The 71,939-nt window shown below is 48.2% G+C and overlaps 1 protein-coding gene and 2 pseudogenes across 1 annotated transcript; all 3 read right to left on the bottom strand.

Moving 5' to 3' along the window:
* Nucleotides 1-3,757: 3,757 nt before the first annotated feature.
* Nucleotides 3,758-5,062, bottom strand: LOC149353658 (cullin-3 pseudogene; annotated as a pseudogene).
* Nucleotides 5,063-5,074: 12 nt separating this feature from the next.
* On the bottom strand, nucleotides 5,075-5,989 carry LOC149353659 (cullin-3 pseudogene; annotated as a pseudogene).
* Nucleotides 5,990-11,072: 5,083 nt separating this feature from the next.
* On the bottom strand, nucleotides 11,073-17,041 carry LOC149353660 (tubulin alpha-1C chain-like). Its single transcript, XM_089582701.1, has 4 exons — nucleotides 16,892-17,041; nucleotides 13,563-14,087; nucleotides 12,874-13,136; nucleotides 11,073-11,693 (listed from the first exon to the last, which is right to left on the bottom strand). Exons 1-4 carry the CDS (start codon nucleotides 16,892-16,894, stop codon nucleotides 11,135-11,137), a joined length of 1,350 nt encoding a protein of 449 aa, XP_089438827.1. The 5' UTR covers nucleotides 16,895-17,041; the 3' UTR covers nucleotides 11,073-11,134.
* Nucleotides 17,042-71,939: the final 54,898 nt, after the last annotated feature.

Consider the following 71,939-nt stretch of genomic DNA (forward strand, 5'->3'; position numbering starts at 1 on the left):
TGCGTGCGTGCGTGCGTGCGTGCGTGTGTGTGTGTGTGTGTGTGTGTGTGTGTGTGTGTGTGTGTGTGTGAGTGTGTGTGTGTGTGTGTGTGTGTGTGTGTGTGTGTGTGTGTGTGTGTGTGTGTGTGTGTGTGTGTGTGTGTGTGTGTGTGTGTGTGTGTGTGTGTGTGTGTCAATGCACCCAAGGACAGTAATGCTTATGCACTGCAATACGTAAGCAGTCTGATGTGTGTCTGGCGAATTTTCGAAGCGAAAGCTTCACTACGCTCGGTAAAGCCAAGGTCACCGTGCTTGCGGATTTCATCTTAATTTGACCTTCGGATAAAGCAAAGGAATGGAAAGGTGCATAACTGGCCCCCTGGGACAGTGGACACCTTAGCCGCTCTTTCAGCTACGAAACCGATGAAGACTGCAGCAGCTTCGAGTGCAAAGAAAAGGCACATAACTAGCCCTTGGGACAGTGGACACCTTATTCGAGCGTTAAGCTACGAAAGCGATGAAGAGCGGGAGCTTCGAAAGCAAAGGAAGGGCGCATAACTGGTCCCCTTGAACAGTGGACACCTCAACCGTGCTTTAAGCTACGTGGCGGTAGTGACAGATGTGCGCTGCATACGTTGGCATTGACAACGTTGTGGCAGAAACACGACACTGAAGCCATAGGGTGGACGTTCATTGCGTTCATTCGCGTTGGCGTTCACAACATTTTAGACTCCGATGATTTTAAGGAAAGGAAGTGCGCATAACTGGCTCCCTGGGTTAGTGGACACCTGAATCGCGCTTTGAGATGCGTGGGGTGCGGAGAGAGAGATGTGGGCTGCATGCGTTAGCGTTGACAACGTTGTGGCAGACACGCGGCACTGCAGCGATAGGCCGCAGTGTTCATTGGGTGAGCAAACTCTCGCGATCAATCATTCCAGGGCGGCAGAGTGGGCGCGCTGCCTATATAGTGTCCGGAACGCACTCAACGTTACAGACGCCCGATACGCCATAGCTTTCGCTCTCTAACCAAGATCAGCAGTAGTTAAACCACAGAAAAAGGCGTTATCAGAATTGCTGAGAAAATAGTTTGAAAAAGGATTGTAAAGAAAATGAGGACATAGAACAGAGATGAAGACATTTCAAGGGGTCTACAAAAAGTTTTAAATTTTCTGCACTAGTGTTAACTCATGCAGGTAGGCCGACAAAAGTTTAAGTTCGAAGCACGGTGCTGCTGCGAAGGAAAGGACGAAGGACCTAAAGCCAATTTCATTGCCAGTGACATTTTTGCAAGAACCGCAGCGGTAGCCTAATGGTTTGAGCATCAGCCTCGTATGCGGGAGGTGCGGGGTTCGATCCCCAGTGCCGCCGGGTACCCATCGGTGATGCGACGGGTACAAGCTTTCCCCTGGACTGGTGCTCGGCTCCTCTGGGGTAAATTGCTTGGAAAAATGGTGAATGCCTCCACCTTGAGTAAATAAAAAGACATCTTGTGTTCATGGCGCGGTTCACACAAAGCTGCCCTTGCGCCATTGAAACTCATCATCCACATTATTTGTGTAAAGGTTTGGTTTATTGGGGTTTAACGTCCTAAAGCAACTCAGGCTATAAGGGACGCCGTAGTGAAGGGCTCCGGAAATTTCGACCACCTGGGGTTCTTTAGCGTACACTGACATCGCACAGTACACGGGCCTCTAGAATTTCGCCTTCGTTGAAATTCAGCCGCCGCGGCCGGGATCAAACCCGCGTCTTTCGGGTCAGCAGCCGAGCGCCGTAACCAATGAGCCACCGCGGAGGGGCGTTGTGTAAAGGTCCCTATTTTGAACTAGCATTATGTCCACTCTATGAGTATAAGCCGGGCGTATTAAAAAATTGCGTCGCACACTTTGAGCTGAGTCTCCATTTCCTGAGTGCGGGCTGTCAATTGGTTTGTCTGAGGCGATACCGATCTTGAAAGTGGCATTCAAACGGAGTCGATAGGGGAGAGATATTTCAGATAGCGATGAATCCAAACGGAAGACCAAATTTCAGAAGCAGGTCTGCGGAATGTAAGATTTCAAAATTGTGGAACGGTAAGATCTAGAGCCGATCCGTTTGTTCATAAGCCTACATCTCTGTCATTGTCAACATTCATATTTTTTCAACGAAATTTTCGTGTAATTTCAATACTGAAGAAGTCATCGGGACGCTTCATCTACATTTTCGTTTCTCAAAATGCTGCAAATTTGGAATAATACACAGTGGTCTGCGCCGCTGGACAAATTATGTAAATATCCGACGTCTCAGGAGATCGGCCAATGCTCAGGTTTCCTGAACATGCTAGAAAGTTCCGTAAGTTGCTTTAAAGTATGTAATGTGGTTCATCGTGGTACCATAACACCTTGAAATTGAGCAGGACGCAGGAGGCGAGGAGGAAAGAATAAGACACAACGAGCGCTGATTATCTCAAAATTGTGCCGGTAGTCGGCACTCGTGTCTTCTTCCTTCGTCATTGTCTCGTGCGTCGCGCTAAACGTCGAGAAGTTCGAGTATTTACTTTTCCCGCCAAAACAACGCGTACGGTATAATATCATTGTTTTTTTTTTAATTACGACGACTTTCTTTAGTTGCCCCCTAACTTCGACGGCGGCGATGGCTCCACACCACAAGCCGCCATGTTTTGAACGAATGGGCTTCCAAGCAAACTACACTGTCATAGTATGTCTACCTTGCTGTGCCTTCGAAGCAGTGGGATTAGAACTAATCAAGAGGCAATCAAGTTTTGGAAGTCAGTTTCACTAAAAGTGCAGCTTTGAATGTCATAGACAGTGCGCAAGAGCTGACTTTAGGAAATTGATTGTTTTGGCCGTCTCCTGCGCGGAATCACTTCATTTTTGTTTAACTGACTAACAGGCATCCGTGGTTCGCATAAAAACGGATGTGAAAGAATCTCATTATTCTTGCACTGATTGCAGTTAAGAAAGATCGGCAAAAATGTCGCGGTTAGTGTTTCCGTGATGGCCTACAACTGCAACTGTTCACGGGTCTGAAAAGAATAAGAACGTAATTTATTTGCTGCTACTAATTACTCAATAAAGAAATAGCACTCCCAAGCATGCTAGACAACAACGAATAAAACTTTTTTTTTCTCTTTTTCTTCGCTTTCCCTCTCTATTTCTTGTAGAATCAACTCCTCTTTCCTAACTTCTGGTTTACGTCTTTGTTTCACATAAGGTGCTATAACGTGGTCTTTGCAAACAAGAAAAAAATTTAACGTTTGTGCGCTCTGTTTTTACTTTCCTGCAAATCACTGACAAAGAAAATTCGTTTCAATGTTTCTTTCTACACTGAAGTGGAAAATGTCTCTTCGGTATTATCCGTCCCGAAAAAAAATACACAAAAAAAAAGAAAAAGCTTGCTTTCGACGAATCCTCATGAAATAAGAATTCATTGAACGCAAATATTCGTGTTCTCTTTCATGCTGGAGCCACCCGTACGCACATGCATGCAGTAACGCTGGGAACCGCTCCTGTATTCTGCCATTTTTCCTCGTTCATAAACGGAATAAGTGCAAAGCATTCGCATTCGAATAGAATGCGCTAAGTGCGGCATGCATGCGTGTCGAGCATCAAAACCACGACGTGCCCTAATCGAAATGTTTTGATATATAAGCCCATTTGCTGCTTCAGCCAGCGGCTGCAAGGAAATATAAAAGGCTGCGGCGGAAGCCTGTGGAATTTATTTCTTGAAGATTTTGCTTGAAGACGGAGACCAGCCCGTACTGCGAGCGCAGCCCGCCCTTTCATGGCACGTAGGTGTACACTTCCTCTTCATCGGGAGCCCTCTTTAAGTACTCTAGTTTCTCCAGGGCCTCGATCCTTTCTTTGATGTCCTGGGGGCTAGGGATGAACCTTACGCTCAGCAAGCGGATAAGCTCAGCGACAAGCTCGTTGTAAGAGAGCTTTTGGTGTTTCTTCATCACTCGCACAATGGCCGAATCCACTTGAAACCTTCGTTCTTCGTACACGTTTCCTGTCACCACCTCGTTCATCTTCGCCTCGTTCTTCTTCTGGGCGGCGTGCAACCCAATCTTCACCTGGCGAAATTCAGGTGCGAAAGAGCGATTCACGGCAAAGACACTGCCTGGTCTGATGTCATTTGCCCCGTGTTCCTGGATGAGTACCCGCTCGGTGGATTTGCCTGCTGACAACGACAGCAGCGCGTGCACCAAGTCCTCTTTGGGAATGCCAGTCTTGCAGGCAATATCCTCGTAAGGGATCCTCTCACAGTCGTTGTAGAGCATCAGAACGCACATTTGGTACGTCGACACCAGGATGGTGCACGTCTGTGGGTCACTGGAAAGATGGGGGGACGCAGGATACATGGAAGGCTCGTCGTACCCGTAGAACACACTCAGTTCCGCCGAGCCTAACTGCGGCTGTAGAGTTAACTTCCGGCCGCTGTGCTTTGCCATGTAGAAGAGCCTGAATGTCTCAAAAGCACCGCGGGGAGCAGCAGGAATGTTGGTTTGCTGCGTCACCGCAGGGACAGGCCACGAGCCCGTGGTCAGCACGCGTACGTTCAGGTCTAATCCATGCAAGTCGATGTCGCATGAAGCCACGATGGTCTTAAACTGTTCTGTCATGGTATTGGAGATAAACACGTCGTTGAGCATGGCCTCGAGTTTTGACGTGAACATGCCGCCGCACTGAGCCTTGAGTTTGGAGATCATGCTTTTCTCGGCATCCTCTGAAACGCATTCCCTGAGTAGCAGCCGCTTGCACAGGTGCTCCCTGTAGTAGCTCTCGAAAAGGTCCTTCTCCTGCAGGTGCCGGAAGATCGCCACCGTTTTTTCCAGCTGCTGCTCTGTCTCGTGCGGAGTCATTACTTCTGTCCCTTTGCTCAGTATGTGATCTATAAACGAGGCCAGATGTTGGGGTGACTTACGGTTGAGGCTGAGGATGTTCTCGAAGTTTGCATCGATCATCTGTCTCACCAGACGCTCGCCCTTGAAAGAGCTGTGCACTAGATAGTCAAACTGGTCCTTAAGATCCAGCAGTTTCTTCACCATACACAGGGAGTCTCCCTCGTCGCCGTTCTCCGTCATAATTGACCTGCCCTACTCACGCACGTACTTGCTTGCACAGTTTACAAATGCTTCCAGGCCTTTCTCAGTGTGACTGAGCAGCCGAAACATGCGTGCTAGGTCCTCCATCTGTTTGTTTTCCAGCATGTGGACAACGCCCGTTCGTCCCATGTCCACGATTTCCTTGACATGGTTTGCCACCAGCTCCTGGTAGACCACCTGAATGATGAGGCGTTGGGTGACAGCGCTCAAGCAGTCCTTTGCCAGATCAAGCTCTTGGTTGATGCGCTTCTCCGCCATGTCGATGTAGGCGACCGCGGTCATTTCGGCAATGTGCTTCTCACTTTCCTGGGCGTAGAATTTCGCTGTCTCCTCCAGAAACGGCCTCTCAAAGTCTCGCTCGTAGACTGAATAATCAACGCCCAACTTTTCCAGCATCTCACAAGTGTCCTTGATTAGAGCCCTGTCGACCTCCTCGCCCATGCGCTCGCGGTTTATCACACCAAGCAGCGCGTCACGCAGCTTCTCCCGTATGTCGCCGTGGCACGCTACTTCGTCACGGAAAATGACCATCCCCAAGGTGTACACTTTATACTCTTCGTTCAGCGGCACGTAGTACATACGATCCAAGGAGAGAGCAATCTCCCCGATAGCTCTCATCTTTGCCTGATGCTCGTCCCAAGCACGATTCAGTGTTTCCAGGAAGGTGTCCTCAGCGCAGGCTACGATGCTCGGCCGTACGTTGTTCGCAAGCTGCGCGGTCACCACTTCGCGCAGGCCACCGTAGAGCAGCGACCCGTATTCGTTGATCACCATGGCGTAGGCTCTGCGGTACAGCTCGTCGAATCGCCGACCGTTGTAGCCGTTCACCTGGATGTCCCGTGTCGCATTCTTCAGAGGCCGCCTGACGTCCTCGGGGAGGTCCTGTTCAGCTGGTTGGCGAAACATCGGGACCCCCACCGCATTGGATTTTTTTTTTCTCGGGCACAGAGGTTATGGCGTCCGCCGCCTTACTGGGCTGCTCGAGCCATCGGTACTTCTTTCTCTTCCGGTATGACTGTTCGGCATGCGCGTGCACGTGCACAACGAAGTGGAGGTACTCTTCCAATGCGGACGTAGTTATGAAGAACATATTTTTTCCAGTAGTGTAAGCTTATTAAAATCAGCTTCATTACTGCCATACAATTTCAATTAACATTGCATATTTAGTCGAGATCTCGTAGCTGTGGGACGACTTTGGTTTATTGGTGAAAAAATGACAGAGTATGTTTACAATATTAGATTCAAAGCGAAAGTGCGGGATTTTTTTTTTTTCCTGCCGGTTTTACTGATTTTTCATGCATGATCGACTAAGCTAAGGCACACACATGATGACTGATTCAATTTTCTGTCCTTTTTTTAGCGGACACTTGAAAGACGATTTTGTTCGGATTAGTGCTGCATAGAAGACGACGATGAGAGGGCAGCGCCGCGGGACGGATCGCTCACGCCAGGCAGTGCGCCGTTGAAGACGGCGATGAGGAGCGTTCGCACTAGGATGCACCCTGGCCAATCCCCCGCCGTGGGTATGTGCCATTCAGCCCGAGGACATCATCATCATCATCATCCCCCTTGTGGCTATGTGCCATTGTGATGAGGGCAACAACAGCATTGTGCCATTATCTTCTTGAGGACAATAACAAGAGCAAGAGACGATCACATACTCGCAGGGGGCGGTTTTGCTAGGCTCTGAACGTCCGGATTACAGCGAAAGCTCGTGATGATTTTGCGGCCATGTCACCTGTCGAAGAGATAAATTTGCACAATACACCTTACAGCAGAGAAAACTAAGCGACAGTACGGTTATCAGAAAACAAGCAAAGAACAGAAAAACGGCTACGGTCAGACTTTCTCGCTAGTTTGTGATGGTAATTGCGTAGGGAACAGCCAATTATAGAAACCTTTGCGGAACCCTTTAGGCACACTAATATTCACTGAATGGCGCGGTGTCTGGATGTGCAAGAGTACAGCTTACGATTGCTTTTCGCAAGCTTGACCTCTCACATTTTCACTCCATGGTGTAATTTTGGAGGTTTCTTTTTGTTTTTTCAGACCTAAAGTTAGTGTCCATGAGCACCTTTTTAGCGGTCACAAAGCTTTATGCAGGATTGGAAGCTAGCGTTACGTGCGCCGATGTGAACGAGGAGGCAGCCATTCGGCGCCGGCACTGACGAGTTACGGAATGCTTTCGTGCTTGTATGCACTTATGACTGTTTCTGCGGCTTTTTCTTTTATTTATTTATTTATTTTTTTACTAATTTATGAATACTGCCATGCCACAAGGCATTTTAGCAGGGTGGGATATGAATGCAAAACAAGGAAAATTATAAGTACAAGTGTCAAAATCTCCGGCAAAACGTTCAGAGATAAAAGTCACATTATTGAACAACTGCTCATCGGCCATAAAAAGAAAATAATACGTAGTGCAACTATTACAACCAGTCAGTAACAAAAATATTTAAACATGATGAGTAAGCACAACGAAATGCAACAACAAAGCAGAAATTAGGGAAAACTTAGACTTCTAGTAAATGATGCCGCAAATTGCTGTAAAATTTCGTAGTTGGTAAGCCGATTCCAGTCCGTTACTGTTCTTGGGAAAAAAGAATATTTGACGCAATTGTTACGAGGGCTAAAAGGGGTAATTGTCAGATTGTGTCGCTGCCTAGTGCTGTAACCCGGAGAAAAAGATATTATTTCGCAAAGGTGAATCTTGAAATGACTATATACAAGTTGGTACAAAACTTTTTGTGACGACAGACGCGATTTCTTTCGGTTAATGGTGTCAAGCCAGCCTTCTGCAACAGGTTAGTCACTGATGTAGTACGTCCATAACTATTGTAAACAAAACGGACTGCTCTTTTTTGTAATTTTTAAACTTCATCAATATTTGTTTTGGTGAACGGATTCCAAATTACGACCGCATAATTAAGTATCGGGAGGACAATTGATTTGTAGGCTAGAAGCCGAACTTCGGGGGTGGAGAACTTCAGTACACGCCTCAGAAAGAAAAGCCTATGGTTTGCACTCCTTGAAACCTGATTAATGTGCCTGGTCTAGCCAAGAGTGTTCAACCTCGGAAAGAATGTTATTGGAGGAAAAATAATGGAATATGACCGATTTTTTTTTTTGCGTGTTATCCTCATAAAGACGGTTGTTTTGAAAGTTGATTGGCATTTGCCAGGTGTCCCACCAAGCGGTAAGTTTTGTCAGGTTACTCGTCCAGAGCATATATTCAACGCGCATTTCGTCCAAAAAAAAAAAGCATGCAGAGGACTTGGGGCAGCAATAGAAAGATAATTAGGGAGTTTTAGAATTGGGGACCCAAGACTCTGGGCCCCCAAGCCGCGTTGCGTTGTTGCTCTTGAGTTTAGAGGAGCAGCTGAGTTTGAGAATTGGGTCAAACGCAGACAGCCTTGGGTCGAGCGCTGGTTACGCCACAGTGGGGAAAATAAAAAGGTGCTTGAAAGCAACAAAAAAAAAGCTTTTATTGCAAGTGAAAAGAATGTATTTTTGAGCAAGAAGAGCGAGCAATAAAATCTCATAAACGTAATCGCTCTGTTAGTACAACGAATTAAGTAAACGATTTTAAGTCAAGCAAAGCTAATCGCAGCTAAGTGCTCTTAAATTGTGTTTTTTTTTTGGCGATTTACTTTAAAACTGTGAGTTCACCTGTGTAAAATGGCAAAAAATCAGTCGAAGGACAGCAAGATTGCTCTGCGATCATCTGCTGTACGGTGATTTCGCAATTTCTCGTCACTCGCAAAGGTGATCCAAGACGGCTTGGGGACCCACGCTAGTTTTCGATTTTTGAGTCTTGGGTTTACGCGAACGCAAGAGCCCAAGACTGGCTTGGGTTCTGCGCATGCGCACTTGCGACCGGCAATTCTCTTGGGGTCCCAAGCCGCTTGGGCCCCCAATTCTAAAACTCTCTAATATTGTAGCGAAAGCAACAATACGCGAGTCGCAGAGCCATTTCGCGGAGCCGAGGAAAGGGCATACTGCGCATGCGCGAGGACGGCGAACAGCTGACGCGCCGCCGCCGTCGCTGCGCGGGTGGCTCAGAGCTCTGTGATACTCCGACGTAACGCGCGCGCGCGCGCAGCACTTCCAAGTCACGTTGGCCAAAGCGAGACCCTCTATAGTCCAACGCCGCTTGACCACCGACGTCTTCAGCGGCTTCGGCGCTCTCTGACTGTGCTGGCGTCGAAATGGAACATGTGCCTATTCTGCCCCGGGTGCGTCGAAACCGCGAACCTAGAATGCACCCCGAGCGCCGTCTACGGAGCGCGTAGCCGCCACTCGGAAACAGCAGGCCGGACGAATAGATTTCTGCGCATGCCCGCAGCTTGTCGCTCAGCGCTGTCTCGCGCCGACGCGGCTGGAGCATAGGGGGGAGAATTTCAGCCCGGCGCAGCGTCGCCAACGTGACGTCATAGAGTAATATAGAAGTAAAGAGCGGACACTCCCGTAGGCCCCAGCGGCCGACTTTTGTGCACAGCGCACCTAGCGGACCCGGGGAAACGCACTGGCCTCAGAGATGATAGGCTCAACAGGAATCTTGGAGGCTCTACTTTCATTGCGTCTTGTGCGTTCTCCGCTCTCGCGGAGGAGGCGGTGTCACATTGCCCAGCTGAGCAGCCGGCCACCAGCGTGACGATTACGGAGCACGCAACGATTATCCAGGTTTCGACGCGCAACGCTCGTCAAAAGCGTTTAGCTTTGATCGCTTGCCTGGACGCCGCGGCGAACACGTCACCCACAAGCCGCAAAGGCGTTATGCCACGCATCGCGTGTGCTTGGAAAGCGGCAGCGAACCTACTACGTGCATTCTGTCAGGGTGACAATGAGCGCATCAGTCACTCCGCAGAAGGAAGCCAAGACCATACTCTTTTTCTTCTTTTTTATTTGCGCGTTCAGTGCCATCTGGCGGAAACGGGGAAGCGCCGAACTCGGCCGCGAAAGGGCCCGAGTGTCCGCTCTTTACTTTTATGTTACTCTATGGTGACGTGTCCGACCACTACCGCCGCGCTTGCGCGCGACGAGAACGTCGGAAACAGAGCTATCACGCCGCCGCGATGTACAGTTGCGCATGCGCAGTAGCGGCGCATAGCTGGCGTGCCGGGGCCGCCGCCGCTGCCGCGCGCTCTCCATCGCCTGTCTCTATCTCTCCCTCCTCGTTGCTTTCGCAATCCTCCAGGTTTAACCAGAGCTAAACCAATGCCAATTATTTCGCTCAAGCAACGTAATGCCTGTCTGGAAAGATGTTTCTCCAAGTTTTATGCCGTATAGATGTTAAGAGTTTACAGGATGCGCATTATCGGTGTTGCGCTACCCCGCTACCCAGCCGCCAGGTAATATTACCAGCTGGCGGAGCATGCCCGTTCCCACACACCTTCAGACATTTCAGACGACTGGCTAGCGTGACTGTGTCGAAATAATTTTTTTCTTTGCACACTCGCATCCAGTAAACTTTCTATAATCATACTCGAGAGTGCTGAAGCTCAAAGGTTTAAAAAAAAAAAAATGTGACAGAAGGCGAAGGACAATGCAGCGAGCGATGGAAAGAAAAGGCAAGCGGAGTGGACCAGACACCAAGCGCGAGTTCCGATTTTTGTCTGTGTCTCTGTATCTGTGTGCGTGTGGGCGTGCAAAATAAAACGAGGGTATGGGTATGGCCCGGATACGTGTCGCCTAAAACCGATTATTTGTGGTCTGTTAGAGTGTAGGAGTGGATACCAAGAAAAAGAAAACAGGTCATATTTAGAAACGTGCCCGAATAGTGTGCCTACAGCTGGAGTGAAACAGGTTTAATTGCAGGTCATTGGAAGAGGTGTTTGTCTCGCAGCGGTCACAACCCAACTGCTGATTAATGCTTCAGAGGAAACTCGTCTGGGGTCTTGCGGCGGGGTACATATAGAAAAAAAAACAAACTCTTCGCAGCACTTTGAAAGGTGCCAATAGTTACAGGTATAGATCACGACCACTTGAATCAGTTTCAGGCTTTTAATTTTAATCCTTCCGACTGGAAGTCGTGAGAGCATGGGTCAAGGCCTAGTACTCCTCGCTCTCATCGGCACCCTCGTTGGAGTCCATGCCGACCTCTTCGTAGTCTTTTTCGAGGGCGGCCATGTCCTCACGGGCTTCGGAGAATTCTCCTTCCTCCATGCCCTCGCCCACGTACCAGTGAACGAAGGCACGCTTGGCGTACATGAGGTCGAACTTGTGGTCCAGCCGCGCCCAAGCTTCGGCAATAGCCGTCGTGTTGGAGAGCATGCAGACGGCTCGCGGAACTTTAGCCAGGTCTCCACCGGGAACCACGGTTGGCGGCTGGTAGTTGATGCCCACCTTGAAGCCTGTCGGACACCAGTCTACGAACTGGATGGTGCGCTTGGTTTTAATGGCAGCGATGGCAGCGTTGACGTCCTTTGGCACCACGTCACCACGGTACAGCATGCAGCAGGCCATGTACTTTCCATGGCGTGGATCGCACTTGACCATCTGGTTGGCCGGTTCGAAGCAAGCGTTGGTGATCTCGGCGACGGTGATTTGCTCGTGGTAGGCCTTCTCGGCAGAAATGACGGGGGCGTAAGTCACCAGCGGGAAGTGGATCCTGCAATCAAGGTGGAGCCGTAATATTTTCATTGAAAAAGTCGGTACAAAGGCGGTTGGGATGAAGCGGTGACTAGTGCTGAATGCAAGGAACGGAAAATCAAACCTATGCCGCTTGCATCGCGCCTAGAATGCGACAGAATAGTCCAGAAGACATTAAAAGTACAAGCACACCGGCGTATGAAAGGCAGAGCAGCTGGTGGAATTGTCCCGGACGGTTATGAAACTGGTATGCATCTCTGCATGCATCTATGAAGCATGCAGTAGAGGTGTCATCTCCAGAACAGTCGCGGTGAAACGACAAACAGTGTCGGATTCAGGATAAAAGCACGACACAGTGGGATGCATTAGCTTAATTGACAAAAGCAGGTTTGAAGAATGGTTCTTGAGCCCAGTACAGTTCGAGCATGTTAGAAAATGCCAGTCTCCCAGGCGAAGTACTAGTTCTGTGCTTTATGCAGTGCTTGCTTCTGCGAGAACTGCGCTACGGTTATGTACGAAATATATGAAACCTGCACATTTTGAGTGCGCAAGAATAAGAAGAAAACTATCTTCTGCCTCGACTACACCCTTTTATGAAGAATCAGCCTACTAAGCCCTCTGTTGGTTCATGTAAAATATTCAGGAAACAGCTGCAGGGACGGTAAGAAAGAACACCGAACAGAAACAGGCGGTAACTGCCGAACGAATGTTTTTTCGTTTCTTTTGAAGACAAGCTTTCGTGCGCCTGAAAGCAAGCACACTTAAGCAGTCAGACACATTTAAGACGTAAAAATGCTTGCTAGGTAAAGCGCAGTAAGACTCAGCCGGGCAGCACTACAGAAGCTACGAAAGATACAAAGCGCCGATCTGAACCGGCAGTATTCGTGCCTCTGCCGACAGAATGGTGCGCCAGAAGGTCGGGTAAGGACACGAAACCTGAACTTTGAAAGAATTGCAGCTACGCGTAGAACGAAGCTTGCGGAAATGAAAAAGGGATATGTAAAATATTAGATTGATAAAGGCCCTGAAGACCTCTCGAAATATTAAAAGCTACAATACCTCAAAGAAAGTTGAAGTAACAAAGGCTAGCAAATGCATGCTTCTATATGCTCTGAAAATCGCGGGAGCAAATGAAATGTGAAAGCATGTCACCACACAACAGATGCGTCTGATTGAATTTAGAGCAGAGAAACACAAACCTGGGATAAGGCACCAAGTTGGTCTGGAACTCAGTGAGGTCTACGTTGAGTGCGCCATCGAAGCGGAGCGAAGCGGTGATGGAAGAGACGATTTGGCTGATCAGGCGGTTGAGGTTGGTGTACGTGGGCCGGTCAATATCCAGGTTACGGCGGCAGATGTCGTAAATGGCTTCGTTGTCAACCATGAAAGCGCAGTCGGAGTGTTCCAGGGTCGTGTGCGTGGTCAGGATGGAGTTGTATGGCTCAACAACAGCAGTGGAGACCTGTTCGTGGATGGAAAAAATGTTGTAGCCAAAGAAATCGATTCAGGTAGCGGCAATGATCCTGCTTAAGGTATGCGGTCTGTACCTATGTGTATAGCGACAGCTTAAAATGCACTAAGCAGTGCTATAGAACATATGGAAATCTCCCTTTGCCTGTGAACTTCTACAAGCTTATTCTGAGTATTCCAACGACATCCTACTGTGGCAGCTCGTAAGTCACATACTCGCCTGGATAAAGTTGCGCTCTGGAGAGTACGGCTCTCGGAGCGTAAATGCCTGTTTACAAAGCTCGAAAGCAGATCCTATGGCCTGGGAACTTTATGCACCTTGTGCACGTGGTACTATGAACATGTCGAGCTCTAGCAGTACCTGTGGTACGGCCGCAAGCTGCGTGTTTTAAGATGACAAATGCGCATAAACGCATACCTGCGGTGCCGGGTAGATGGAGAACTCGAGCTTGGACTTCTTTCCATAGTCAACCGAGAGGCGCTCCATGAGGAGCGAGGTGAACCCAGAGCCAGTGCCGCCGCCAAAGCTGTGGAAGACAAGGAAGCCCTGCAGGCCCGTGCACTGGTCGGCCAGCTTTCGGATGCGGTCCAGCACCAAGTCGACAATCTCCTTGCCGATGGTGTAGTGGCCACGAGCGTAGTTGTTGGCCGCGTCCTCCTTGCCGGAGATGAGCTGCTCGGGGTGGTACAGCTGGCGGTAGGCGCCAGAACGGACCTCGTCAACCACGGTCGGCTCGAGGTCGACGAACACGGCACGCGGGACATGGCGACCAGCGCCGGTCTCGGCGAAGAACGTGTTGAAAGAGTCGTCGATGCCTCCGGAGACCTTGTCGCTGGGCATTTGGCCGTCCTGCTGGATGCCATGCTCCAGGCAGTAGAGCTCCCAGCAAGCGTTGCCGATTTGGACGCCGGCCTGGCCGATGTGGACGCTGATGCACTCCCTCTGCGAAGAAAGGAGAAGACAGGGAGGTAAATCAGTGTGCTACGTAGAACGACAAATTTCCCTTGGACTTCCATGTTCGAGATCACTGGACAAGCCAACATGGAACGGAAAGGCAGCAAAGCCAACAAGAGAGGTCAGCTGGCTACCCTACACTGGGTGAAAGCGAAAAGAAATGAGAAATGTTGGAAGCCTATAAGGCGAGTTATGTCACACAGCAAAAAAGCGTGCCGGCACCTCTGAATAGAGTGCCTGCTGCAGCGGGTGAAAGTTTTCGAGACGTTCCTTTGCCTTAGCGGGCAGCGTACTCAGGGGTTGGTCATCGCATCCTCGATGACGCTCTAGGAAGCGCTCTTCATCTAATAATAAACAAATGGATGAATGTACTCGCCGATATGAGAAAACAGAGCGTGACTATCGATTTAATTCGGCGGAACCCAGAGTTTTTCGTTTTGGAGTGGATCAATGACCTCTTGCAGTTACTCGCAGAGCTTCCTAGTTGTGCAAGAAAAAAAAAAACGTAACGAAGTCGTGATCACAAATGGCGTAACGGCACGTGGAAGCGGCACGGCGAGACACTGCGTCTGGCTTGAGTTAGAGTCCGTCCTACGCGCGTCACGACTGCTGGCTGCGAGGGTTGATATAGGCAGAGGACAAAAAAAAAAAAAGCCGCGAACAGCGCATCACGGCGGTTTCTTCGACGGTGAAGGCAAAGATTTGCATAAAAACGTGCGGAGTAAAAGCAATGGGCCTACGCAAAGAGTGAGGAGGAGGAAGTTGTAGACGCTGGTGCGTGCTCATTCTCGGCCGGACGAGCAGGCATTTGAATGAGCCGTTCCGCTGCGGGTGGCAGTGGGCGGCCTTGGGACGTCCGGTAGAGACGCGCGCCATAAAAGGAGAATAGAGGATGCCGCCTGGAGAAAGCTGCCGCTTGCAAAGCACCTGTGCAGTGTTGGTCAATCTGCCGATTTTTCACGTGAAGCGGAGCTTACTTAGGTCGAGCTTTACTTTTGTTACGTAGAAAAAAAACTCCGCAACGGAACCAGATTACATAACCGCTGTTCCAGTGAACCGGGGTGGGGGCGGGGGTGAGAAATATACCGGCTGTTTTCGGCGAAGACTCCAAGTAGAAACTAAACACGGGCTTCCTGAAGTTAAAAAAAAAAGTTTCTTTGGGAGTGTAATGTGTAACGCAGTAACCCCTTCAGGACAACGAGAAAACGGATTAATTAGCGAGGTCGTTGACACATCTGCTGTTGAACATGTTACATTTCGGCACTTTATCGTAATAGAGAATCCGTAGCCAGACTCGATCGTTTTCCGCTGTTTAGGCGTTCAAAACTGATGTCATTCGTGGTGCGGCGTTAGCAGTTCTGGCTCTAACGACGCGTAAAACAAACACATGAGCCAAACAGCGCGCCCTGTCACGCCCACTATCACATGGCGTTATCGGTTTATGCACTCCCCAGCCGCATAGCTTCCGTTTCGTGAGAGTCAGAGTTTCCCCGAGAGCTAGGAGAGTTGGCGCCCCAGCGCGAACGAGAATCGTAGTTTTCAAGGTTTCGGAAGTTTAATGGCACACACTGCTACAGATTCTCAATTAGAACGAGGAATCTAAACGTAATTATAGAAACTGTAATAGTTAAGATCTGCTCGCATATGATTTCAGACGTCAACCACCGTTCACATTGCAGTCCTACAGGATTTTTTCTTCTTTAACCTGAAAAAGCTCTTTAAATATTGCATAATCTTAATCCCAATCTTGCTCTTGACTGCTAGCAAAGGTGGACAATGTCGTTATTGCTACTGATATCTGCACCTGTGGTAACAACAACAAAAAAAAAGTAACAAGCATTGTGCGGAACGTGCTCCGTTTCAAGAAATAAAAAAAAAGTCAGCTTCCTTCTTAATGCTGCATGTCCGCCTATACTACTTCGCCGCTAGAAACAATGAAAGGAGTGGCTGCATGCCAATTCTCAAGCGTTCCAGCTCGGCTGCCATCCGCTATGGCTTTTGCGACAACGGAAGGGTTCGAGCACTGACGTGGAAACAGCCGGCCGGTCGTGAACAATGCGCGCCCACATGCATGCAGCGTGGGCGGCTTATCTTGCATAAAGCGCTGACGCGTTCCGAGGGTCGAAAAGATACCGGCCAAGGCCCCTCGATAGCAGCCCCAAATATGGAAGCAGACTGCCAGCGAACGCAGCGGCATTCGCCCGACACACATGGCGTGCAGAGAACGAAAGATGCAGCTGCCTGCTGGTAACAAAAAGCACGAAAAGACGCACACCCGGAATAGGCTGCTCTGCAGCCTATTTGAGGCTCGCGCTTTCTGCAACGGATAGCCGCGCCCAGCAATAACGATACGGGGAACCGCTCCCGTGTTAACACCCCTGAAGCCCCGCTGCTCGCTCTCTTCTAGGATGCCTCTGTATTTCCAATCCATTGCCTAAACCAGGCCACCACCGCCACACCCTCGGCAGGCAACAAGACAAATCTCGCGCGATTGAACCGGAATGTTAAATGTGTGCAGACTAGGACGGCACTGTGTAGCTTCTCGCATCGGGATGACACAACGAGAGGCTACGAGCGCGTTACAAAAATGATTGGATGAAAATTCGCTGAGTAAATAGACAGGTGATGCAAGCAAAGCCAACGCCGGATTGAAATGGCAGGCTAAATTAGAAGAAAACGAAGGGGTGAATGGAAAAATTCACAAGTATTTCCTTTAACAGCAATAACGGCAGTCCAGGAGTACCGCGCCCGAGGCCCAGCGCCGCCACCCGGTGCCGGAGAAGAGCACTCACCATGACTGCTGTAGGAAGGAACGGTTCTCCTTACTCTCCGCACCGAACTGTAACGCGCTCGTAGCGGACGTAAGTGTGGTGCGCCGGCCCCGCCGACGCGCCCTTTATAGACGCGCCGGCGCGCCGCGTCACGTGGAGCGGGCGGCACAAACCGGCTCCCTTTTGCCCAAGAAGGAGCGATAACGCCGCGCGGCGCCAGCCTGCGCGTACCCTAGCCCGCGTCAATGAGCGGACGCCGGCGTCCCCGCCGCGGGCCGGAGCGCGCGCAGCCGAGCGAGAAATAGCTTTTGCCTCAGACGGCACGAAAAATAGCGTACCATAAATATATCCCTGTCAACTGTAGGGAAATGAATTAAAGGAACCTTGAGGAGTCTTCTTCGGCGCTTGCTTTTTTGTTTTTTCATGCTGGCAGAAATCGTTAAAAGCCAGACTGAAAGGGGTGTCGTTCGATTCAGTTACGGAATCGAGCTGCGCAGCGCGGATTTCCTGATATCTGTGCCACGCTCCACCGGATGAATCCGTGGTCGGCTTAGCTAAGCAGTTTTTGTTCGTTTGAAGACTGCGCAATGATGAATCTTCGACGTCCGTTGCCTTCGAAGACAAGGCATGTAGAATAATGTCGCGGGCATTTTTAGCTGGCGTAATGCACGCGTTCTCTCAAGAGAGGCTTCAATGAAAGGAGTGGGGTGGAATTGCTTGGGCCACAAAGTGAGCGGAAGCCCTATGAGGTGCGATGCGGATTAATAGCATTGGTTTATCAACTCTATACTGTCTTTTGCCGATTTTAAGCAGCGCCGTTTTCTTCGAATCTACAAAATGTCCCCCCCCCCCCTCCCCCAAATAAAAAAAAAGGATATGTACCCAAGAGCAGGCACCATCGTAGCAAATGTAAACACTATAGCCTCGCGGCGAATCACAAAACTTATGAAGCCGAACACAAGGTAGCAATGATTATACCAGCATCTACATTTGTCTATCGTCTTTCTCTTTTTGCGTATCTCCGTTGTGATATCAGCTTCGACTTCGGGCATCCATTAAAAATCACTTGGAGAAAGGGTTGCTTCCGCATGGTACGAATATGTTTTCGTGACTGCTTTATTTGGATGAACAAAGGTGTGTGTGTGTGTGTGTGGGGGGGGGGGGGGGGGTATTCAACTAGATGCAGCTGTATAATTTGATGTCGGGCTAGTTGATGGACCAGCATAATGCGCTACCTGGGTGCCCAGTCCTATTTTTGGGGGGAAGAATATCGTAAGGCCATTTACAAAGTGCTGCATTCCAAGTTGACTGTACAGCGCTGAGGATGTAATTTCATCGGACACACGGAGCACCACCACCACAGAGTGTAGCTCGTTTTGCACTCCCAGCTTCACCCTCCAAGAGTAGCCCACAAAATCCTTCCCTGCACCAGATGCTTCGGCTATGCCGCTAGGCACCGTTCAGTGGAGGCCCATATCACTTCATTGCGAGCGAAACGCTAGCGCTTGAGCGGCATTTTCAGGGGTGACGTGGCGACCGCTCATTTTTATATTTATATACCGCTCTATCTATATTTCCCTCCATACCACCGAATTTATGGCACCATTTCATCTCATTTCGCGAAATTTGACTGCACTCTCGCGATATACTACACCTCACCATCTGCAGCACCTTCTACTAGCTTTCAATATACGCAGCACTCCATTCCCTCCACTTCACCTGTGTCTAACTTTGGCACGTGCATAAATAAGAGCGGAAATTATACTCGAGTGTCTGCATTGCACATTCGTTACGGTATATAGCTCTAGCCTTTATTGTACCCCAGTCATAATCTAGACGAAAGGTTCGATATTGCGGTACCGAGGGGAACGATATGCCGCGAAGTGAACACTCTGCAACCCGTTCAGTGTAATCTAGGTGACGAATCCACTTGACCTCCACTGATAGGATGAGCAACTGATTTTTATCGCCGTATTTAGGTTAGTATAGCGTCTGGTCGCAATTTACTGCTGATAGGACTCGCCTAAAAGAAAAAAAAATGGAATCAAACATTTGATGCATTGCACACACTGCGAATATTGTCCGTGAATAATTCAGATGGAAAGGGTAGCAACTATTGCAATACGATGACGGCAGCAATAGCAATGACCCATTCAGGGTCACTTGAAGCAGGGTCGTAAGCCTGCACACAAGTGCTGGGAAAAAACACTTTTTCGAGGCTCGCGAACCGCTTCTGATTAACTTGAAGACGCTGGTTGCTTCGATACTTCCTTTGCCGCATTTAGGTGGAAACAAAGATTAAAGGGCAGAAAAAACTCACGCTTGGTCAGCCTTCCCAATGAATTCAAAATCTCTAACGAAACTTTAGTGATTATCCTTACATAAGATTCTAATATCCTGTGCGTCACTATTAGCGTCAATGAGTTCGCTCGTACCACGCGTTTTCAAAACATTTAAAGCGATTAACATGACGCTTAGGTCGCGTTTAGGAGTTTTTTTTTTGCACTGTTTTCTTGACTTTAGCAAATCCTAACGAAAGCAGATAGACTGGTCTCGCTTTTTTTGTTTGTTTCTGGTTGTTTCCTGGCACTTCTTTGAATTCATCAACGAATTAAACATACCTCAAGCACGCTGGACTAATAAACCCTTCAAATATTTTCTCTTAGCCTCGACGAGAAGACTGCCTCATGCGTTACACGGTTCACTGGATCGTGGCACTCAGCGCCGCAGTAAGAATTCGCGCGAAAGGTCTGCTGTCTTGTCCTTATACCACGGCATTACAACACGGACGAATATGTCGAAACAACGCTGCGATTTTGAGTGTATCGTACATCAGCACATTGACGCCCTTACATGCTTTCGCGAAAGCACAAGGGCTCACTCCGACATTTCTATGTCTCTCAAGACAACTGCCGTTTCAAGGTAGTCCAGGAAGAACAGATCAGCCATGCACATCACCCTCCACCTGATGCTGAACCGCACATTTTCTGAATATGCGAGAAATTATCTGCACACTAGGGTCAAAGCTCTTGTAAACAATGAGTTTGAAAGCAGACAAGACGAAAAGGTCAGAAAACAAGGAGAGACGTTGACACAAACACCGAGCGTACTCTTTGTGAACCAGCTTTCACACGAAACAGAATAATCTCAAGTATTGCTCAGGTATCGGATAGTTGTTTCATAGTAACGTATTCGGAAGGCGGTGCACAAGGGATCAAGGACATAGAAGAAACAAAAAACCCCAGGACTGCGGCGCCAGAATGAACTGGAGAGCTGTGTTCCTGAATGTGATAGTCGTTTTGCTTTTTTCTAAAGCTCCTGACGAGGTTCGGGGGGGGGGGGTCTTTTTTTTTCGCATACGAAAGTGCACCTAGTGACAGGCATTTTAGAGGCAAGTCACGTGCGCGTCCAGGGAGAGCAAGAACGGAAGTGATACCACTGAAGTGATACGCTCGGCATCAACTTAAAAGTCGCACGTGCTACGAGCCTTCACCGGGTTTGCTAGTATCGTTGTTTCGATGCTTGCTTGCACGTATAAACAACTAGAATAAACAGACCGTGTTGCTCTCGAAGGAACCTAATTTCCATGTGAAAGCGGAGATTACAAGAACATTATGCCGAGACAGTTTCACCTGTGACATTGTGTTGAGATGAATACTTTGCCTTTGTTTCAAGCGGCAATTAGTTTTCTTCTAATATTGCAGAAGTTTCAACTGCTGTCTGTCTGGTTTTGTAGAGTTTAACGTCCCAAAGCGAATTTGTTCACTGTGAACTTTCACGTTATAAAAACCCACAAATATCGCAAGATCTTCCTCGGGGATATTGCCCATCGGGATAAGAAACACAGTATAGAAATCTTGTATTCGCCTGTAAACGAGAAATAGAGAGCTCGTTAACCACGTGGAGGAGTCTTGAAACACCCTCAGACATGGCTGTTAATTATTTTAGGTGCCGGACACGCCTCTCTTTGCGCTCGGGCTCAAAAACATCGGGGGGGAGTTGGACGCACCTAATCACAATACATACAAAACCAACATTTGTTGTGATGAGGCAGTGTAACGGCAAATCACCCCGGGTTAACATCGTCCGCCTTGGGTTTGTAGCCGCACACGGAAATGTCAGCACATGGATGTCCTTTCATTTCGAATCCAAGGAAACGCGGCTGAGAAAGGTGGGTACTCACGCGCGCTCAGGAACGAAATGTCATTTGTCTCGAAATGGGTTCTTTTTTGATTGAAAAATATCAGTTATTCCCACATAAAATACCAAGGATGACAGGCAAAATATCAGCCTATCAATGTTTTTCGTACTAACGACATATCGATTACTTTTATGAGAAAAATACCAAGCTTTCTAATGACGATACGTAATGGTATTTGTTTCTGCGAAAGCATGTAAGGACGAACAGTGCCGAAACAACGGTCTTAGGTATTAGCATGGATATTCATACCTGCTACTAGCATTGAATATTATTCACTTTGCTGGATTCTGCAGTAATCATCTTTGCGCTATATATATTTATGTTCCACTGATGCTTTTCATGCGTAACCCAATGCTTCCATGGAGCACTGCAAAAAATAGCTACTTGTCAATGTCTTGCTGATTTTCTCGCTGTGTGTTTTATAGAAACCTCGTATATCTAATATGACGGAAGCTAATAACAGAGACGGATCGCAGGAGCGATGTTTTATTGCGATATTCCTGCGCCAACTCCATCTCTGATGCCACACAGAATACTAGGCCCAGAATAGCTTCCAATTTTTGCTCGGCGGTTCGATGTACTAATGGGCAGGAAAGTCTCTAGAAGTCTTGGAAAGCGATTTAGGCCCATAGACGTCATGCTTTTCAACGATTACACCATTTCACTACCACAGATTAAATAACGTGAGCCTGACTTTCACCTCCACAATCTTGGTCGCGATCCAGCGGCTAATAGTGGAGCTAACAGCTTCGTTTGCGTCTCACATATCCTAAGGACTTTTGTCCCCGCCTGTACGTGACACAAAGTACAACAATGAAGAGCCGCTACGCGGCTCGGTGTGGCAAATTCTCACAAGTGCAGAGCAAGTTACTTTTGCCAACATGCACAATGCCACTCAGCACGCAGGAAGTGGTAAACGGCGGCAGCAAGAATCATAAGAAATGACAGGAACAGCGGCATAGAATGATAACTGCGACGCAAACAAATGTCATTTTAGCTTGCGTCTTACGCTTCATTACGGCTGCGACAACCGAGGCCAAAGCACATATCAGCACACGAAGTTACGTCGCTAGAAACAGCCCGAAAGATTTGTCTCCTCTTTTTTGCATTTTGTGAATATAGTGAGTGTCCATGATATAACTCGGGAAGAAATAACAAAACGAGGCGCTCGTGAGTGAATTCCCACAAAAGCCTACCTGGCCGTAATACCTGAACGAGTAGCGGAGCTGACAGTGTGAACTTAACCAGGGAATGAAAAGAGCAGTTAGGCTATCGGTAAGCTGCTTTCGCTTGGGAGCTCCATCAATCCTTCTGTCAAGCTTTTTTGAAAGCAGCACTGTTGCGAAAAAGTGCAGCGTAAGCGGTGGGGTAGCTTACAGTACAATTCCCAGTGTTGCGGAAGGGTGTAGTGTAGGCGGTTGGGCGACTCAATGAACATTTCTTAATACATCTAAAGACACCAAATGAACATTTCTTGATACATCTAAAGACGCCAAATGAACATTTCTTAATACATCTAAAGACACCAAATGAATATTTCTTAATACATCTGAAAGGCACCAGTTCCTAATTAACACAATGCTAACACTGGCAAATACGCTACTACGTACAGCTCGAAAGCGAAGAAATGCAGACTACAGACGTGCAGCCAGGAATGTTCCTGTGCACTCAAATAATATATTTAAAAGACCTTATTGTCTTATGCCATAAAGTTTCTGTTCATTAGAGGCGCATTTCTCTTTCTTCGGTGCATATTGATCACTGCAGTATTAACTCGTAGAAGAGGAGAAAATAATGAGCCACAGGGCTCATGAGCATTCATTAGAATAAGACATCGAATAAAAACATTGCACAGAACAGGCTGCTAAAAAAAATACCGTAAGATCCCGATGCGCATAGCTGTTTTCGCATTCAAATTTCAAGACATCCATTTTTGGTCTCGGAAATGTGAATCGCCGCCATTTATATCAGAGGAAACGTGACGCACCACGGCTGTTTCGCGGTGGTAAGCGCAATGACTTCGTTTTAAAATGAAGGTAGTTTGCTCGGCTTAACCTCGACTGCGGTTAGTTCCTTGTTTTGGAGAAAGGCGGTGCAGCTGGGCCTCTTTAGTCAAAAATAGGTCAGCAGAGAGATTTATTTTTTTTTTTTCTGATTCATTCACGCAGGTTTGTTGATGGCGTTCAGGACGGTTGCCGCGAAGCTTCATCACAAACCTTATCGCCTTCCTCCTAACCCAGCCCTTAGAGATATGTTTTGTTTGTAGGCCGCAGCAGCACAGTTGCAACCAGCAAAATACGCCGCACGGATCTTCCTCGTAGAACTATTCTTCAGTAGCTTGCCTTTAAACCACCTCATGAATGACGGCCAAATTGAGGGCAGCGATCACGCAGGAAGGGCCACCGCTTGGACGCGCGATGATACGCGAATAAGTCCACGCGGCCAGAAACCGCGCAAAACAGGCAGTCAAAAAAAGCAAGTGAATAAAGGTGACGGATTACGCCGAACAGGAGCAAGCGCTGGCGCTCGCTTCGAGGGGGCGGCGGCTTGAGGCCGCTGCTGGGCCCATGGCGAAGGCGTCGCAGACACGTATACCTACGCCACGGGCGCGGCCTACAATCTACCCGCTATCCCACACTCGCTCCGCCAGCGAGGTCAGCGCAGGCAGAGCCGATGCAAGAAAGGAGAAAGAAGGGCCTCGAACGACGAACAAGCGGAGGCAGTGAGCCACGTCATTCTGCCGTCTACTACCAGCGCCGTGCGTGCGCTCTCTCTGCCCGTTTTCTTGCTTCTTTCGAGCAGCGCACGCTCGGAGGAGAAGCCCACGCTCCTTCTGGTTCTCCGTGGGCAGGACGACGACTGCGTCGAGGTTGGCCGCCGCCTCCCTCCTTCGAGAACTGGCTCCGCGACGGCTGCGGCCGCGCGGCCAGGAATCGAGGACGGTCGCCGGCTTCGGCGGAAGGGTCAGCACAAAAGAAGACACCGTTCCGGGACGAAACGCTTCGGGGCAAAACGGCGCCGATGCTAGCGGCGAACGGCTGGCGACGCACAAACGAAGACGGTGCATTAGCTGGCGCTCTGCGCGCTCTGCATCGAACATAAAGGCTCGCTCGATGCGGCGCGGTCAGTCGCGGCCTGCCCGGAAGACATCATCTCGCGAGACGCTTTTGGTTTTTCCAAAGGGCTGCGCTTTGATGTCCAAGGTCAATGACTCGTTGAGGACAAAAAGAAAGGGAGGAAGTTGCCGGGCTTCGTTTTCTTTCTTTTTCAGCTGCCTTCTGCACAGTCTCTAGCGTATGGGCAAGAACACCCAGCTTTTTGTCGTGAGGCAGGAACGGACTGCAGCTGGATGGAGCGGGGCTCGTTGCCTTTTATTGAACGCAAGCTGTTTCGAATGAGAGCGCAGATTACGAATTTCAGGTCGTAGAGGCTGATCGCGATGTAATGTGCAAAGAAGGGTCGCACTCCTTTTTTGTTGTTGCCGCCGCGGTGGCTCAGTGGTTATGGTGTTCGGCTGCTGACCCGAAAGACGCGGGTTCGATCCCGGCCGCGGCGGTTGAATTTCTTTGGAGGAGAAATTCTAGAGGCCCGTGTACTGTGCGATGTAAGTGCACGTTAAAGAACCCCAGGTGGTCGAAATTTCCGGAGCCCTCCACTACGGCGTCTCTCATAGCCTTAGTCGCTTTGGGACGTTTAACCCCATAAACCAAACCAAACCAACCACCTTTTTGTTGTTGTTGTTGTTGTTTACTCTTACTCTTGAAGGAATTGTGAAGGGGTTGATGTCATTGTGGAAACAGCCTACGTGATATTGACTCCGCTCATTATTCTGCTTTCCTGTATCTTACTGCATATCCTCGCTCACTTCTTGTCCCGGCGTCCAGGTGGGCTACGCTTGCTGCAAAACTTTTATCGTGCCTAGCCGCGTGCCACGTTTTTCTATAGCTTCTTGTTTCCTTCCTAATCGTTGCTCCGGCTGTTGCTTTTCTTTCTTCATATCCTTCCCCCCCTTTTTTTTGCAAAAGCAACACCAGGAGTCCCCTGTCTCCACTAGGCTTGATTAGTTGGCGCGGCGGAACACAACTGTGTTGCAAGTCGTTATAATTTGCAAATGTACAAGTTGTGTACAAAAACACAAAGACACGAATAGGAAGAAGAGCACGCATCTCCATTGTACACTAGTCGCAAATTTCGTATGAGAAAAGAAAACCGGGAAGGAAGTGGAAAGAAACGGTAAACCGAATTCGCTGCTCAAAAACGTTAACGCAGTATGAATTTTTCTTTAGAGGAACAAAACTGAGCAGATGACACACTATCAAGATGGGCAGAACCTTTTTTGTGTGGTATATGCTCTATAGCATTTTCTTCTCGTAAACTAGGACTGCAAAGGGTACAGATGAATGTCCTATTTCCTGTGGCAAAACGAGAATCAGACAATGAATACATGACAACCTTCGGTTCACAAGATAGCAACTTTACAACAAGCTTGCGCGGAAAGGTAATTTTTTGCTGGGGGCGTAAGGCAAGGTAAGCGCGCAAGAATTGTTACACACAAGAATAGGACAAAACTGTGTTGTCCTATGGCTTGCGATTAGATTGGCAGATGCGATTAGGCTTGCTGACGACAAAAAACATCCCAACCCTGGCTGAACTAGCCGGGTTAGAAAAAAAAACGTAGTTTCGTAACCCACAGGTGATCCTGAATTCTGGAAAGTCACTGAATGTCGTACTAATTATGTAAAACATAACCTAAAATTGACCTCGCCCGCCACCATTAATCAGCTCTTACAAGATGACGTTGACGTTACCAGAATGTCAGCGAAAGAGTTGCGCGATTTATTTGTTTAGGATACGTGTTTGATTTCACTGAATTTAAGATTTTGACTTGCCGATATGTTAGATTTGTTTCTTTATCTGCAAACATGATGTAAAAGTGTCTTTGCTCTTTTGTTTTTTCCTGACATTTTTTTTACTCAAATATGCACTTATATATATATATACCGGACCTTACGCCGAGAGAAATAACTCAGCTAAAAGAATTCGAAGAACGAAAGAAAAAAGACACAAATATGCAGAAACTTAGCAAACTCCGGCGAGACGGTGTGACCCCGGCGCCGCGTTCACCAATTCCGCCTTCTACTAAAAGCACGCTAGGCCCTGAGCAACCTAATACTAGCCGGTCTTCCATCGAGGCTGACAACGTTGTGAACGTACCGAGCCATCCACTCTCTCCTTCGGAACGAAAGTTGCTCTCCAAGGGTTTAACTTTCTGCCCGACAACGGGAAAATTCAACGAATTCCAATTATATCAGGATCTGGATAACTTTGCAAGGAATCTACGTCTGCGCGAGTACTTCCGAAACCGCGAAAGCAACCGTGAAATCAACATACCCGGGACATCAAACCAATCATGGACTCCAAACGAACACAAAGATAAACATCTAGATATGTACATCGCCGCCGTTCAAAAGGATATCATCGCCTCATATTCAAAATCAAAATCAAAAAAAGTCCCGAACAACCTCTCATCCAAGGAACGGCGAGCCCTCGACTCTTTAAATCAGCGATCTGACATTGTCATCAAGCCGGCGGACAAAGGCGGTGCTGTTGTTGTTATGGACAAGTCCGAATACATAACAGAAGGTTTCCGGCAATTGGAAAACGAACAATTTTACACGGAGCTAACCAGTGATCCCACAGGTCAATTCGAAATCGAAATTAACAATAAGTTAAAATCACTTCATCAAGATCAAAAGATATCCGGGGAAATTCTTAAAGCAATGACTCCAGTCAGACCAGTCCCTGGACGGTTCTACCTACTCCCGAAAATACACAAACCCAACCGTCCGGGCCGTCCCATTGTGTCAAGCAACGGCACACTCACCGAAAAAATATCTAGCGTCCTCGACTTCCTTTTGAAGGACATTATACCAACTATCCCGGCCTACATTAAGGACACAAATCACTTTCTCAGAGTGATATCTAACCTGAAAATTCCCAACCGAAGCTTCTTGGTTACAATGGATGTGACATCTTTATATACAAATATCCCCCACCCAGACGGCATACGCGCGACAGTGGATGCATACTTGAGGACAGATCCCCCCGTTCATCTTGATGAGGAAACTCTTTCTGCAATCCTAGGCTTAGTACTGAACTACAACAACTTTGAATTTAAGGGAAGACACTATCTTCAGGTCAACGGCACGGCGATGGGAACAAAGATGGCTCCGGCCTACGCTAACTTATTCATGGCAGCACTGGAAACAGAATTTCTTGACACTCAGTCCTTGAAACCACTCCTTTATAAACGTTTCCTGGGCGATATTTTTTTCATTTGGCCGCACGACGAAGCCAGCCTCTTGGCATTCATAGCGAGGTATAACGCATTTCATCCTTTCATATCGTTCACCCACAGCATCTCCACAAAATTTATAAACTTTTTGGACGTTCAAATAGAGAAAAAAGGCAGCGTGCTTAGGACAACCCTCTACAAAAAACCCACTGACCGCCAGCAGTACCTACATTTTAAGAGCAGCCACCCACAGCACTGCAAGACTGGCATACCCTACTCACAGGCTCACAGATACCGACGGATTTGCTCTGAGCTCGAAGACTTTGACCGCCATGCTGAGCAGCTAAAAACAAATCTTTTACTTAAGGAATATCCAGCGTCCATCGTCGATGACGCTATCCTGAAAGCTCGTGGTTTAGACAGGAATAAAATAATAAATTCCCCACAATCGCGGGATAGTGAAAGGCCAAGCAACCTTATTCTCACGCATTCATCTTACATTCCACGTGTTAATAGTATCCTATCAAAACATTTTAATATTATCCAGCAAAGCAGTCACTTGTCTCTCATTTTTAAACAACCACCAAGAGCAGTATGCCGGCGCAGTAGGAACCTGAGGGACATTTTAGTTAAGTCCAAAACAACGCCCAACTCCAACCCGAGTCCTGGATGTCAACCGTGCCGTAAGCCACGTTGCAAGGTTTGCAGTCATATGCAGACTACAACCATCGCTAAAGGAACATTCTCCGATTTCACCTTCAGGATTAGGGAAACCCTGAATTGCGACAGCGCGAACGTAGTGTATATGCTACACTGCAGTGTGTGTGGCATGGAATACATCGGTCAAACAGAAACACCGTTCAGGTTGCGTTTTAACAACCACAAGGCCCATACTCACTCGCTGCCAAATCTTCCTTTTTCTAAGCACCTATGCCTGCCCCAGCATGCATTCGAAAACATTCACGTCATCCTTCTCCAATCGGGTTTCCAAACAAGTCGCCAAAGAGAACAAAGAGAGTCGTATTTCATACACAAATTTCGGACACTAACACATGGAATTAATGAAAACTTGGGCAGTTTTACCTTCCTCAAAAGCCTAACTAGCTAGAACAATTTGAACGTCTGGAATCCCTCCTCTTCCATGAAGCCTGCACTCTGCGGGGTCCCACGTCCCCATTCTTACTTTTCTTAATTTTTTTTTCTCTGAACGTATTTACTCTTTAGGTTCCTTCTCACCCGTCCTTTCGGCCCCTTCTTTTGAAAAACCAGTCTGTACTCGAATGCCTTCGCGACGAAAAGCACGAAGGGAATGGCCTACTGTGGGTCGGACGCCGCGGCACTCGGCTGCGGGATCGGGTTCCCGCACGGCGTCAGGCCGGCCGCCCTGCCTCCCTCGACCGCGGCGCCGCGCTTCCGCCGTGGCGATAACGGGCTTGTCTTAAACAGCTCTAAATGTTGTGGCTGACTCGTAACTCACGTTACAACGGTCCAAAACACCTGCACCGCTGGGGAGCGGTCCGTTCTGTGATGTTATACACTGTACACATGCATGCGTGCGCTTGTTTCTTTCTTCTTTTTGTGTTTCTTTTTTTGTTTTATTTGTGGTTTTGCTTTGTACTTTCCTTGTTAGAATATTGTTTGTGTTAATTCTGCTGGGTTCACCACCCACACCGAAGGGAGCTTCTCTCGAAACATTCCTTCTGAGAAGCAACTAGTTCCCTCCCTATCTATTTCTATAGCTTTGTTACCCAAGCCTCCGCCGTTGCCTTCCTATATTTATATTTATTTTTTAATGTTACTTTTGCTTCCTTTATTTTTATATTTTTGTGCATATATGTTTTTCCCCTTCCCTGTCCTTCGCAACCGTCACCCTCTTCCCCCTAAATGGACTGGAGCACTTGCGTCTTATACTGACTTTGCGTCCCTTTCCACTAACGGGAGAGAGAGTGGTTTCACCTCACCCTTTGCGCACGCTGCGTAGAAAATGAGAAATTGTGTTCATTCTTGTGTATACCCCGAGGAAGGACGGTCCTCCGTCCGAAACTGTCGGTATTAAATTAAGATAATTGCAAGGTTGTGACCCCTTCTTCTATATATATATATATATATATATATATATATATATATATATATATATATATATTGTGCATTGTTATATTCTGCCACCATTGCTGCAAATAACGGGTGCACTGGCCCAGTAAAGCCTTTTTGACTTTTTGCCTGCGCACATAACACGAAATGAGGTTGAATAAAGAGAAAATTAATGAATGAATTACATTCTTATGTACCAAGGAGTAGACCCCGAACTGTAATCCCCGAAAGAAGACTACCTCGTCTCTCCCTGTTATGCTGCGGGTCTCCGAGTTGAAACGTTGGAAAAAATGACCGCAAGAAAAAAAAAACGCATGGGTAGTGCTAGACTAAAAGTAAATAGAAAGATATAAGTGCTGACTCTTTCTCCTGTGACTCGCTTTAAGCACTCTTCTTCATCCAAACCCCGCTGTCGTGCCAAATTTGGCTCCGCAACGTTTTTAATGGGTGTTTGCAGGCATGACTCGCTCTCGATGGAACCTAAGGAAAACTGTCGGCTCCGTGTCCAAAGGAACTTAAAACCCCAGACTTCTTGAAGAACGTAAACTCTTTTATGGGGTCTGTATTTTTCCACTGAAACTAAAGCTAAAAAGCACAAGGTGAATTTCGACTAAGTTGCATGCTGCAGAATAAAAGCACAAGGCAGTATATGACGTCCTTCGGCGCTTAATTTTTCTTTCATAAAACATTGCATCGTCTTTGGCGGGGACTGCCCTGTGTCCAGGATTATAACTCGGGTATCCTGTTGCTTTTGTTGTCATGGTCACACTCGTTTAGACGGCAGCCCATGCTGTTAGCTAACTCAACATGACCGAGTCAAGAAATGCCGTCTCCAACTTGACCACTAGTGTTGTTTGATGACTCTAAGGATTACGTCACCAGTTACTTTGGAAGCGCAGGAAACACAAGCGGCATCTCTGAAGAAGGTTTATGGAGTCTGACGTCATAAAACGACTCATGCTATGAGGGACGCCGTAGTAGAGTGCTCCGGATAATTTCGACCGCTTCGGGTTCTTTAACGTGCCCTGTCATCGCACATTACATGGGCCTCTAGCATTTCTCCTCCATCGAAATTGGACCGCCGCGGCCGGAATCGAACCCACGCCTTTCGAGTCAGCAGCAGAGCACCATAACAGCTGAGCCACTGCGGCGGCTTGCATCACTGGAGAAGTTGGTCTGGTGAGAGTACGTGTATTAGCGCGGAAATAAAGAAAACAAACGAAGATTGTACGCTCTGGACAGATCTTTCTGGAAGTATATGGACGCGATATAAAATTCCATTAGCCCTACCATTAAAGGGAACACGGCGTTGAGCTCGTTTGCGGCGTTGAGCTCGTTAGCGCAGCATGCGTGTACTACCCCGCCTATTTTTCAATGTGTTGTGCGACTGCAGTTCGGTGACATCACCCGGTTACTTCCCTACTTCGTTGCACTGCTTTCAGTTGAAAGCAGTGATGTTCTGTCAATACTTAAGTCATGACAGCGCAGTGCGGAATACGTCAAATAAGAAAAAAGAAAGGACGTCCTGCTTTTTCTCCATGAGCTATGTTTCGCGCTCTGTTGTATACAGGAAGAACGTATCAGTCTGCTAACTATTTATATTTAATTAGTGAACGCGCCTTGATTTCATTTTTTTTCGCCCTTTCCATGAGCTATGTTTTGCGCTCTGTTGTATACAGGAAGAACGTATCAGTCTGCTAAGTATTTATCTTTAATTAGTGAACGCGCCTTGATTTCATTTTTTTTCGCCCTTTCAATGACACCGTCCAATCTTCCTTACTTTTCTAGATCATACCATCTGATCTTTTCGCGGCTTAATTAGTGGTTAACGTCTATAGCGAGGAAAACGTTGCGGTTGCAGTGGTTCACTAGCGTACCAGTGGACTTGGCAGTAGATACGTGCGAGACAGCCCTACAAGCTGACACTGGTCTCCTTGGCCGCACACCCTTCGACGTCCCCGAACTTTGCGAGCTTCTGAGATTTTTCCTTGGCAACACGTACTTTTCTTACGGCGGCAGCTTCTACCAGCAGACACGGGGCACGGCAATGGGAGCGTCGATATCTGTTACAACGGCCGATTTAGTAATGGAAGCCTTGGAAGAAAAGGTACTGTCCACCTTCAATCCTGCACCGAAAGTCTACTACCGGTACGTGGACGACTGCTTCTGTATTTTGAAGAAGCAAGACGTCTCACGCTTCTTGGACAGCCTAAATGCCCAGAATGCGCATATACAGTTCACCCTGGAACTTGAGAAAGACGGCGCATTACCTTTCTTGGATGTACTGGTCCGCAGGGATGAGGGCGCCCTCACCTTCTCGGTCTATAGGAAGCCTACGCATACAGGTCGCTACCTCAATTTTATGTCTTGTCATCCGGCCGGCCACAAGACGTCAGTGGTATCATCTTTAATAACACGTGCCGTACGCATCTGCTCAGATGACAACTCATTAAAGAACGAACTGAAGACGGTCCACCGGGAGCTGACTTGCAATGGCTATCCTAGTCGCTTTATCTGCAAAATTGAAAAGCGGATATTGAAGCCGGAAACACAGACCGAAAAGACGTTCCAGGCGCGTGCAGCCATTCCTTACGTGCGGGGAATCAGCGAGGCACTATCGCGCGTATTTTCAAAATACGACCTGCGCATTGCCCACATCCCGACCAGCAAGCTCCGTAACCAACTCGTGAACGTGAAAGATAGACTGCAGATTGAAGAGTATCCAGGCGTGATATACCAGATACCATGTGCTGACTGCCCCCAGGTGTACATTGGTGAGACGGGAAAGTTTACAAGACGGCTCAGTGAACACAAACGTGACGTAAGAAATAATAATCACGCGACTAACGCCATTGCACAGCATGTGCAAGAACATGGTCACGCGATTGACTGGGACCACGCCACTATCGTCGCGAAGGAAAGGAACGTGTCATCTCGGCGCCTACTGGAATTTCTAATCATCCAGTCGACACCAGCTACCATGAACCGGATGCAAGGAAATATGCCACCAATCTACGCACGCTTGTTACGTCATGTGTTGCGTATATAAGTGGCGGCGCTTCCTGTCCCGCTCAGTGATCAAGGAACCCGTACGAGGTTCCGAAACGTCTAAAATTTCTTGACTTGGTCAGTGACCGTATTCTTTTTCCTTTAATGCAGTGGGTTAGGCGCAGCAGTCTCCATAAAATGCGGCGCTTGAATTTTCTGCAGCGATTTTGTTATAACGTAGACATTGGAACTCGTGTTAAACTCCTCCTCACGTTGAATTACAGCCATTCTGTGACGTTGGAGAAGGTCCATTCTTGTCACCTGCACCGTCCGAGCACGCTTCCCACATTGGGGAGCGCGGCTTCGGCCGCTTATCTGTTTTTTCAGTCAGTGTCCGCTTCGGCGGACGCGGTTCTTGCTGCGACGCGCGTCTTTTCTTTTTCTCTTCCCTCTGATCTTTTAACTCTTCTCTCTTCGCACGCGGCAGCGGTGGGCTCGGCTGAGCCAGTAGGCAGGCCCGTGCAATTTCCTTTCATCCTTCTCTCAGTCGCAACAACAACAACAATTACAGTCACGGAAAAGCCAAATGTAACAAAAAATTTAACGTCCCCTCATGTGTGAGGAGTAAACAAGATATGCAAGGATGTTGTAGTTACTACTTCTCGTTCATAATCATACACGCGTTAACACTGGTTTACCGGAGTTAGAAAAAGAGCTAAGGGCTGATGCACCTCTAAATAAATACTAGTTCGTATCATGTAAAATACGTGGTGTAAAAACATTGTATTTAAAGTCATGGTGTCATATGAACACCGTCTGTTACCAAACAAAAAAAAAGAATGTGGGCCAAAGCGTGAGTGAGCGCCTGTTGCTTCCGACTGTACCGAGGAGCTCGTTACCTAGTGACCGACATCGCGGCGCATGAAAGGAGGCCCATTTCACGCAGCACCTCCCTGCAACAACAACAACAAAAAAATGCTTTAAGCGGTGCCGAAGTGGAAAAGATGGATACGAAACGCCGTACGCTGAGCCTCCCAGAGCGCACATCGGGATAGAGGGGTTCTTGCTGTATGTTTTGGCTTTGAAATACAGGCTGCTTCCGTGACACAGCATTTGCGACTTGAGCAGAGTTTTCAATGACGTATTTTACTTTCGGTGTGCCTTCATTACCGCAGGACAAATATCGACGCGACATGGTGTGCTGCTTATCTGGAACTGTTCCAAGAAACGCATGTGTCGTGCTAGTGGCATGAGCGCAGCGTTCACTACGCTAGTCAACATCGTCGTACTGCTATGCTTCCTGCTGGGCTGTTATGATTATGAACTTGCCTTTGCAGACCGCTCGACGACATCATGATGAAGCTGTCTATCAGAACCGACGCAACAGCTCGTCGCCGCGATGACGGGCCCTGCGATTCCTTGGAGTAAATGCGAAAGACAACGACAAAACGCAATTAGTGAAAAATGTGATCGAAAGCAGCTGATCAAATTAGCTCGGACTACCATGACCTGAGCAGAAGTGAGGAGGAAAATGACTAATGGTTATGGAATGGATTTGTATGCATCAGTACAACGATGTGAGCTATTAGGCCCGATGTACAGGAGGGCTCCGGATTAATTTCGACCCCAGGAATGGTTCTTCGATGAGCACCGAAATCTGAAAGCATTAATGGTTTTACATTCCGCTCCCATCGACAGCGGCCGCTCGGTGCCGCGATCAATTGCTAACGATGTACAGTCGGACACGAGTCAAGAAAAAAGGGAGCTTTTCCCCGTCAAATGACCCCTTTCGAGCCAATGGTGTCGGCCGATTGTTATGAATCTGCTATCTAGAGTTGCGTGACAATGAGGGGAGTGTGCTTACAATGCACGTGAGAGACTATCCACCATCCTCGAGAAAGCAGGGAAGGGAGTACCCCCTTTTATCTGCCACTTCCTGCATTGTGACGCATACATGTTTATGAGAATCGGCCGACGCCATTGTCTAGAAGGAGGGTCTCTTATGGCGAAAAGCCATGTTTTCTTGACTTGTATCCCACTGTAGCCAGAGCCACCGCTGCGGGCCGAGAATGAAAGATGAGAATAGAAAAGATGGAAGCAGATGCTGCCTCCTGCTAGCAGAATGGGACTGTTGCTGCTTTTTCAGTACCAAAAAAGAAAAACCCAAACAGCACATGTAATCGGTCCAATATTGCAAGTGGATGGTTTCACTCCGCTCCTTTGTAGGACCAGCCTTCGCCTGTACGTTTCCAATACTGGGCCGATTACTTGTGCTGCTTGGGAAAAGACAGGCCGAATTCGAGACCACATTGTTCATGAGAAAACTGACCGGCTGCCACCTTATTGGCATGAGTACTCGATTCTGAGAAAGCTGACCAAGCTGGTACGAGACCAACACCGCAGCAAAGAGCCTTATGTCGGTAGACTTTACAGAAGCTGCGCTATTGTGCACTGAGGAAGAGCACGCGTTCTGCTCTCGCCTCAAAACAATGCCCCACTTTCGCTGTTCACCGCCCACAGCGCCAGGGGCCCGGGGGGGAGCCCATCCTCGCTCGCTGGGTGACTCACGAGGTTGCCGCTGCTGCCCGGACGTGAAGAAACCCGAGCCCAATCTGCATGGCGCCTCGGAGACGCCGCCCAAGTCACTCGAGGAGTGCTCGGGCGTTTCTCGCATTTCCTCGACGGGTGAGTCGCGCGAGACGTTTGCCGCTCGAGCGTGGAAAACCTCGCACCGCAACCAACGATACCTCTGCGCTGATGCAATTCTTCTTCTTCTTCTTCTCCACATGAAAATGGCACATACCCAAAAGAACATCTTACTTCGTTGTCTTCCTCCGCATTGGTGTGGTGGCGCTGCGTTTAAGTTCTTCGGGTTGATTTCAAGCGAAGGCGAAATGGAAACGCGTCTTCACTGTAATACCTTTCCACCTTAAATCTCCATTTGCACCATACTATAAATACAAGTAAACAGCGCGTGGAGCTCGATATCAATCGAGTTTTTATTTATGAAAGGGTTTTGTGTGGTTATTGGTTATTATATTATACGGACGCATCGGTCATAGAATAAGGCGGAATAATGGCGACTTCAAGCACGACGCATTCTGCGTACGTCACGGACCACTCAGACCCGCTTGTGATGAATTACATTATCCGTGATGCGATGGAGTCTATCAATAACTTAGTCTATGATAGCAGCCCATCTCTACACGGACCCTTCAGTGGCTTTTAAACAACTGAAATGAATTAAAAAGGCACTAAGCATTACTCAGAGGATACATGCTCTCAATAAGAAAATAATGTAACGCATTCAGATACACTGGAAAGAAGAAAACGCTCAGAATGCTGACCAGAGGAAAGAAGACACCCTTAGACACCAAACCCCAAACAGTAACGCCTCCCTCACTAGCCTCTCTCTTGATCTCTGCTCCGCTCCTCTCACCTTGTCATCCTCTTCAAGGAGAAGTACACGTACTCTGACTCCCTAGTGCACTTTATCCCCGTCCTTATAACTTAGCAACATTGGAGGAGGTGTCTCTTAGAAGGATGAGGGCTGGGGCTACTCTTACCCCGTCGGTGACGTGCCGATGGGGCGCTCAAGAAGACGCAGTACCGAGCACATGCCGCTGAGGTGCATCTTCATTACCATCTGTTGACGTGTTCACAAACGCACGCCTCAAGAGCTAGACGGCCACAGGTATTTGGACTTATGGATACAATGAGGAAAAACATTTCCTACTGGCTAACGGATGACGCTGAAAGCCCAAGTCTGGTGAGGTTTCTGAAAAAGAACAGCCTCCACGACCTACTCTAGCGTACCAGCAGCCTCATCTTATGCCACAAGGTACGTCCTGGAACTAGGAAAAAAAAAAGTATAGCCGGCGATGTTTCCGAATGTCTAAGAACGATGAAATATGCATAAATACTAAGACGCATACCGGAAATCAACAGCGAGATCCAAAACTGTTCGAACACTAGCCAATGCAACACTTAGTTCTTTGAAATTTTGCGCTCTTTTTCCCTCAAGGTTTGCTTTTCCAGCAGTTACTTTCAAGGAGGCTTTCTCCATCTCTGGCGGTAGCAGTATGGTCTTGCTTCGATAAATATGAGGCAAATGCCGTTTCTGCGATCTGTGAGCAAGTGGTATGCATCCGCAAGTATAAATGAAAATTATGCACATTCTTACATGTTATATGATACGCTGAGCATTACAGGATTAAATTTGCCCCAAAAGAGTTCAACAACACCGGTGCTCTGGAGATGGTCCCATCAGCCATGTGCTTCACCAATGCCATGAGCTTCACAGGGTTCGGCGACGCCCCAGCTTTCCTTTTCTCTCAACTGTCGAGAAAAATGTCACTTATCTGCAGCGATTTCCGGCATGCCTATGTAAGTCTGGCTTTGCCAACGTCCTTGCCCTTATCATAGCAGTCGTGTGTGTGTTCAACACTAGTGATAAGGATGGGATCCCACATGTGACAGTGTCGCAGCTAGATAAGTACCACTGTTAAGTGGAGGTTACACCATCTCGCTCCTGACGACACCAACCAACATTTCCGTGACGATGGCCATTTCCTGCTTTTGACGGTTTGTTCACATTATTTGGCGCTTCATTATCGCAGTACTCTCACTTTAATGACGAGATGGAGCATGATGATCACGAACACCGCTTTCCACGTGTCATTGTGTTCATAAATGGAATAAGTTGAGCATATTTTTTATTTTATTTACAGAATACTGCAGACCCTAAGATGGGTCCAAGCAAGAGGGGCAAAAGCACAAAAAAAGAGGCGCGGCAGATTGCATAGCACAAAACTAACATAACAGTAATAGAACATAGTAAAGAACAAGAAACAAAAAACAACTCAGCAATTATCATTAAGTAATTTTGTTAATGGCATCGATGCTGTTTACAACCTCAGGCGGGAGTTCATTCCATTGAGTTATTGTGTGAGGAAAAAATGAGTATTTAAAAGCATTGATTCTAGCGCTGTAAGGTGTTAGTGATTCCGTGTGACGATGTCGTGTTAGTCACGTTGTGATCGGTTTAAGAAATAAATCTGGGCTCATGGAGAGTTTGTTATTTTTGAGTAGGAAAAGAAATTTCAATCGTTGAATTTTTCTTCGTGTTTGCTATGTCTGTATGTTGTTTTGTGCCATAAGAATGGTTGGAGAGTCAGTAGAACGATATTTGTTAAAGATGAATCTAACACACTTTCGCTGGATCATTTCCAGTGCCTCAATGTTATGTTTTGTGTAAGGGTCCCAGACGGTGCATTTCAGTCTGATGATGGATGTGTAGGCTAGAAGCTTAGCACTAGAAGGGGCACCTTTTAATCTATTCCTAATAGAGCAAAGTTTCCGAAAGGATGACGTACATATGTTGGTTATGTGCTTGTTCCAGCTAAGTTTATTGGTTATAGTAACACCTAAGTATTTGTATTCGTTAACTTCATCAAGCGGATGATTTGGAAGGGCTTACGGAAATGATAGGCTACTTTGTTTATTGGTCACTTTCATAAAGACTGTTTTGTCATTGTTAAGCTCCATCTCCCATCGACCGCACCATGAGTGAATGTTGTGAAGGTTATAATTAAGGATGACTTGGTCTTCGTAGGATCTGACTTCAGGAAATAAAACACAATCATCGGCAAAAGCCTGATTTGCACTGGTTCACTAATTACACCCCCAATGTCATTGATGTAGACCAAAAACAGTAATGGTCCAAGCACACTTCCTTGCGGCACGCCAGAAGTGACCGGAAGGTAATTGGAACAATGGGCATCAATACTGACGAACTGGGCGCGGTTAGAAAGGTAAGCAGAAACCCAGGAAATTATGTAAGAAGGAAGACCGATATTTTCAAGCTTATGTATTAGTTTGGCATGAGAAACAAGGTCAAATGCTTTCTTAAAGTCTAGAAAAATGACGTCCATCTGCCCTGCTTTGTTCAGAATGTCAGCAAAACTACGTACAACAGAAGTTAACTGAGTGACGGTCGAAAAGCCCTTTCTAAATCCATGCTGGTGTGACGATAGAATGTCTTTGTCATTTAGAAAGGAAGTTATATAAGTGTCTACGATGTATTCGATTAGTTTACAAGAAGAAGATGTACGAATTTCACGAATTTCACGAATTCGCCATACGAATTTCACGATAAATTTAGCACACTGGAAAGAGAGGTGTACTGATGAATAGCGGATCAACCCCTCTTCTTCACGTTTTTCGCCTGCGGTATAATGTATTTTTTTTAAACGACAAGCACCTAACGCTAATGACGCAGAAGTCGTCATTGCGTTTACTAAGGCTCGCCGTTAAAAACGTCAAAGTTCGACTTCCTGTATACTTAAGAGCGCCGACATAAGACATAAACTCCGCGTAAAAAGCCGTGATTTGTTCCAGTGCGCTGCATAAGATAATACAGGAAAGATCTTGGACCATCAGTGTTGTCAGTATGTTTGCACAAGTTTTTTTTTTGTTTTGCCCTGAAAATAATGTAAACTACGCTTTGCTAGCTGGCTGATATTTATCGATGTTATGAGCAATAATAGATCGTTTACGAGCATTCGCCAGGTGCGTTTATTTATGTGTGTTCCAGTGCGGGGCATGCAGCACAAGGCCAGCGCATGCTGTTGTTCTGGCGTGGTGGTAGGGCTTATTTATTTTTAAAGCGAGAAAAGACCGCCCTTTGTAGTGCAAGCAATAGCGGCGCATTCTAGAAAGCCATCTGTTTTTGTACGTATGATCCCCGATCTTCTTTATGCATACAGATTTTCTTTTATGCTTATCCTGTGTATGAGAGGCCCACATGGCTGTTACTGTAGACTGCACTGTCAGGTTCTCACTACAAGGTTGCCTTTATATCCTCATTTCGCCATCTTCTGGTAAAAAAGGAAACGAAAGAAAGACGAGAGCGATTGGCTTTGAAGCTCTTTCTGTAGAGGAGAAAATGTAGATGCTGATAAGGGGTGTTTATATGCTGGGCGTCACTGAGCAGCATAGTCCGCTTCGCTGTAGTCTGACGCCGTGTTTGGATTCAAACGGTGATTTCGCGGCAGCCGGACTCTCCTGGTGGTGAAAAGTATGCTTAGCGCCCAAAGGAATACATGAAAGCAAAGTTTTCAAAGCAGTTTGATTATTCTACAGTGCACCCATGTTGTCGTCCCTTCGTGAAGACAAACCATGTTCGTCCAGATTTGAAAAGTATGACGCGTCATTTCGAAAGAGGTGTATCTTTCAAACACCGCGGAACGTGCGCATGGCAGTCGCGGGGCAGTGAAATCTTACAATATATATATTAAAAAATTGCATTCATAAGCTCTTTCCCGTTGAAAGATGTCTTTGTCCAGAATGGTTGGGTATGAGCCGGCGTAGGCCGGGTAGACATTTATTAAATTGCATTGCGTCGACAGCGCCATTGCCTAGCGCCTCTTTCCATACCTGCAGAGAAGTGCACTAAGACTGTCGTTTTCATTAAATGCGTTTCCCTGCCCGGTAAACGCTGGTTTGAGGATGGCGCTGGTGAACACTCTCAAAATAAGATTACATACAACGTAAATGCATTCAAATGTAGATGATTGGACACCCGCCGCCGTAGGTCGGTTGGTAGAATAACGTACGCCACATTCGGAGGTCGTAGGTTCAGATTTCATCGGCGGCACTGGGTTGGCTTTTCTTCTACTTTCTAATCAATTATCATTGTGGTAAAAAATTCCACTGCTAATTTTCATTGTTCCATACCACAAATAAAAAAATTGAGGGGACACTTAAGCTCCGCCTTAAGGATATGACGCGATAGCTTAATGCCCATATATGCAGAATCGGTCATTCCCCACGTAACATCATAGATTCCTGGCAGCCCTCCTACCACTCCTGGCGCAGTGGGGCAGAGGTGAAGCGATGCGCCACTGCCCTGCGATGGCAGGTGCTGCCACCGGTGGGCCTTGTGAGACCAAGATTGCTCTTCCCGAGCGGCCAATCATTAATTTAATTGCCCCGGTGGGCAGTTTTCTCACTATCCGGTGGGCAGGTTGTTATGGCGCCGGAAGGTCACGTGTCCTAGGTGGCCCACCTGCCTCCTAGGTCGCTGTCTGGGCACCAGCTGCCAGAACCATGCCGGCGATTTTTCGCTCACAACGTCAGACGCTGACGCCTACAACGCCGACACCGGATATTGTTGTGTACGGGCCCTTTAACGCTATGGCGTCAATACATTTCCTCTAAGCTTTTTTTGGCTTCAGTTACTCCTGGCTTACTTCAAATGTGTGTCGTAACGAACCCCTCAATTTCTTACCCTTGTCTGCGCGTTCCCGTATCGAATTTCTTAGTGGTACATCCTGGAAGAAATTTTACAGAGATCTGTGCGATGTTGTGCCAGTGCCGTTGTACAGATCACTATGCTGGCACGGCGCAGTTCAAAATCATTGTAAAAGCGTTAAATGCAATGTGCAGGGCGGGATCAATAGTTTTTTCGTTTAATTACATCAGAACGCATTCGAATTAAATACTTGTCTCGATGGAAAGCTCTTTTTGTGTCGTGGGAAATGCACTGTTTTTTTTTGTTTTTTTTTTGTCGGCAGCTGGACACTATTGAGCATTTCTTCTCGACTTTTGGAATGGGTATTTTTTTTTTTCAATTGGATATTCTTTAGTGCACACTGAAAACGAATTGGCAATAGGCAGTTATGGAATCAAGCTTCTGCCAGTGAAAAATAAGGACGGCGTGCAACTAGTCACAATAATGGTCGACTTTTGCAGCATTTGTCGATCTAGAGTGGCTGCTGGAATTTGCAAATTATGAAAGCTGATTAGAAGAATCTCTTGTTTGTCATAGCAGCTTGGTGGTCGAAGAATATTGGTTGGCTTTACCTGACACCACTTTTAAACAGCAGAGTGCAAAATGAGCCCTGTAGAGCTGGTAAAACTACACTAGGAACAAAGGCAACGAGAAACAACATCACAGCGCAGTGTAGCAATTCTTGCTCTCTCGTCCTTTTCCCTTAGCGCAGTTTCAACCGCCGCCTTGCCACCAGTTCACCCTACAGTGCACTCGGATCAAGCTCTGTGAAACAGAAGGCAATAACAGGACAGCAAACAGGGTGTGCATATACCTAGAGTCTGATGCAGCTTGAGTCTGCAGTGAAGCTCCTACCACATTCAGGACCACCGCACAGAATTCCTACGCGACAAAAAAGTACTCCGTTTTTTAAACTTTTTTTGTTACCTAGACAAGAAGCTAATCACAAAAAAAAATTAAAAGGTCTAGAATTTTGATGTCTGGCACGTTTAATAAAGTCAAGCGTTAAAATGCTGATTTCGCTTGCTGTCGTGACTGGCTAGTGGAGTAATACAGGACGCCGCGCACCATGACGCAGTGTTAACAATTGCTGCTTTTTTAAGCTGCATCCTAATAAATAGCTTATGTTTTGCATAAAGTTTGCTGTCTCATCATAGCTTGCCCCTGTATGTGCCTTACCCGTCATAACCCAGCACATATGGCCCTTGTTTGTGCCATTGTAATGCGCTGCGAAAAATAAGACATTTAGTACCGTCGCCCTGCTGATTGATTTGGTCCATTAAGTTTTTTCATCCAAATCGTCAAGCTTTTAGAAATGATTCCTGGAATAGCCAACTTTCTCTCGTTATTCATGACGTGCACTTGCACCTTGACTACAGCGTCCCAGTTGACGTTTTATGCGAAGCATATTGCTTGAGCTACCATTCACGCCGTCGCCGTGGGACCCCCCCGTGACACCGTGACGTCACACCACGTGACACCGTGACGTCACACCACGTGACACCGTGACATCACACCACGTGACACCGTGACGTCACACCACGTGGCACCGTGATGTCACACCACGTGACATCGGATGAGAGAGCCGGCCTCCACCTCGCGCCGTCGCCGCGGGACCCCTAGCCGTCACACCACGTGACACCGTGACGTCACACCACGTGACATCGGATGAGAGAGCCGGCCTCCACCTCGCGCCGTCGAACTGTGTTTCAACCAGTGCGGACAGTGGTGTATCGACTATGGTTTTCTTGGGATGGCGTTGCGCACACGAACAAACGTACACAGGAAGAGGCAGAAGACAGAAAGAGCGCAAACTATCAACTAGATTTATCAACTATCAACTAGAATAAATCTAGTTGATAGTTTGCGCTCTTTCTGTCTTCTGCCTCTTCCTGTGTACGTTTGTTCGTGTGCGCAACGCCATCCCAAGAAAGCTATGCACCAACTCGCCCAGCAAGAAGTTCTTCTACATTAATCGACTCTGGTGCAAGAGTTAAACTGTGCTTCAATCAGTGTGGACGGTAGTGAGTGTAGTAGTATGTCGACTCGTTTGGAGCGTCGGAATGCCTATAGACGACAAAGGCGCGCCATGGAATCCTCCGAAGAACGAGAGCACCGGCTGGAAGAGCTTTGTTTCTAATACAACCACTTGAATGTCCTTGTGTCTCATACTATAAAGAGAAGTTTATTGATTTCCAAACGATCAGGACAAAAATCTCTGCCTCTCCCGTAACCGAGAGGACAGTAAGCATGAAATGTTTACGGGCCTAATGTCATCTCCGAGGACATCCGAACCGCACCGTACAGGAAGGGAGGAACGCCACCACCCGTTCAGCGCGATGCCTTGCCATTTGAACCCAAGGTTTCTTGAGGAAAGGAAATGGCGCAGTAATTCTCTGCCATCTCGGTGGACACCCGAACCGCACCGTAAAGGAAGGGAGGAACGCCGCCACCCGTTCGGCGCGATGCCTTGCCCTTTGAACGCAGGCTTCCGTGGCAATCCAGGTGCTCACCCAACGCGCGTCTCGGGGTTAGTCGGCGTTCCGCTTTAGCCATGCCGTTGTCTTCCCCCACGACGAAGGCTTCTAGTGGTTGTATTAAAATGACCAAGTATTCAACCAAGGAAAGCCATGTATTACCAAGCCTAGCCACTAATATGCTTCGCATTCCCCAGGCTTAGCCAAGCTGAGCCTCAGCAATTTTTTTTTGTATTTGGCTTTGAAAAAGCATGTGATAAGATCTCTCATTTATGTAAGGCCAATTTTCTCGTGCTTTAACTTGCACCCAGTAGCTCTAAACTAGATCCAAGCATTAACAGCCAACCGTTGGCAGATTTCCTATGCTAATTCTTACGCATCCTGCTTTTTTCCAGCAATCTCGGGAGCCTCCAAGGCATTGCCCTTGGGCCTCAGTGTATTATTGCACACATTATAACCTTCTCTTCTTTGTTTTGTCACAAGCCATCATTGACGGTTATAAGGTCTTGCATCTTGTGAACAATACCACCGTTTGAATTCCCCAAAACAACATTTTGCATGCTCTAGAGTGGCCTGTTTGCTAATGTTACTAAGAATGCACTCATAGTTTTGAAGCGAAAAGCTTCACTAGGCTAGTCAACACCGGGTCTGGCGTATGCTCCGTGATCAGAATTAGCCACAGCTGCGCGTGCGCAGAACCGAGTGACGCCACAGAAGAGGCGGAGGTGGTCGGAGCGGCCGCCGCCGCAACCGCCGCCGCGACTCCGCCGCCTGACCTTTCGGCGCAGCCGCGCGCTACTGCGCATGTGTGCCGCCTCCTCACCGCCGCTACTACTGCGCGCTCGCCTCCTCGCCACCGTTTGACCTTTCGTTGCAGCCGCGTGTTTACCACAGTTACTATGCATGCGGAAGTAGGGCTACATAACGCGCTTGCCTACACCGTTATCGTGGTGCTCCCAGTGCATTGTGCGCTAACTGCGACATCCATGACGTCAAACAAAGCATAACTGCAGCTTTTCGCTTGTATATCCAGGCTTAACCAGAGCTAAGCCACTGCCAATTTTTTTTATTGTCAGCATAACTATATTTTGCGTACTTACAAGGCCACACCAAGAAAGGTACAGGGTCTGTTCTGAAAGTAGTAGGACTGGTTTTTTCCTGGGCGAATGGGCGGACGAGAGGTGGTCTTCGCGTGCAGGATCGTTGAAGGGGGATATTGGGAATGCTGGGGAAAATCGGCAGTCGGCTCTCGGCCGTTGAAGAGAGGAGGTCGCTTGTACTGTGAACCCCTGTCGAAACGTCTCGTCACGCAGAATCGTCGAGCGTTTACTGGATCAGCGATACGCGATAAAATTTTGAGTAATGATCTTAGTAAAACGGGCAAAGAGACTCACCACATGATTAAGGAGGCGTACGGTGACGCTGCCATGGGTAGATCAGGTGTTTTTTGAGTGGCACAAGCTTTTCCGAGAAGGTAAGGAAAGAGTGGAGGAAGACGACCGCTCCAGACGCCCTTCGACCAGCAAGACCAACGAAAATGTGTAGCGAGTGAAACATTTACTCAACAGTGATCGTAGAATGAGTATCAGAATGATTGCTGATGACTTGAGCATTCCTCAAACCCAAATTTTTGAGATCGTGGCAGAAAACTTATCCATGAGGAAAGCGTGCGCGAAGTTGGTGCCGGGAGTGTTGTCAGCGGAGGAAAAGGCCAACCGGTAGGATCTTCTTCATCATGTGAATGAGGACCCCGATTTTTTGTCCAGCACAAGGCGGCAACGCTGCCTCAGCCCCCCTACAGCCTCGACTTGGCCCCGCCAGACTTTTTTCTATTCCCGAGAATAAAATCGACGCTCGAGGGGAACATCACGGATCGGTAGAGGTTGTTCAACAGGCCGTGACGAGGGAGCTAAACAGCATTCCGGTCCAGGCGTTCCTGGAGGCGTACGAAAACTGTAAAACTCATTGGCAGCAGCGTGTAGGTGCGGAAGGGGTCTACCTTGAAAAATTGTAATCGTTTGTACTATTCTCTTCAAAAAATCTTGTTTAAAAAAATGAGTCCTACTACTTTCAGAACAGACCATGTATATTCACTGCATCCTGGTTCAAATACTCAGCCATTCATATGGCTCGCAGTGTAGCATGGTCTTACCTGTTAATCCTTATACACCCACCCACAACCTATGATATGTACAGCCGACCAAATCTTTAGCTGGCGTGCGTGAAGGCCGCGTTTTCCGTGCTCCTGAAGCTTATGACGGAGCAAACTTGCTAAGATATCAAACCTAAGCCGAGGCTCAATAAACCCCTGCTTAATATTGAGCTTTCCCCAAGTTTGCTTCGTCACAAAGCGCAGGAGCGCAGAAAAAGCGGCCGTTGCGCACGCCAGCTAAAGATTTGGCCGGCTGTACACCTTAACATGTCCTTAGCAGTACCGTCTTTAAAGTTACTTGCTTTGAAAGCCCCTGTGCGGCGTCAGCTTGGGTATTCTAATGAAACATGGCACAAATCTAACCTCACGAGAATCCTGGAGTTAGTTCAGACCTGAGCCACTTGCTTTATTCTCTCAGAGTATTTTGAAGCTCTAATCTTGCGGTACTAAAGGTGAATATTCAAATTTCATTTCGTTCAGAACTGGAGGCTTTTTTTTTTACTTTTTACCGTCGCATGTGCGACTAATATCTTCTGACTCATGGTTCCTTCTGCACGAGCCGCATGAGCACTGTTGTGCCTCAGTTAGCTCATGCCACTGCATTTCAAGATTCATTTTTGTTGTTGCCACGAAAGGCCCGAATGGTCTTCCACCTCACAAGGCTGTGCTTACTAACCTCTTGTTCTTTGAACTAGTCACCGCAGAAATCCAAGCAGTAAATGATGATATATTGGTACAGTGATTAAGGTATATTCCCAATGCGAAGAAGATTTGTAATAAGGTAGAAATTACTCGTCAGGATCCAACCAAACGCTGTCTATACGAACAAGAGAGGAAAGCTTTGTAGGTTCCACAGAAACATCGTAGTTAAAGGAAAATTCATCCTGGTCTGGGGATCGAACCCGGGACCACCACCTCACCTGGGTAGTCACTCCATCAACTGAGCTAACAGAGACGGCTAGCATATAGTACAAGTATATGTTAGAGCCAGCTCGAAGTGTGAACGGTGTTGTCCAGTGTTTTCGGATAATCCGGAAAGGTGCAGATTATTTGTAATAAGGCAGTAATTACTCATCAGCATCCACCCAACCGCAGCCATATGGCTACAAAGTTTTCCTTTGTAGCCGTATGGCTTTGGTTTCGCGCTAATGAGTAATCACTCCTTTATTATTAAATTACAATGTCATCACGCTGCTACTTGGCACACCATGTCAGAGACCGTTGAGGTATAATGAATATTAAAATAAATTGATCTAAAGTGCTTCGTCGCTCGCTCTCTTCTCGTAATGTGTTCATCGAGATATTTCCGAATAATCTCTTTCAAGTAATATCAGGGCAGATTTTCGCAATAGTTGTGTCGGGCGCTACAGTTGCATTTAGGCTAACTTGCACGCTGTGCACAGGCTAAGTCTAGCTGGCTAAACTCGTGCACTGCAAAGCTAAGCATGTATTAACGTGTCTATCTGTGTCAAACACTATTTCCTTGGTGCTTGTCTCTTATCGTCTCTTTAGCTAAACAAGGCACAGGCTTCATAACATGGCTCATTGAGAATGCGACATATGTATGCTTATCCATGTGACTTTTATATATTCTGGATAGTGTTAGCACGCCTGTTGGTTCATCTTGTGGTTGAGCATCCGCCTCGCATGCGGGAGGTGCAGGGTTCGATCCCCTGTGCCGCCGGGTGCACGCCGGTGATAGAATGCGTGCAAGCTTTCCCCTACCTGGTGCTTGGCCTCTTTAAGGTGAAATGCTTTGGAAATGGGTTTTTGACCCCACTTTCAAGAAAGAAGGGGCCACAAATGGGCATTTACCGCACGAGGCGGATTTAGGGTTGTTTGACGGCGGAACGAATAACTGCATGGCCCGTCAAAGCAACAGTTCGGTCAACCGTTTTCGCAATCATCTCATCCCAGAAGAGCCGAGCATCAGGCCGGGGGAAATTTTGTACTCATTAGAAAACCGGAGGGTACCCGACGGCACTGTGGATCGAACCCAGTACATCCCGAACGCGAGGCAAATGATCTATCACAAGGCCACGCTTCGCGGAATTCAACTTCGTGAATTTCAATGTCGTGAACTTCAGTTTGCAGCGAAGAGATGCCAGCACAAATCAAAAGCCATCACTGTTTTTCTTTTTTTCTTCGATGCTCTTCGGCCTAACGTAAACTTGGTCTTTTTCCAAGTTTCTGATGCCTATCGATGCCTCAGTTCATTTTATTGAAAACCAGACTGGCAGTGAAATGGACATATTTTGCTGAATATGTTGATTGTCAGGAATATCATGATAGTACACTCCAGAAATCAACTTATATGAGGTGATACGAACATCACTTAACAGTTAGCAATGCTCACTTTTACTTGCTAGTTTGAGAACAGGTAATCTTTACAATTAGTCATTCTACATTTTACTGATCCCCGAAAATAACTCTTCAACGTTGCTTTAAATTTGTGTCAGAAAACATACGCATAAATGCCTGTCACAAACTTACGTGGCTTAGTTTATATTTTATTTCATTCGGCGACATCCTAGCTGTCGTCCTGGAAATCCAATTTTACAAATTCTGCTTGAGACTGCTTGAGTGTTTGCTCGAGACAGCCAGAAGAAAAAATTGGAGGGGACACTTAAGCTTCGCTTTAAGGGTAGAACGCCATAGCGTAATTGGTTAATTCCCATATGTGCAGAATTGGTCATTTTCTACTTAGCATTCATAGATTAACAGTTAAGCGATGCGCCACTGCATTGCGATGGCAGGTTCTGGCAGGATGGCAGGTTGCTCTTCCCGAGCAACCTCTGGCGACCAATCATTAATTCAACTGTCACCTGTCACGGTGCGCAGTTTGTCATGGTGGGCAGGTTGTGATGACGCCACAAGGTCACGTGTTCTACATGGCCCACCTATCTCCTAGGCTGCTTCTCTGGGGATCTTTCGTGGATTTTACTCTCATGGTTCAAGACGCCGATGGCTACGCCGGAATTTCTGCGACGCAAGCTCTTTAAAGCCCGGGATACATGCGACGTTTTTTTTCCTACGAAGTTCGTGCGGCCTGAAACAAGGTGGCGGCGCGACGTCCGGCCGGAGATACATGAAGCGAATAAGCGGCCTCCCCGTAGCTTCACAGCCAAGAGGTACAGCCCCCGTCAAAAGTATACAGCCCAAGGGGTTTGCTTCTAAGCTGTATAGCGGGGTCTCCTAGCATGTCCAACAGTCCAAAGCTTGGGGAAATTGAGGTCGCATAGCCATTCCTATTTCGAGAGATTACGGTCGCTGAGGATGCATAACGAGGCTGACCGCAGGCGTCACAAGCAAACCCCTTGGGCTGTATACTTTTGACGGGGGTGTACATCAGAACAACGCATGTCATGGTCCATCAGGCGCTTCAAGACCACTGCATTTTTCTGATTACAATGGAAACCAAGATCCCACTTCAACTTCATATTGCCAAGCATTTGTCTAGGATTGAGACTTAACATCACTATGCAAAAAAAAAATGAAAAGAAAGCAATCCCAAGTGTTTTCTTAATATTTTTGTCTTGTTTTTTGGCACAACTTGTTCTCTGTGGAGAGTTTTGATCCCGAACTAAAGTGTCCATATTAAAATTCCACGACTGTATATGGGTTGCTTGCTTTAGGAAGCATAAGCTGCTGCAATACTTTTTTTTGTGTAACGCCAAGGGAAATCCTCATGAAAAAAAAGATACATTAGTTGGAACGTATTAGTGATTTTTACACTGTGAACCAGTCGTGATTTCATTGCGGCAGTGATTCTTGTTCGTAACCTCGTGATACCATGTTGTCACAACCTAAACCGAAAATTACTCCTCTGGCTCAGCCCACCACCTTGCAGAGGAAGGTGTGTTCATCATCGATTCGTCACTCAAATATTTATTAATGCGAAATCATTAATAGGCTATGTCGACAGGGTCGTGTTCGCAAAATGTGTCGGCAGCAGTTGTGGGCAACTAAGACGAGGTAGCGTCAAACGAATGGTTGTAGTCGATAGGGGATGGTGTGAGGTTGATCGGATGAATAGTTAATTAATTAGAGCCAAAAATGTTCAGAAAGTTGGCGGTGCAAAGAGTAAAAGTAGCACCAAATTTGAAAATGCCGGAAGTGTGGGGCCGCGTGATCATAAGTGTGGGCGGAGCCAACGCGTGGCGCCAAATTTGAAAGTCCGGAATGAATACTGAGATGAAACGAGGGAAAATTTGCAGTTAATCGAAATCCAATCAATAATTAATGAATATCGAAAGTGTCAAGAGTGTATTAAGGTGCATTAAGTGTGAATAAAGGTGAGTTAATTATGAATTAAGGTGAGTTAATGTGATTTAAATGTGAATGAATAGTACATTAAGTTGAATTAAAGGTGAATTAAGTGAATTACTGTGAATTAATCGCGAAAATTGTGAAATAAGGTTAATTATAATCTATTAATTGTGAATGAAGTGGGTAATTTTGTAACCAATAAAAACAAAAAAAAACATGAAATGAGCAAGCGTCATTGCTTTCGGATTACTCCAATGCAGGTTACCGCAGTGATCTCGAATTTTTTTGCAGACATATGTACGCATACCAGCGGGAAACTAAAAAAAAATGACGACGCTCCTGAATATACATTTCAACTGCACAGCGATGTTTTCACACACGTTACACAGTGCAGCCGGCTAGTCGCAACCCGAGCACCCATCGTCACAAAATGTACTGAATGGAGCACCAAGGCGCAGAAGGATGGCGGCACTGCTGTTGTCGCGGCAGAAAACAGTCCGACGGCCGTGCAGCCAACATCATATGACGTCGCACACACGGCAGTTTTCAAGCAGAGTACCCGCACGAACGGCGTTCTAATGGACATGTAGTAGAAACCAGGTCGTTGGCTCGCTTCGGTCGCGATCACTGCCGCTATCGCAACGAATGCTACTAGCTGCACAACGCTAAGTTCACCTCAGTGTTAGGAAAACACGGCATGCGCAGTGAGTCTTCACAGGTGCACATTTGGCTGCCTTGACGGAAAAGCACTCGCTCCGATCGCAATCACTTTCACTCCGCAGACACTTGTCACTGTGCTATGCAGCTTATGCACGCACAAGAAATTCGCCGTGAGCAGATGCTGCTCGCCGCTGACCGTGATGATCCTCGCAGGAATTAGGAAAGCTTGCAACAACCACAAACAGCTGCAAATAAACACTTCCTGACACCACCACCGCGTAGGGTTTGCGTCGGTTTGAAGACCGCTCTGTCAACTCGATCAGCCTAAATTATTACAGAACTCAACTAGGGCAACTGTTGCTGGTCGCTGCTTCATGCGGCGAAGTTCGCAGTCGCTCTGAACACTCGTAATATGATCATGTGGCCAATGTAATATGTATCGCGGCATGGCTATCCCCACCTATAGGCCGCGTTCTCCAGTTATATCCACGGACGGCCATCTTTGCACTCGCAAAAGCGAGGAGGGGCCTGAGACATCGTATAAAAATGCAGCGAATAACTGCAATCCGATCGTCCGCCGGATCCGCACACCTGCACAAAAGTTGGTTTGTCCAACTTTTCGCCGGTCACCGGACCACGCCTATAGTTTGGCCAGTGTGGTCCGTCCCCCGCACGCGTGCTGGTCCGGTCGAAAAGCGATTGTGCGACGGCCTCGTAATTGGCAGCACCGCACGAGAGGAAGCCCACCGTGCGGGCCTTCGAAGGCTCTGCAGTCAAGAGAAGACAGGGTTGATGGAAGCAACGCGTAGCGCTGTATGCTACAGCAATTCCATCTCCTCATCTTTCTTAAGCCACGACGCCCACCGGCGTGGAAGTGACTCATATATTAAGCATGCGTTTAACAGTGAAGCTTGGGGCAAAACAACGAACAGAAGCGGGCCATCTTTAAAAAAGGGGAGGGAGGTAGCGTAAAGGGAGTGGTCCCATCTGGCCGCGCACTCTCTCGCCCGAGTGGCGCCATGGATGTTGTGTTTGACAGGGACGACATCATGTAATGAGGATTAATTTGACTCGGGATACAATAAGCTTGCATGCCTGTGTCGTTGCCTTGTGAACGCGCATGTCTCTACAGCCACTTTTACATGGCAGAAATAGTAGGGATAGAGTCGCGCCGGAGCGAGTTGTGCAGTAGCCGCTGCGATAAGGCATTGTTTACATGGGAGCACATGAAAGTTTTCGCGATGGTGGCGCAGCCTTGTGTCGCAGCAGGAAGTTTCGGAACAGCGGCTTGTCCCATTCCGCTTCCGGCGTCTGCGTTTTCCGGTTTCCCGGCGGCTTTTCGAAGCGATGGTCTCGCGTAGACAGAGGCCCCAGCGAACTACATCCGTTAAGTTCGGAAACGCCATTACCCGCTCGCAAGCGCTTCTACTTTCCTCCACGTGGACGGACTTATATATTATTTTCTTCACGGCAGCGCCTATGTGCTGCTGCCAACATCGCAGTAACATTTGTCCCTTTGTCAGCGCTCGGTGCCGCAAGGTACGAGCGTCGCTTCTGCTTGGACTGGCAGCAAATGGACGCGTCTGCTAACCAGAGGATTCATGGGGACAAAGCAGGGTACTGACCTTACCCTGCCGGTGGTGGCTGGACGCGCTCTTCGAGGAACAGGAGAATGGAGAGAACGCGAGGTGGAAGACGCGATCGCAGGTCCGGTGCAAGTCTCCACTCCCAGCTGCACTATCTCCGTGAGAACGGCGGGGAAGAACAAAAAGCGTACAAAAGGATTAGCTCGCAAGAGTCAGCGCCGACATACTTCCAGGACAATGGGTAGCTTGCGGCAGAAGCTCCCAGAGAAGAGGCAGCCCCAGAACGCCGCCGTTTCGCGACTTTGGTCATGTGGAAACGCGATTACAAAATAACAGCGAAGTCCATATCGAAGCTAAAGAATCAAGAACCGCTGAAAGGAAGCAAGAGGGGCACTTCGCTTTGGAATCAGGAAGAAGACCGACACAACTAACGAAACTAGAAAAAATGCACAAATCAAAGCAGTGTGCTTTATTCATGACAAATATAAGCGCACTGATTCACCCACTAACCTTATCAATTCCGAGTTTAGCGACACTTCATCCACAGCGCAGCAGAAACGACTCTAATTTTCATTTCACTTTGCAACTACTGCAAGATAGGCCGATCAAAATACATAGTGGCTGCCCGGAAGAGGGTGACGCTGTTTGGTCTGTGTGCGCCGTAGCACAATCTTGTCTTTGTATGTGCGCTGAGCTTAGTAAGCAACAATATGGCACTGGCATTCGCTAACTCACTACCATGAGGAGGTGTGATGAGACACATTGAATCAGGCGAGGCTGTGATTCAATGTTTAATTGAAGACGCACAGGTAGTGATCGAGCGTACAGCAGATCATTTGCTGCGGCGTCAAAGGTTTCACTGTTCTATAGATTGGTTACGTGCAGGCATCGGAGCTACATATAGTATTGCGCGAAAGTACGTTTTGCTGGAAAGTACGTAGCCAGACATAGTCCATGTGCGACGCGTGGTTGTGGAATCGAGCACGTGTGCCAAGTTTCTGGCGCGTGAAGCATGTCCAAAGAAGCACTCTTTCTTCAGAGTCCATCGGTGCGTGGTGTCACGCGTGACAATAGGACTAAGTAGATAGGAAAATGGCCTTCATTCAGAGGTGCGTGCAGATGTTTTCTGAACATGGAAACCGTGTAAAAGCATATCTCTTCACGGTCTAAACATGTATCTCTGAAGTGAAAGGCGCATTCTGCTGTTCACGGTGAGGCCTGCAGAGTGCTTTTCTCCGTACAGTCCGCACCTCCAGGCAGAAGAAAAAATTGAGCTTCTCCGCTTTAGTGTTTCGATAACTTCGCCGAGAGCATACACATTTATCGCGGGTTGCATCGCGGTTTATTCTCTAGCCCGACACAACTGCACTACACCGATGAATCAAGCGAAATCCAAAGGACATAAAAACGAGCTTGATCGTGCGAGGGCCGGCTAAGTTAGGAACCGGATTTTGGCCAGTGTGATGCTGGCAGCATTTAGCAGCTAAATGGGAATACTCCCGTAGTACAGTCGCGAGCAAAAAATATTAGCACAGATCACTGGCGATCAGAATTGTGATATCTCACCACGCGGCGCTGCGGTTCGCAGACCTGCCTATCGGCCCGATTCCGTGTTTGCAGCCTGGGGGGGAACGGCAGGAAGTAAGCTTCATCAAGCTTGCGCCGCCCGCGCGTCGAAGTGTCGACCCTACGTGACTGCGCATGCGGCATTTATTTTGGCTCGGTTATCATGAGCAAAGATGACTTCTTTTTATCAATGTTTTTTTTTTATGCCCGCGATAGTTTGTTAAAGGAACTCGCGGGAAAAATAGATGATAGCGCTGATTTTAACCAGTATTTTTGTTAGTCCGTAACAGTCCGCTGAACCCCCCTAATAGTGTAGAATGGGAACGGCCCGACACTCTCTTTATCAGCCTCTTCGCCAGCCGCAGCGCCACGCGTTGCCATTCCCGCGCTCCGGTGTTCCGTCATGTGTGCTAATCTTTTTTACTCGCGACCGTACCTCAGCCCCAGCACATGCAAGCTTGGCCGAGGGCGAGGTAAATATCCCACCGCACAAGGTCGTGTTAGTTATATGGCTCTTATAATGCAGCCACTCATTGCCTTTGAAACCGCCAGGCTTCATAGTAACACTGTTGCAAAGAAGCGTCAGTCATACGATTCATTCGGATTTTGTAATTATAAGGCCGTTGCTTCTGCGAGGCGGACAGTTTCCAGCAGTGCAAACACCTCGTAGCAAAACAACTTGCTTTTTTTTTTTTACTGACAGGACACGCAGCTGCGTTTTCATTAGCTGTGGTACTCGAGAATAAATCCCTAACGGTGAAATGTTCACTGCAGACTTTCACTGGCGGCGACGTGCATATCCACCAAACCGCTGCTTCATCACCCACTCTTACTTCTGCTAAGCATCTGCCGGCTAATAATGCGAGATTTTTTGCTTGTAAACGGCTCAGTCAGCGCACTGAAGCACAACGCATTCGTCTCCATGTCGTTTAGAAAGAATAAACAAGCGAAGAAAGAACCGCTGAACAAGCGAGAAACGCGCTTATGCTGCCGTCCTATCGCCGCAGTATGCCCTTTCTGGCGTTTCACACTCTCACCGCCAGGTGGCGATACGGTCTACGGACATCCCGAATAGCAGCATACTCGTCGTGTCTTAAAGCTTTCATCTCGTGATCAGAAAATGGAATTGCCTCGATCCTCCAATCATTACTTCAGACTCAGCATCTCAGTTCACGTTACGGATTAATTCATAGCAAGTTATCAATAACGCATTCTTGTTTAACTATTCAGACGCCCCTCAACACTTTAAGGTATTCCCAATTTATCTTCTAGGGAATTCATTTTTATTCTCGTTCCCTTTCGCTGTTATTCTTTGATCTTTTCATTTTGTTGATCTGACTCTTAGATATGTAATATATTTATTAGTGTTTTTTATGATTTTAAACTAACGATTTTCTCTGCTGCTCACCTCCGTTTGACTTTCTGAAACGCAGTCCATGGGTGTACTGCTTGAACTTACCATTTATCCGTTTATTTTGTTCGCCCACCTGCTATAATCTCAGATGAAACTGTCAGTATGGAGATTAAATAAATAAGAATACCAGGTTTTTCTTCAAGGGATACCATGTCCTGAACCCTATTGTGATGGCATTAGTTGCTGTAAAATTTGTTTTTCGTTCATTTCGCGTGCTATCGAAGCTGTTAGTTTACCCGCCTGACCCCTTTTTTATGTTTGAATTTAGCGCAACTTAAAAAACATACATACAAGATATTAATACGGAAGCCCTGAAGTCGATTCTGGAAAGGTTAGTTAATTGGACCATCGTTGGGTAGAGAACGGGCCTACTTCACGCAGCTAGAAGTAACTACGCATAGCAAGCACAGCGTCCTCCTATTTTGAGTTCTCCCGCTGCCGGTCTTCCGGAAATTCTCACCCCCCTTGCTTCGCTGCGACGCGCTATCGGGTTTGCATGCATTTCTGGAAGGCGCAGTCGGGCCTCGATCCACCTCCTGCTGGCGCAGGAACTATACGCTGCGACTGCCTAGCGAATGGAACTGTTTACATGGCGTCGACGAGAGTAAAACTGCTCTGCCTACGACTCTGTGCGGCGTGGCATTACCTGGACGAGCCCCATTTCAAGAATGCAACTAGCCACACCTGTCACTAATCTGAGACAGCGATACACCAGTAGCGGAAAGTATGACATGATACAAAGACATGGTTCACAAAGATCCTCCGTTCCGAGTGGTGGCGCCAGGCAAGATTCTTTCAAGATTACCTGAGGATGAAATGGTTCTTACAAGGGGGTAATCGCCTGTATCGAGAATGGTCGGAGAGAACAGACCAAATGACGGAGTACTTGTGTTTCACGGCGAGGCCTAGGATTCCGAGGCATGGGCGGGAGACGCCCACGAGAGAAGACAACATCGTCATTCTAGGGGACAAGCCTATTCCGGAGGAGCACCGGAAGGCAATGTGGTTGGGACCAAGGTTTGGATTTCAGCCCGATCTTCACCCAGCAGAGAAGCATGCTTTTGCAAAGTCCATTTCCTTCCGAGTTCCCAGTGACCTTCGGCCTAGTTGCGAGGATGAGTGCATCTCTGTGGTGCAGAGGACCGAAGCCAAACAAAGGAAGGGCGGAAGCACATATAATCTGTTTGATTGCATGCTGAACACCGACTTACGGTTATTGATAGCGGACGATTATGGTGTTTTCGTCGTTACGCCAGGCAGCATGTTTGGCGAAAAGCACGCGAGGTGGTGGCGAAGAATTTCAGACAGGTGCAATTCCGGACGAAGGCCGTCAAGAAGCAAGCCGAGACACTTTTGCAGGGGTACAATCTTCTACGTCTTGCATCATCGGTTAAGGCGGCTTCGGCAACACATCTAGCGGCCTTCTTCAGCGTGAAGACACACAAGAAAGGTATGCCATTCCGGTGCATCGTTTCGGAAAAGAACTCATGGCAGGACGCCGTCTCGAGGTATTTTCAGACCCAGTTACGCTCCATGGTGATTGATGACCCATTCAGCATCAAGAACTCTGAAGCCTTGGTCACGCACTTGAATAACGAGAACCCAGCGCAGTGCAACTTTCCTCAGTATTGATTTTGAGGGCTTGTATCTTTTAATGCCGCACGACAGACCGATGAAGTCCGTCAAGTCATCTATAACGGAAGACAATAATGGAAGGGCGTTTATTGACAGATGCGGTATTTCTCTGGAGGGCTTTTTAAAATACTGTCGTTTTATTTGAAGTCCACTGTGATTGGCCGTGACAACCTCTTTTACGTTTAGCGGGCAGGCGTGTGTATAAGGTATAGGGTAGCTCCTACTCTTAGTAGCGTTTTTTTGGCTGTGCAGATAAAAGAATAGCTCGGTGCTCGGAAGACCTGATCATAAGTGAATTCCGAATACGTAGATGACTATTTAATCGTTCTCAGCAACTTCGAAAACTTCGTGAGTAAGGTGATTGATGTGCTGAAGCTTTTTAAGGACAGCGGGCTGGGATAGAAGTTTACGTATGAGGTTCCCAGCGAAGGCGAATTGCAGTATCTTGATGTTAGGTTGTTTAAGAAGCCGGGACATCTATGTTGGGCATGCCGTCCACGGTAGGCAAAAGGGCCGTTAAATTTTGCTTTAGCGCACTCCAAGATTATTAAGGATGGAATCGCTGTCTCCTGCCTGAAATACGCTGTATCGAAGTCCTGTCATCATTTAGTCATAGAAAGCATAAATTATCGGGCTAACATACTGGAGCAAAGTGGCTACCCACGTCATGTGGTAAGCAGAGCAAGTGAGAAGGTTGCCCGCTAGGTAAAGTTTAATGCTAGGAGTGAGAAGGCGAAAGAACACAGCAGTCCCGTAGTGATGCCGTACGTTCACCGTTTGTCACACGGGATTAATAAATATGGCGTTCGAGTCATGTTTTCTGCTCCGAAAAGGTTATCGGGGTTATGCCCTTAAGTTGAAAAGAAGTCAAAGCGAGGCTCAGTCAGAAGGGGGGGGGGGGGGCGGGAGGGGGGGTTGTGGTGTCAAGCACGTTTCCCCGTAGGTTGAGGGCAGGGTAGGAGTAGTATACAGCGTTCCTTTGTCATGGGGTAGGAGATATGTACGACAGAGTGGACGGTGTTTGAATGTGCGGCTTATGGAACATCCGAATGGCCTTGTTAGGGGTGATACGTCAAGCAATTTGGTGACGCATTGTTGAAACTGCAACAACAAACAGGGAAAAAAAGGAATGCTCTCTGTTACTTTCGCAGACGAGTGTTCTGTTCCGTCACCGAGATCGACTAACACGGGGGATAGTGGCAGCGTTTTTCATATAAAAATACGGGACGTCTTGTGTTAGCGATCCATCGGTCAGCCTTTCCGGTAGAGTGATAGATTCTTTGAATACACGGATAATGAATGCAAGCTAAGAGTTTCCCGCGCATGGGCTGACACGTGAGTGCTCTGCGTTGAGGGGGGGGGGGGGGGGGGTATATATATTGAAGCTACTTAATAAACCCTTCAGTTGCGAGTAAGCGCTGTGTTCCCCTTTGTGTCCGTGTTTGTAGCGCTTGTGTTATTCACAATGACATGACCCTGCTAGCGTGAGAGTATAGGGAGCAGCGTGACAATGCAGGGAGGCGACTATCCCAGAACATGGAGGGAGGGGAATATATATATCTCCTTTCATCTGCCACGCCCTGCACTGTCACGCTAGGAGGGTCATGAGAATCGGCCCACGCCGTTGGCTGGAGAGGGGCTCCATTGACGGTAAATCCGCTTCGTTCTTGAGTTGTATCCGACTGCAGCATCTAGAAACGAAATACTTAGCTTTTATTATCGGGGTTACCAAATTTCTAGTCCGTCGTCTGCGCTGTCCATACCCACTCACCCAAATTTCGGTACTGTCGAGCGAAATTACCGGATTGTCTGCTCGATGACACTTTTAATCGCTTCACTGGCCGGAAGCCTTTCGCTGGTTTGTTTCATCCTTAAAACCCCACATCAGCCGCCGCGGTGGCTCAGTGGTTGTGGTGCTCGGCTGCTGACCCGAAAGATGCGGGTTCGATCCCGGCCGCGGCGGCTAGAATTTCTTTGGAAGAGAAATTCTAGAGGCCCGTGTACTGTGCGATGTCAGTGCACGTTAAAGAACCCCAGGTGGTCGAAATTTCCGGAGCCCTCCACTACGGCGTCTCTCATAGCCTTAGTCGCTTTGGGACGTTAAACCCCATAAACCAACCAAACCAAAACCCCACATCGCCAATGGCGGCGGCCCGCATTCAAGGCCGGGCGCTGCTCTTTACAGTCTATCAGAGAATACCGGAAGTGGCAGCGAAATACAAATGCATGCGGGCTCGTTGAACCGATTGCAGTCTCCGATGCGAGATAATGCCGGCGCGTGCACAAAAACTCAGAAGTATGCGCTGCGCACCCATGCAGCGGGGTGACCGTCCTTGTCTGTTAATCGGTCAGCAAATATGACAAGTACCGGCGAACATCTCCGATAAGTCAAGATATTAATTCTGTGTGGCCTGTTTGTTCGGGTCGTACCGAAATGCCAACCCATCAATTGGTAGTTTCTTAGTTGATGGTACAAAGGTAAGGCACGTTGCTGGCCGAGTTGGCTGGCACTTATCATTCCTTTCCTAGAAAGGCAGTTAGTTGTGTCCACTTCTGGTCTTTGTCCGTTATCTGCCAGCGCTGCCTTTATATGTACAAAGGTTACTAGGAATATCACTTACGCGATGGGCGGATTCTTTGTCCGCTAACAGCAATACTTAATTCCAAGCTTTCTACGTTTCCTACCCGAGTGGTTTCCCCGCAGCTGCTCCCTGCAATGCGGCCACAGCTACATCGCACTGTTGAAGCAAAAGTGCAGGAATGAGAGGGAAAAGCAGAACTTGCCTCTCTGAGGCATGCGTGAAAAGACTATAGGAAGAGGCCGGAGCAGCATACGGTTTGTTTGTGTTCGGTTTCGTTAGCCAGGCGAATGTATTCATTTTTTGTTATCTGTGCTTGTTCCACTCCCCTCAATAATGCCCCCAGGGCAATGAATTTCTTTGAAATAAATAAATGAATGAATGAATGAATGAATGCTGACGCGAAGGGCACCGTTATGACATCAGTGCAGCAGTCGCGTGAAAGTGTGCAGAACTTGTGTGAAGAATTATCGGTGCGAACGTTTCAGGCTGCTAGTTACCTACGCGGCAGTTGTGGGCGGCGCTTTCTTCCGCCGCGACCGGTCTCGACGCGCGCACTGTCTCGAGCGCGTCGAGACCGGCCGGGCTTCCGCATATGGAGACCTGCGCGCGCCTCTAGCTCTGAGATGCCGCCGCGGTGCCTCAGTGGAGATGGCGCTCGGCTGCTGAGCCGAAATACGCGGGTTCGATCCCGGCAGCAACGGTCGCATTTTAATAGAGGCGAAATGCTAGAGGCCCGTGCACCGTGCGATGTCAGTGCACGTTAAAGAACCCCAGGTGGTCGATATTCCCGGATACCTCCACTATGGTGTCCCTCATAGCCTGAGTCGCTTTGGGACGTTAAACGTCATAAACCCGTAAAAAACCGTCCAGATCACGGGAGGGTAAGAAAGAGAAAAAGAGAAGCTCTTGGGAACTCGCTTTCACGCATGTTTCTACCAGTATGGTTAGGGAACAGCGTAGGAACGAGACACAAGGAGCATTCAAACACACACGGCCGCTGACTATCAACCGATTTTTATTTCGAAGTACAGAGCAATGTTTTTAGATCCCTTTCAGTTTGCAAGCCCCCCCGCGCCGCGCCCGAGAAAGCGGCCCCCGTCCGCTTCCACTCACCACGCGGCGCTGCTGTCGCTGTCGGCCCGGAGGCGCCGGAGCGCTCGCGCTTGGCAGTTGCTGTGACAGCCTGTTCTCATCCGCGATAACATTCGGAGCGAACACGTCGAACTCAAATTTGCTGTACTTTTGGAGCTGTCACGTTGAAACTTCGGTCTCATGGTTGAAGAACTGTTTCGCCTGACTAGTAAGGGTGAGATAAAGAGCAGGCTGATGCCAGTTCGCAAAAAACCAATCGTTTGCATTGCGCTTTATCGCATCACGTTTGCGACGTTTAGCGCTGATGATATGCGTATGTTGGAGTAGAGCTATCAATATTTCTTCGGGAGAATGCACGAAACATTTATGAAAGGATAAAACTAGCGATGTTCCGCTTCTAGATCAGTCACGAAATTCCGCGCTATATTATCAACGAAGCACCGCACATGCGAGCAGCATTTTGCACGTTCTTTAGAATTCCAATTTCAGAGAACACAAGTATAAATTTAGACACACTTAGCTGGATGCAGGGAGGGAATAACTATAGAAGAGCTTTTTATTTGCAATGATAGTACAGACAGGAGCAGCGTACTGCACTTTCATTATCAGAATGTTAATTTCATTGAACACAGACAAGCATTAAATGCAGACACACTAAGTCGGAAGCACGGAGGGAATGGCTACTTGAAGGCGAGCTTTTTTATTTGCAATAACAATATTTCTCTGTTCTCTAGCCGACGGTTCACGTCTCTCGCCTAGAAGTGGACGCGTGTCACTATGACAATGCAGCACTTGGCATGTAAAAGTGGCCATATGCTCTGCACATCCAAGCCGAACAAGGTTTTGCAATGCAAGCTCGTCTAGCAGCTCCCAAAAAACATCCCTTTCAAAAACGGGACCTTCCTTCAAAAAAATCGGGATTGCTTTGTTTACAATGTTGGTAAACTCTAGCATCTTTTTGGTGGGATGCTTTAAGCACCCTTGCTTGAAGCTTTTGTATACTGTAAGATAAGCGTCACTGCCAACAACTGGCACAGGACAGCTGATATCTTCCATGCTGATATCTGCTGGCTGCTCCAAATCAGGCGGCGGCGACCATGGCGTAGACGCGAAGGGCCACGCTGGTCGGGCAAACAGAGTGGCGAGCGCCACCGCACGGAAGGAAACGGAAAGGCGACAATCCGCGCACCGCAGCTTTCAAACTGAAAGGGATCTAAAAACGTTGGTACAGAGAACATACAGCGAAAAGAAAAAAAAATTGGGAGTGGTTTAGCTCTGGTTAAACCGGGTAAATTGCGTTAGCAATGGTGCGCGCGTTCTTCTGGCGATTCTTCGGCGCGTTGCCTTCGTCTGGTAGCATTGCGGCGTTCCTGAGCAGTCAGGTATTGAGATTCATCGGCGGCCGATCACGTGGAACCACTCTGCGAGGTAGAACGTTGTCACCGAGCTGCATCCTTAGCACGACGCTTTGCAAGACGTTCTTCACGCTGTTCTGGCGTCTCTTGTGCACGTTGTCGCTTTCTCGCTTCTTCCTGTCGCTGCCACTTCTCCTTAGAGGACTGCATAGCAAAGCATTCACGCCAAGGCAAGCGCGCATTTATAGACGCTTTACAGCGCGGGAACATGGGCGCCGCCATATTTGGTCACGTGACCATTCCGCCACGCTGCCAAGGAGTCCACAGAACGCCATCGCCCGTTCGGCTGTACGCTTTGCTCGTCGGTAAATTGGTTTTTGAGGGAAGGAAATATATCTGTCTCGCATATCTCGGTGGACTTCTGAACCTCGCCGTAACGGGAAGGGAGGAAGATGGGAGTGAATGAAGACACCGTATTCACTAGACGCGCCTTTGTTCATTGCAAACCATCGAGCTGGCATGGCGGAGTGGTTAGCGTGCTCGTCTCGCACTCTGGAGACCCTGGTTCGATTCTCCAACTCGACCAATTTTCTACTCGGTGTTATTTATTTATGTGGTCTGACTAGAAATTAGGCTAATTGCTTAACCGATATCATTCGAATGCCATCGATGCACTGCGCGCTAATGCTGCTAACGCCGGCTTCGAAGGCTAGAAGTGGCGTACCTAGTGGCGCCATCTGTCGTAGACAGAGCAAACTGCTGCGGCGCGCCGACGGCGCTGCCCTCTGGCGGAGCGTGGCTGAAGCAACGCTGTTCAAGGTCATAAGTCCCTACCGACCCGGGCTACGCGACGAGGCGAAACCTAGAGTAGTATTGCTAACGCAATAAAAGGGGGATACCTCGATAAGAGAGTTGCTCGGTCACCGCAATTCAGCGAATAGTCACATCACCGCCACTTCTTTCACAAACACGTGCATCCCCCCGCCCCCCCCCCCCCCCCCCATTTTCATCGCCTTTCACCGCCACTTCTTTCACAAACGCATGCTTTGCTCAACGACGTGGCTATTCGCTGAATTGCCTCTTAACAATGTACCCCGTTTTTTTTTCTTCGCTATATATTCTGTGTACTTCGAAATAAAAACCAATTGATAGTCAGCGCCCGAGTGTGTCTTTGAATGTTCCTTGTGTCCCGTCTCTGCGCTCTTCCCTAACTATGCAAAAGAGCCAGTTATTCCGCCAATACGCTTTGTACAAGTGTTACCGAGTGAGTGAGTGAGTGAGTGAGTGAGTGAGTGAGTGAGTGAGTGAGTGAGTGAGTGAGTGAGTGAGTGAGTGAGTGAGTGAGTGAGTGAGTGAGTGAGTGAGTGAGTGAGTGAGTGAGTGAGTGAGTGAACGTTTATTGAATAGAATGGTGGCGAAAGCGCATGTACGTAACTGAGCCAGAGCCCTGGACCTCAGTTCTGGGCTACGGAGGCTTCTGCTGATCATGTGGCGATGAGAAGGAGAGCTGCGTGTCCGTCGAGTCGTGCGCTGCTCAGCTTCACCTCCCATAGCTCCAGGACCGCATTACGCGGCTTTAGATGATGGGGTTTTGGGGGACATGTCCATGTGATATGTGTTAACGTTGGGGTGTCGCCGCACCATGGACATTTGCCATCGTAAATTGTTGGGTGCAAGCGATGTGAATAGTGTTAGTTCAGATAGATGTTTGTTTGGAGGCGCCGTAGGAGGCAGGAGTCTTCAGAAGAGAGGGAGGGATGAGGGAGAGAGTAGAGACGTCTATTACGGAGTTGGGTTTCGAGCCGGGTAGCGAAGTGGGAGGATAGGGGGTATGGGCAGGAGGGGACGGCCGCGCTCGGTGAGTATATTCTCGAGGTTCGAGGTAGGGTGTCCGCCCTGACGTTGTCTTCAAGGCCCTCGTGGCCGGGGACCGAGATGATGAAGTGGTCCTGATGGAGAGCGTGTTCCACGATGCGTACTGCCTGTCGTGGGACAAGGCCGCTTCTATACGCTGGACAGGCGGCTTGAAAGTCTGTGAATATATTAGCGCTGTTGAAGTGGCTGTCACTCATCTTGATGGTCAGGGCGATGGCGATCGCTTCAGCGGCGGTTGGGTCTGGGGCTCGGATCGAGGCTACCAGAAGTGGAGTGTTGGTGCTGTCTACGGCAACACAGGCGAATGTCTGTAGGTAGGCATAGGAGGCGATGTCAACGTAGACAGCGGGGGAATCGTGCCCGCACTGTCTTCGCAGACGCCAGAGTCGGGCTTGTCTCCTGGTCTTTTGGAGTTCATGGTGCATGTGTCTGGGGATAGGGCTTGGGTAAAGGTGGGTGCAGATGGGGGGGGGGGTTGTATTCCTGTTAGGACCAGTGTTTGGGTTGCTTGGGGATCCCCGATGTGTTGGAGGATGGCCCGTCCCGCGGAGGTAGTGAGTAAGCGCGTCCGTTAGCAGGAGAAGACCGCATCTCGGATTTCATCGAAGGTGTGTATGCCTAGAGTCACCAGTCAAGATGTTGACGTGCACAGGGGGAGTGCGAGAACAGTTTTGAAAAGTGTGCGGATTAGGACTTCAGCCTTGTATTGGTTCGTCTTGGTGAGGCGCAGGTAGGCAAGGCTACATACACTGAATACGGCTGATAGCAGGGGACTTGACGAGTCGGAGAGTGTCCTCTTCGCACATGCCTTTTCTCTGGCGCGCTATGCGGTGGACCATGCGGATGATGTCGAGAACCGAGGTGCGAGCGGTCTGTAGGGTGTGGGCGGGTTTGCCGTCGTGTTGAACCCAGATGTCGAGGACTCGGATAAGTGGGCGTTCCTCAATGAGACTCTCATAGATTTGGAGGCAGATAGGACCAGGTGACTTGTAGCGGGATCCTTGTATTAGAATGGCTTTCGTTTTTTCCGGGGCACATTGCATGCCGCTTCTGGGGACGAAATCCTCACCGGTTAGGATGGCCTTTTGAAGAGCCGCTTCCTTGGCCGCGAGGGAGCCCCAAGTAGACCATAAGATAATATCGCCTGCACACATGGTGTAGCCGATGTCCTCTTAAGCAGTTAGTTGGTGGGCCAAGGTGGCTATATTGATATTAGATAGGAGGGAGAAGAGGACCACTCGTTGAGGGGTGCCCTTATTAGGAGTGTCGAAAGGTTGGGATCGCGGGGTGCCATCGTGATTGTGGTGGTACGGTTGGTGAGTAAGGCGGGAATGTACTGATAGATGCGGGTGCCGCAGTTTATATGATTAGATCGTTCAGGATAGCTGTGTGGGCGTGTTGTCAAATGACCCCTTGATGTCCAGGGTGAGGAGAAAGTGTTCGCCTCCAGATGGGATGCCCAGGAGTGCATCGTTTTAGAGAAAGGCGTCTTGGGCGGAAAGTCCGGGGCGGAAACCGAGCAAGTACGGGGGAAAGAGGTTCTTAGCCTTAATATGGTTTCGGAGACGGGTATAAAGGACCCGTTCATAGATCTTGTCGAGGCGACACGTGAGGGAGATGGGGCGGAGCGCCTTAACAGAGGGAGGTTTGTTAGGCTTGGAAATGAGGATGACCTCCACGTGTTTCCACTCGGGGGGGGGGGGGGGGGGGGAGGGGGGAATCCATAGTTGCTGATTTAGGTATGCCGGGAGGACTTGAATGTTTTCCCTGGAGAGGTTACGTATGATAGCATTGGTAATATTTTCCGCTCCAGCGGCACCTGGTGGCCGACCGCACAGCGGCATAGACCTCCTCGTAGGTGCATCCAGTTCTGGTTTGGGGAGGCCGGTGTATAGAGCAATGACTAGGGGCGGGTGGCAGGTACCAAATTATTGTGTGCGAAGTTCGTTGAGCAGAGCTTGGTCGGAACCCTTATAGGTAATGTGGGCTACTGTGTGCAGGGTGCGATGGGCGGCAGATTTGGTGTCCGGGTTAAGGAGGCCGCTGAGGATGGTCCAGGTTTTGGATGTGCAAAGTGTACCGTTAAGAGAATCCCAAAACCGGAGCCAATTTTGGGTGGACAGCTGGCAGGCGTATTCTTGGGTTGCTCCGTGAGGTGTGGTGTGCGGCGCTTAAGTGTGCTATTGTGCTTTTGTCGTCACCATCTATGCAAGAGGCCATGCCATGCCTCCCAGAGGTGTAGAGGTGGTTGTCAGCTGAGCGGTATTCTTCAGTGCACTGGAGGCTGCGGGTCTGTTTGGAGTGATGCTCGTACAGAGATTGGGTCCATATTGCTATGTCTGCTATGGATCATGATTGAGGTGCGGTCGCCCCGAATTTATTCCAGGCCATGATGTGGATGGTGTCCATTGGTCTTTGGTGTTGAGGAGACGGGATACTGATCAATAGGATGAAATGGTTGCTTCCTACGTGCCTCCCCCAGGTTGGTCCAGCAACTCGTGGAATATTCCGGGTGAAAGAGAGGTCGGGGGAAGTACGGAATATGCTGTTGCCAAGGCGGGTGGCTAAATTTAAGTCGGTGAGGAGATTTAGTCCCAGCGCATCTACTGCGTCCTGTACGGCGGCCCCTTCAGCCGTATCGGTGCGGTAGGCGCATGTAGGGGGGGGCGTTGAAGTCTCCCACGACCACTAGTCGATTGCGCTGCGCCAAGTAGTGACATTTCAAGGAGAGAGCACCAAACGGGGCCTGCTTCTGCTTAGGGGGACTATAAGCGTTGAGAATATAAGTTCTCTGTTTTCTGCTCTTTTGACGAGCAATTTAGATCAGGATGTGGCCGAGGCTGTCTTCTTCCAAGGCGTGGGGGATTGCGGTGATGAATTTGGTGACGAAGGATGCCACTCGGAATTGGAGATGGGTTTGTATTCTGTAATGACCCTGCAGTTTCACAGGAGACATAGAATAAGAAGACACCACGAGCGCTCGTGGTGTCTTCTCATTCTATGTGTCCTGTCTATGTTTTTGCGCTGTTACTTCGAGATGGATCACCAACAAGCCCAAGCAGCAGTTCTGGCTATTCACAGGAGAGGCTCCCACTTCTTGCAGGCAGATGTCATCGGGGGGTATGGGTGCATTTCGAATGTAGTGGAGGAGGGAGGGGGCTTTATAGCGAAAGTTGCGACAGTTCCATTGCCATATTCCAAGGTTGTGAGTAAAAGGATGAGAGGGATTAATGGAGGCCATGGATATTCTTAAGGGGTGGGAAACTGTCCTGCCTGTCGGAGTTACTACTACCTTAGAGCAGACAGGTTCGGTTTTCTGGTCTTTCGGCCGGCGGATCGAAATTGGATTGGCGCTTGAGGGAGAGGCGGTCAGTACGGTCGGTCAGGTTGGAAAGCATGTCGGGGGTTGGTTGCTGTACGCTGGCAAGTTGTTGTTCAATTTATAGTTAAAAAGTGGCTAACATTTGTTGCATCATTTGTTGCCTAGTTCTCTGGAAGGCTAAGATACTTTGCTGGACTGTTTGCAGGATGTTGTGGTCTCTGGTCTGGAGTCTGTTGTCCATATACTGTATCTGGGCTGGTGCGAAAGGGGGGGAGGGGGGGGGGGGGGAGTCGGAGGCTGCGGGCGCGCCTGTGGCTGGCTGGTCAACGGCAGTGGTGATGGGTAGCGCTGGAAACGGCACTGTAGTTTGCGGTGGTGCAGAGTTCCTTGGGCTGGAGCGGTCAATGCGGTCGTTCAGGTTGGCGAACATGTCGGCGGTTTGTTGCTCTGATGGCGTGAGCTGTACCGAGAACGAGGAGGATGAAGGTGTAGTAAGGAATTCTATCTGGGCTTCCATTTCTTGTATGCGGGTTCCGAGCTGTTGTATTTGTTTGATGTCGAGTTATTTGCGTATTAACCGTGGGTGGAGCGTGGGAGGCGTAAGTCTCTGTGTTCTTGAACTGGGTGGTGGTGGAGCCTTGGCTGGGACAGCGTTTGTAGCTGGAGTTGAGCTAGGCGTGGAGCCTGGGCGGGGCCTTGGGTTGTATCTGGTATTTTGGCTTGGGTGTGGGCTTGCGCTTGAGAGAAAGAGTGTAACCTCGGGGGAGCTCAAATTCTCGTTCTGAGCTCAACTATCGGGGGCGGCTGGGAGGGATGACGGGCGTCTTGAGTTGGGGACGGCTTACAAAACGGGTACCAGGTACCAAACGCGGCGCTGTCGCTTGCCAATCAACGTATGTTGCAAATTCGACGTAGAAGCCGTCGCTAGAACAAGCGCCCAATCCCATTTGTTTCAGGCGAGAGATAGTTATTTTACCTCAGAGCAGGATCGCTGAGCGGCGGCGTAACAGCGCTCTTTACAGCCGTTGTTGTTCTTGTCGTTGACTCAAAAACGATGGCAAATACCTATGGTGGGGGGTTGTCCAGGGTTTGGTGCAGATCCAAACAGGAAAAAACTCCTCCAGGTTTATCTCAGGCGGCTCTTAAATATAAACAGAGGAATCTGTGAAAAAAAAATCACAAATTTTGAGAGATCTTGAGGAAATCGGAATGAAAATCGTGGAAATAAAGCGATGTGGGTTGAATAAATAAATTTTAAAGCTATCACCGCTTACCCCTTTTTTTTCCTTTTTTTTTCAGCGCGTATTTCGCACGGACGCAATCGAAAAATGTGGTTGTTCAAGACATCGATAGCAGCCCTAGACTTATCAGTCTAGGGCTGATAAGTCTAGATAGCCCCACTGTCCTTTGCTTTTTACTTTATTCTGGCTAAGGTTTCACGTGCCAGCGCAGATAAATCTTGAATGGATGCCTCATGCGCGTTGCTTGTCTGTCTGCGCGTTCGGCCGCCGTCGCGCCGCCATGGAGTTGCGTAGAAAGTGCGGCAGATGGCGTTAGAGGTGCATCTTCGGGGGCAGTGAAGCTCTGAAGGCCAAAACAGCGCGCGATAAATTTTATCAGAACGGCTTCCGCAATTACTGTAATGCGACAGATTAGAGCCTGGCTGGCGATATTCCCACGGAAGCAGGAAAATCAGTGCAGCAACGGTGCTACCTGTCTTTGGTAAGATAGCATATGCTCGTCTAACATTCAATGACGGCGTCCTAGTCGAGCCAACATTGCGTCATGCGGTCAGCATGGGCTTGCCTAGGACGTATTCCTATCGGTGATCCGGAGAACAGCCCTCAATCAGCGAAGGGGCACGATACTCGCCTCAGCCAATAAGAACTCGGGATTTGAATCCAAATTGCCTATTGAAGCTCGCCTATCGGTTCGCAGAACACGAAAACGTGCTGCGGATCGCTGTTTGGAATGCGCTATTAGAAAGGCTTGTGGCCTCTCTTCTAATCAGCCTAGATACCACGTCTTTCTGTATAGCAGCGCAGGCATACAGACACACCTAAAGCCCCTTTGGAGGCATCCTTCAGCGTTCAAGGCCCCGCCTGCTTCGCCTGGAGGCAAAAATCTCTTCCTCTACAAAGGCACGTCATACTCATCGGACATGCTTTGCAAATGCTCAGATGTTTTTTGTGCTTCACACCGAAACCGCAATAGGAAGAATGTCTTTCTTCTTAAATATTTAAAAATCTTGTCATGAACAAATGTGCTTGGATCGCGCCCTTTTGGCAGAGTCTGCCTGCCTTGCGGTGATTAGAAGTGACAAATGAAGAAAAAAAAAAGACTGTTAAGAGTAGTATCATCCTTCCTCGGAAAGTGGAATACAAATCTGTCACATGCCTCTGCTGAGCGGGAGGCAACTCTTATTTTTACCCCTCCGTTGTTGTTACTTTTTAGCGGCAGCAGAAGTGCGATCGCTTTCACTTTGGTGGAGTTTCTCTTACGGTGACTGACATGCGGTGCCTCATTGCGTCTTGAGAGGCACCTGGTTGGTTCGCCTCATACTGCGCGAATCCCCACAGACACCGGGCCTATCGTCATCCAGTGTTGAAAAAATTAGTAAAGAAATATACGCTCACCCCAGTCACTATTCGTGAATATAGGTCCGAAGGTCATTGCGTCACAGGGGCGCCAAGTGTCTGTGGTCATTATCATCAGCCTGACTATGCCCACTGCATGAAAAGGCATGTCCCAAATATCTCTAATTAAACCTATACTTTGCCAGCTGCGGCCACCCAGTCCTCGCAAGCTTCTTAATCTCATCCGGCCATCCAACTTTTGGTGCCGCCTCCTGCTATACTATTGCTTTCTCTGGGAATCGAGTGTGTTGCCCTTAATGACCCCCGGTTATCTTGCCTTCACATTACATGCCCTGCCGAAGCCCATTTCTTTCTTGATTTCGACTGGGATGACATTTAACCGGCGTTTGGTCCCTGACCCACTCTGACCTCTTTCCAGCTCTTAACGTTACACCTACCATTTTTCTTCCCATATTTTGAGCTGTAGTATAAATGCGCTTAGTATAAAAAGAACAAGACGATACAAGACTGGACGAAGTGCACCGTCTTGTTCTTTTTATACTCAGCGCATTTCTACTACAGCGCAAAAAATGAAATACCAACTAGCTCCACCAGTCGCATTGTTCTCTTTCCATAGCTCGCTGCGTTGTCTTTAACCCTTTTCATTAGGCTCCACATTTCTGCTGCATAGTTGAGCGCCGGTAAGATGCAGTTATGTACTTTTCTCTTGTGGGATATTGGCAAACTGCCACTCATGAACTCAGAGATAAGCGACAGGGCGTCGCTGGCAGCGCTCAGCCAGGTGCCAGCGACTCCCTCCCCCCCCCCCCCCCCCCCCTCCTCGCCAGCTAGAAAAAATTACATTGGGCCCCTCCCGAAAAAAAAATGCCTCACTACGTGCCTGTATAAGCCGGTGTTATCCCTACAACACCCACCGCTTGACGCGTTTAATAAATGCAGTGTCAGAAAAGAGAAAGCACTTAAGACCGAGTGGTTTAAACCGGTGGTTGTGGCTGGTTTCTTCTTCCATTTTTGAGTCAGCTATCGATCGGTTTCGCAATGATGTTCAACTGGGATTTGCGAGAATGGCAGCTAAAATAATTTCATGCTTGAAAAACTCGATTCACCCCATGCTCTACGCAGCCGAGCTAAAAGCTTGAAAAACAAGAAAACCATTCACAAAACAGTACGAGCAAAACAAAAAATAACTATGCAAATGCTCCCTCAGTTCAGTTTTATTCCCGTGAGCCCAAAAAGAAGACGCTTCAAAAAGACGGAGGAGCATCATGTCAATCCGAGAAGCGCTACAATCAGAGAAGAAAAATATCCAGCCGTGATAGTGGATAACCATTTACAAACACAGCACGCAGTGCTTGAAATGGTGAACCTAGCAAGTGAGTGAGAGCTGCGGTAGAAATGGAACAGGACCTAGGCGGACCTGGTTTCCGCGCCAGCCTGCACTAGCGCTTGGCGGACATTACGCATTCACTCGAAACGCTGCCAGGCAGCGGACACCTTTAAGGAGAAGGAAAGAACCCCTTATATGGTGAGAAACACCGCAATTTGTTTTCCCTTTTGACACTCGACAGTTTTCTGAATGAAGCAACGCGTATCCAGCCTACAGATGTGGAAAAACTCAAGCAATAAAATACTTTATTATTATGAATTCAAACAAACTACAGTTTGCTCTTGCTCATCACTTCCACAGCATGTACAACTCTTCTTTGTACCCTCTAGCATATTGCGTTGAGCACCAGGGTATACGTTAACAGCTCCTATGCTTTCGTAGTGCTGTGCCGAACGAAGAAAGGTGCACTGTATATTTGTGCGGACAGTAGCTGCAGCACGGGTTCGTTTGTCCCATGTAAGGACAGGTATGCACTCACCAGTGGCGCTGCTGTACGCACGCTACGCTAAACTCCTATTCTAATTTGCACAGTCGAGGCCACACGAAGGTAAGAAAAATGAATACTGGGCCGTAATATCATAACGATATCATGCCATTTGCGTGCCAGTTTGATTATCTCTTTCCGTCTTTTATTCTCATCACACTTTCGCCTGAACCAACCTGTCCGTATGACAGGTGATGAAAACTAAATTTAACCGAAGGAAAATAATTATTCTTTAACAACCCAGCCCACTTTTAGCTGACGGTACTGGAGAATGTAGGAGTCCGAAATTCGAGGTTGTAGTTCACAACGCCGCTGTGATCCCGAAGAAAAGTACCTCATGAAGATGCCGCTCCTTGTGCACAGATGCATCGGTGAAAACTTGAACACAGGAAAGATACTTTTCAAAAATGTCTGAGAGACCCGCAGTGGCGAAGTTCCGAACCATGTAGCTGAGACTTTTGTGAAAGACAGGAATTGGCAGCTGCAATGACGTGTAAGGTTATGACTTTGACATAACGTCCAGGCGCAGCCAGTGTGCCACTGGCATTTCCGGCAGAAATGTCGAAAAAATAAACGCCATTTTGTCAGTACGAGTTCATAGAGCACGGATGTGTCGATCAAGTCCAACTTGTCGTTTCAGACTTCGATGCAAACTCCGGACGCGGATAATCTAATAAAGAATAAATTTTATAAGCGTCCCGCTTACGGCACGAATCAAGAAAAGAGAAGCGTTTCCGCAACAACAGTG

Source organism: Amblyomma mixtum, chromosome 3 (genome assembly GCF_055824585.1).
Source record: "Amblyomma mixtum isolate Tamu chromosome 3, ASM5582458v1, whole genome shotgun sequence".
Taxonomy (NCBI): domain Eukaryota; kingdom Metazoa; phylum Arthropoda; class Arachnida; order Ixodida; family Ixodidae; genus Amblyomma; species Amblyomma mixtum.

Excerpts from the sequence above, each read along its gene's own strand:
- LOC149353660 (XM_089582701.1), bottom strand. Across the intron at positions 13,137-13,562 it reads CCATCTACCCGGCACCGCAG|GTCTCCACTGCTGTTGTTGA; the intron begins GTATGCGTTTAT and ends ATCCACGAACAG. Across the intron at positions 11,694-12,873 it reads AACTTGGTGCCTTATCCCAG|GATCCACTTCCCGCTGGTGA; the intron begins GTTTGTGTTTCT and ends CCTTGATTGCAG.